At 43.3% G+C, this 72,089-nt stretch overlaps 3 protein-coding genes across 3 annotated transcripts; all 3 read left to right on the top strand.

Moving 5' to 3' along the window:
* Window positions 1-21,334: 21,334 nt before the first annotated feature.
* LOC124671238 lies at window positions 21,335-26,210 on the top strand. The gene is made up of 8 exons (XM_047207637.1): window positions 21,335-21,449; window positions 21,855-22,030; window positions 22,145-22,326; window positions 24,687-24,971; window positions 25,063-25,121; window positions 25,237-25,273; window positions 25,365-25,436; window positions 25,535-26,210. The coding sequence occupies exons 1-8, from the start codon at window positions 21,335-21,337 to the stop codon at window positions 26,208-26,210; spliced, it is 1,602 nt and encodes a 533-aa protein (XP_047063593.1).
* Window positions 26,211-34,202: 7,992 nt separating this feature from the next.
* Window positions 34,203-34,787, top strand: LOC124674853. Its single transcript, XM_047210907.1, has one exon. The coding sequence runs from the start codon at window positions 34,203-34,205 to the stop codon at window positions 34,761-34,763; it is 561 nt and encodes a 186-aa protein (XP_047066863.1). The 3' UTR covers window positions 34,764-34,787.
* A 4,488-nt stretch (window positions 34,788-39,275) lies between these two features.
* Window positions 39,276-49,266, top strand: LOC124674538 (pectinesterase-like). Its single transcript, XM_047210583.1, has 2 exons — window positions 39,276-40,310; window positions 48,316-49,266. Exons 1-2 carry the CDS (start codon window positions 39,341-39,343, stop codon window positions 49,005-49,007), a joined length of 1,662 nt encoding a protein of 553 aa, XP_047066539.1. The 5' UTR covers window positions 39,276-39,340; the 3' UTR covers window positions 49,008-49,266.
* Window positions 49,267-72,089: the final 22,823 nt, after the last annotated feature.

The raw sequence follows: 72,089 nt of genomic DNA, 5'->3' as shown, positions 1-72,089 counted from the left end.
ACCCGGAGTCGATCGGATAACTTCCCATTTGATGAACTGTGAGTATGTCTTAACTATTGATGAGTGGTTCCACCACTTTGGGTTTGAAAACAACACCACCACCATACGTGCCATTTTTTCACTTTGAACCCCTCACCTTTAAGTTATTTTAGTAGAATGAAAGTTTCTGATACACTTTATCAAGGTAATAATATTGAGTGTCATGCTATTTGATATTTGTATTATGTTATTGCTAACACCTTGCAGGCACGTGATGATTTCACAAGAGTTAATGAGGAGGACATGATGATCCTCGCAAAGGCTGTATTTTCAAACTGCAACTTAACGCCACATCTGGGCATTCTTCTCGCGATGTATTTGAAGCACCATTCTCGCACGAGCACTTCACATCGGTGTAAGTAATTTATAAGCATTGGAAGTACCTCATCGTCCTTGTTTTAATACTCTTAATGCATGTGGTATGGTTACAAAAATGAATGGTGGATATTACTTCAACATACCGGGAGCTGATCACTTGATTGCTGCCCCTTTGCCTAATGGTATATTCTCTATCGAGGATGGACGTTTGCATTATGATGCGCGGGTTGAGGAAAGTCTATCACAACCCCCAAAACAAACCCGAGGGAGAAGAAGAAGTAGAAGAAGAGCTTCAAGGGTTCGAACATGAGCAGCCGCCGCAGAATGACTTCACGAGCTATGAGGACATGTATGCACTCTAAGGAAGCATTGAGAACATGAGAAACCTCGCCATCAGCCTTCGGGATTCCACCGCGTACCTCTCATCCCAGTTCACCCATTGGAGCAGCCAATGCAACTTTGGAAACTATCCTCCACCGCCACAATGAACATAAAGAGGGCTTGCAAAAGCCTAAGCTTGGGGATGTGTTCCTCAAGCATTTTTACTTGTGTTTAGTAAATTTGTACTCCAGCTGTTTGAGAGCTTTGAAACACTCGTGTTGGTTTGTTACAACACTTTTCTTTTGCTTTTCCTTTCGTTTTTAGTTTGTTTTTCTTTTTTTCATTTGTTTTTAATTCATTACTTTGTCGTCAATCCTTTTCTTTTTCCCTCTAAAACCCATATTCAAAACAATACATTTTTCCTTTTATCCTTATTCGTGAAAAAACGGATTGTCGTTTGCCTCTTTGCTTTCATATTATTAATGAGAGTGATCTACTATGAGTTTTGAAGGAACACATCCTAAGGAAGAGAAGTGTGAAGTCACTTATAAGAGGTATGTCTTATGTCTCCCACTTTTGAAATTTGAAATGTTTATGCTAGTTAGTAGTTTTGTCAAGATATTGTGCTAGTGGGAGTGATTCGAAACAATTGGAGTAGAGTTTTTTTATCTATGTATTTAATTAGTTGTGCTAGATCTTGCTCTATTTTATTTAATTAACCGAGTCTTGCCTTGGAAATAATATTGCCAAACAAGTGCAACAAGAAAAAGTTTACAATTATGACTTGTGTGATGACCAATTTTCTTAAGAGTTTTAAGATACTTAACCCCTTATTTTTAGTGATAGACTTGATAGCACTCTTGAAAGGAGTTGTTTGATTGAAATGAAGTCTAGTGGTTATTGAGACACATGCCAAAACTGAAATGTTGTGAATCAAAGTATAATATTTCTTAAAGCTTATCTACAAATTGTGGTGCACACTCTTGGGATGCTAACAAAAATTCCGCTGGCTTACGAATGATTTGCGGATTCAAAATCCTAATTTCAGCTATTGAGTTGTAGACATGGGTAGCGGTCTACTTGTGGGAAAAAGCATTAGTACTCTTGAGAGTTGAGCAAAATATTGCTAAAAGGTCATATGTGACTTTTAATTGGAAACTATCATTGAAATCCAAAGTGGATCACTTCTAAGTTATTGGCATGGACTCATTACTACTAGATGTTTTTTCTTGAAAATTAATGAATGAATAGTAGTGTTTTGATAGCCTTGATCTCTTGATGTGGGTATTAATAAGATACTTCATTTCTTATGCTTATTTTGACATGAATTCTCACACTTAACTTTGATGATAATAAACTTCATAATATTCCTTGGCATACTGAGGGTAACTAGATGAATTAGTATGATTGCTTCCACAGCTAGTTATTCATGCTTATATAATCTTTATTGTGATTGTCCCGAGTTACCAAAGCTCGTATTATATTCTTGGCACTTCTCTAACTATGCTAAGCTTTCGAATGGAAGAAGTGATGGACTCATAAGGCTACAACTTTTAAGTGAAATTACCTTCTCGTTATTTTGGTTTAAACGTGGAGTCCCTTATGATTTTGATATCTTGATCGAGGACGATCAAGGATAAGTTTGGGAGGTTGATGGCTATGAAATACGCCATTTATCCTCACGTTTAAACCCTTTGCAAAGTCAAGAAATTGACTAAACATCTCTATAAGTGTGCCATTACATTAATGATGACTAGTTGTTGCAAAGATGTTCAATCCCTTCTCTTTTTCTGTGACGTGCAGGAAATCACGTTTTTAAGGCATATGGACCTGCAATTACTGAAGATAATCTGGTCACAAATGCAACAAAATCATCCAGGGTCGAAAGGTCGGTTCCAGGAGCAATAGCAGGCATCGGTACGAGCAAGCCCTGCTCGTACTGTCCGCCCGTACGGTGCGCCGGAGGACCCTTGAGGTCAAACCCTATAACTTTTGTGAAGGGAGCCATTCTAAAAGGAGAGGCATTCGTCGCCAAATAGAGCCGCCATCCACCAGATCAATGTGCAATTCATCGAAGGAGATCCATCACCATAGTTCATCTGTCTCCTCTCTAATCCCCTCCATAGTCATAGCCAACACCTTGCAATAGAGATCTCCTTGAGAATTGGCGACCATTGTCAGAATATTTGATTTCGATCAATCCAAGTATTGGCAACAATAATTTCTATCTTTGTTCTTGTTATTATGCGTGAGTAGTCCTCACGGGCTGCGGGTTGAGGTGAATCCTCACAACGTTTATATCTTATCGTATGAAAGTTTTGTGTAGAGATTGAATAGGAGTTTTGCTATCTTGTATCTTTGTCTTTTTGCCTCAATCCGTGGACTTGTAGGTACCCGATCATCTCTAGATCGATCAAGGGAAGAGGTGAGATGACTGGAGAATGGCGTGCTACCTCGAAACCTCAGTGACAGAAAGGGAAAAGTAACGGTACTCGCTTAGTGATTTGCTTGGAATAAAAAACAATATCATCTATCTTAATGATTTGGTCTGATTTACTTAATAACGGTTGGATCAAGAGGCTATTGTCACTTCTGATTTTATGGACAATAGTATTTACGGATGTGTTGCTCACAAATTTTTTATCACTATTTTATTTGCTACACAATATTGTGCTTCATTTCTATGCTAATCCCATATGTATGCATAGTTGCAGGAGAATCTTGACTCTGGCCTATTTTCATCCGTTGAGTACAACACCAAACAAAGTAAACTGAAAAGGTCTGGTAAACGTAAGATAAAACTAAATAGCAGTCTTGTAGAAATTTCCTTAAATTCATTTAGCAGTGTTTTCCGAGATTCGATTAAATCTAGATCTTCTATGGATAAAGTTACAATACCATAATCCATAATCCTGATCGAAGGTATCAACACGTTCATCCGCCACGCATGCTCATATGAGAACCTCTGTGTGGGCAACCGTTAGGTCTCTCCCTCTCTCACAGGTCGTACTTCTGCTATATATGTACCTTTGGTGAATCAATACAACACAAGGATTGGCATCCATTTATCTTCTGGTAGTAGGTTTTTGTGCCGTATGCGAACACCCTTAATGGGTTTCTTGCTACTGCTCCAATTCACTACTTGTCTTTCCTACCCTCTCTGGTTGATGTGTAAGGAACTCAATATTTCCGTTAGACAACTAATGGAGAGGGGATTAGCCTGGATTGTTTGGTTCATGTAGTAAATCTAGAACAAAAGGAGGAGAAGGAATCCTAATCTTTTGAATAGAAAAGTCAAAAGTTCAAAGATGATTAGCAGTAGCACCTTGACTGCTTGTGAGTCCAGTTATTAACAGCTGAGCATGCAACCAAACATGCAAGAAGTAGGGACCATGCTAACTTGCCACTGCTCCTGGTAAGCCTCAGCAGTAGCAGGGGAGTTTGAAGCACTTAAAAGGTTGATACTGGTATAAATTATAATCGAGTCAGGTCAGGACAAGCAGAAGAGGTAATTAAAACAGGTACCTAGTTTTGGGGAACACCCTTCCTTAAAAAGTGACAGCCCAACCCAAACACAAGATACAGATCCAGCTGGGTTAAATAAGAAGCCCCGACACCGAGGAAAGATGCATTCATAACGGAAATTCAATTCGACTCCCGGGTGCATATGCTCCCTCTATCAAAAAGTTATATTTCGAAATGTCGAAAAATTTTGACAAAAAATTCTACATGTACATCTCCACAATATACGTACATTCGTCAAGTTTCGCGAGGAACCAATATGTTTTGTGGTCTGTGTAAAAAAGAGAAAATTTATCTCCTGAAAAGCCTTATTTTCAGCATTGAAATTTGTCTTTTTACACACGTCACACGACAAGTCGGATTTTTATGAAACAACTTTGTGAGCGCGTAGCACGTGAAGATGTACGTTCGAATTTTTCGTTTCAATTTTTTGAAATTTCAGAATGTACGTAAAATGTATTTCAAAATAAAGGGAGCATATGCTCCCATGTGCCAAAACACCATTCCCCATTCATAACTAATTGTTTTTTAAGCTTCCCGGCCTTAATATGGGAGTTTGATATGTCAGTACAGTGTGGTCAGTGGATTTGAGAGGACTGGAGAGACTCCTGCCTGCCTATAAATACAAGCCATGAGGCCATTTCTTCTTAGGTTGTGCTTCCATTCTCCTTCATCTGCTCTACTTCACATAAAAATAGCACAGCATTAGCATCAGCTTCCATCACTACATCAGGACCCGCAACTTGTTTGGACAAGCATACAGATCATCATGAAGACTACTTCCTTGATGGTCCTGGCGTCTCTCCTCCTCCTCCAGCTTCTGGCTACAACAGCACATGGTATGCTTCATGCATGGCTAGCTGCCTCATTATCTACCTCATGCATTTGGTGGCTCTTTAATTTTGGGGTGTATCCTGGTCCTGGATCAGTGTTCACTGAAAACTCGTTATGAAATGCAGGGATTAGGCTCGACAGGCAGCTATATGAATCACTAAGCAAAAAGGTCAGTGCTCTCTAGAAGAGCAATAATCCTGATCAAGGCAGTTCTTCTCCCTGCCAAATTGTGCAATGTTTGCTTATTTCTTTGCTTCCCCTTGTGTATCCACCAGGAACCAGTAGGCCGCGGCTCGAAGAACGGGCAGCCCTTGGATGCCCTGGACCATTCGACCAGCAGGCCCTGCGCGTCCGATGGGAATTGCTCAGGTACAACAATGGAGCAGACGACTCCACCTCCAGCTGCTGTTGCCAAGGATAGAGACCAGAAAGTGGTTGTTAGGGCGTATGCGCGTCCCGTGCCGAGGTTCCACGAAGATTACTACGGGCCGGGCGGCCATGAACCTAACCACCACTAAGCACAGCTAGCTAGCTGACCTACCTTCTCCTCCTCCCTTCCAAGGCTAGCCGCAGCATCAACTAAACTACCGATCTCAGTTTCCTTAGAAGTTAGGAGTAGTAGTAGTTCTTCTCTCTTGGTATTTAGCGGCAGCAGCAACCTAATTACTGATCTTCGTTTACCTAAGGAGAGTAGTAGTTCTTCTCTCTCAGTGCCACGCCTTGGTTTGGAGTTGGATCATGTAAAAGGAGAAGGAAGTATTATGCAGTTCTGGTCCAGCTCGTTATGATTCATTAGTGTAGTTGTAATGTTGTGTGCTTGAGTTTTACCTCTGCATCGCCAGTTTTCACCTATACTGTTGTGATCTCTTCAGTGTTGAAGACTTTCTGTGGATGCATGCGTTGGAAAACGTGCGTGGCCCATAGTTCCATTCTGGGCAGCAACGATATACTATACTCTTGTACCCAGTACCCACAGATGTCATATGTCAGGATAGCAAAAAAGTACGACTACTAGATCGAACGAGTCACCAGCATTCGGGTCATGCATGGAAACAACGATGTTTACCGTTAAGTCACATCGCATATTCGTGTAGTAAAAAGTTAGAAGTACGTTTGCAACTTTGGCAGTACATCCTATTTTACCTTCCTCTGGCAGCCTTAATCATTCTAACAGGCGATCTCTTTGGTGCAGGAATGGCGAAAAAGCCGGTGGCGCCGCACGCTGCACCGGGCGCAGCGCAGCATCAGGTTCAGGTCAGTGCAGTGCGCGCATTTTCCTGCCTCTCCCTCCGGGTTTTCAGGTTCCGCCACCTGCTGAAACTCGTGCTTTAATTTGCAGACACCTCGGAGGAGGATCAACGGTGACGCCCATAGCCGGGATGAGCCGGCGGTGACGACGATGGCGAGCCACGCCGGCGGCAAGGAGGCGGCAGCGGCACAGACATGGTCGAGCCGGGCGCTGCCGCGGCAGCCCCCGCAGCAGCAGCAGACAGGGACGTACCCGGACGTCCTGGACATCGCCGAGATGGACTACTCGCCGGCCACCAGAAAGCCGCCCATCCACAACTGAACTCGCGTGCATGGATCCCAACACATCGCGGCACTTTGCCGCCGGCCGGATTAGATTAGTACGCGACTGGCTTACAGAGCATTAGTTTTATCTAGCTAGAGTGTATTAGCGGCTTCGATCCTGATGAGCGGAGCCCGGCGCTGATGGAATAGAATAGTGCGTACAGCTAAAATTGAGTCATGAACGATACAGGACAGCGTTGCAGGAATCGCTGCGCCTTTTGTGAAGACTGAAGAGGATGATACACGACTTGGTGTTTCGCTTCTCGAGTATCCCGCGAATGTAACATGCGCGTCGTGCTTGTAACACCGACCTTTTGACCACACTAGCTAACATATAATTTTATCGAGGAAATGAGCTTCATATACTGTACAATGTGAGATCGACCGATTACATACTGTATGTGGCCATGAGGGATAGATAGATTAATGGACTGTGAATCCACGGGAGGTGATAGCTCTCCCCTTGGTCGCGCATGCCCGCCGGCCGCTATATGGCGGCCGGAGGGTGGGAAAACCTCGGATCGCTGCCCGTAGGGTCTAAGAGTTCCTCGTCTTCGGCGGCTAATGGGATTTGAGGGTGAAGAGATTAAAGGTCCTTCAGTTCGTTCCAGATCGATATTCGTCCCTGAAGGAGTGTCGACTGGTTGGAGTTTAGAGGCAATCATTGGGCATTAAGCTTTGCGTGATAAGCGTCTGACTACGGCGAACGACAACCTGTAGAGGGGATGATGTCACAACGTATTGCTGTCCTCAAGTTCCGCCTCCGCCTGATGAAGCCCAACCTGGTATGGCTCCTTTGGAGAACTTGTGAGTTTTGTTTCCCCATCTTCGTCTAGCTAGAGTTTGGATTACCATGGTTGTTGTCGACGACTTTCTGACTGCTGCTTCTACACACTCCTGAATTTTTAAAAAACATTCTCTGGTATGAGCTTTGCTACACTGGAGGCGGAGAGGCGACATCAAGCTTTGCTCGTGGCGCAAGGGCACCTTTTATTTCTTTGCGTTGTAAGAATGTCTCTGCAAGGCCTCGTTTCACTAATAACGTAGTGTCTTTCACTTAATATAGTCTACTGATTTTGCGGGATTGGTTACTCCATTCGTTCACAATTACGCCACATTCTAGGTTTAGTCAATGTCAAACTTAACAAATTTTAACTGAAAATTTAGAAAAAACTATTAATATCTAAAATATAAAAATAAATATGTGGTTGCTCTCAAAAAAAATACTATTTGAATCATCTTGAAATGTATTTTTATATTATATACATGTGCAATTATGGATGTCGATATCTTTTGATAAATGTTTGGTCAAACTTTTAAAAACTTGACTTTGAGGGAGTATGATTTGTTCAGTGAGAGACACGGCATCACTTCCGTGCATGCATGTCCCCTGGTTACTTAGGCGGGCCGGCCTGTCTGGTGGTTAACGTTGTCGCCAGGTGCGTAGTACGTGAAGAGTGGCATGGCCGCGACCCGTACGATGGTGGCGATCCATCGTGCTTGCATGCATGCATAACCTGTGATAGCCAGACCTGGCACCCGCCGTTGCTATCGCGCGCGGCGCGCCGTCGCTCTCCGTCCGGCGAGGCGACGTGATGGCGCGCGCGGATGGCAGCGTCAACTGTGGTGCGTGCACATGGGCGTGTTACCTGCACGGCCGGAGCCATCCTGCCCGCCGTGCTGGCCTCTGGCTCTGCAGTCTCGGCGTGGGGCAGATCAGCGCGCGCGAAGCGCCCGCCGGCCGTGCACCTGCGTCGACGGTTAGCTCGCCGCGCGCTGCAATGACGAGCGCCGCGCCCGCCGGCCGGGTTTAACTTATTTCTCACTCAACGGAGTTACGGAGGCATCCACCGTTATGATGTTTGTCGTCAGAATGTCAAACTTGTCATGCATGCGTACGCCACCATTCGTGCGCGCCACTGTGTCAATGCCTCAACAGTGTACTCTAGTCTAGCATTGGAACTTGGATGCCATGCTTTTTCAAAGAAAAAAAAAATACTTGGATCATTGGATGCCATGACTACTGAGGGTGAGAAAAAGGGCTAAAAATTAAGTTGGGCTGAAGTAAACGGCACAGAGCATGTTACCAGTGTAAAAGGTTTCTGAATTCTCATGTGTTCTTGTTCGTCTCGCGACGACGAAGGGGGTAGGTATGCCTTCACTTCTCTTCTGTACCTGTCGATAGCGCGTCGTCGGGATGCGTACTGTTCCAACAGACGTCGAAGCACCGGCGCGAGGCCATTTTGTTTATAGTGTTTTTCTGTGCTTGCGTTTTCTTCCTATATATATATGGCTCCATGCTGACAGTCACCTGACTCGTTCTATGATGGCCCTGCCTGCGTGTCCTTCTGATCGGAAGCCAAAAATTATAGTGTCGCGTGGAACAAGACGGATGTATATACCTGTTCTCGCTGCACCTCCATGCCATTCTGATTCCTGGCTTCGTTTTCTACTACTTGATAAAAAAAATAGTGCACTAGAATTTAAAGAATTAGTGGAGTATAATTTATCTATTCAAAAAATATATAGGGTGTTAGGTTATTCTGAGTGAGTTTAATTACTAAAAGCAACGTGACACGAACACTAGCAAACTTCACCACATCCATAAAACTGAGTACATCCCAGATCTCCCTATGAAACAAGAACTAGTGCAAAATAGGGGATGGTGAGCACGATTTTATTGCAACCGGAAAGGTCGCCACCGCAGCTTCGTTGTAGAGGTCGGTCATGGTGTTGCTGAAATCACCGAGCTTGTTGAGAAAGTAAGCCGGCGAAGAAGATCTGTAACACCAGTAAGCCAACGAGCAGTCGCGCACGTCGGCCTTATAGCGAAGGTCAAGAGTGGCATGGTTAAGTAGCGTAAATAAAGCAAATAACAGGGGGTGTGTACGGGCCTTATAGCGAAGGTCGTTGTACCCTATCACTACTAGAAACAACCTTAGCAGTGGCACACCTAGTTTCCTTAGCAGTAGCGCACCATGGTGCATCACTACTAGCACGCTGCTAACCCTTAAATGTGCCACTGTTATGCCCCCATGGTGCGCCACTGGTACTAAAATTGGTCCGCCACTGCAATTTTGAAATTTGGATATGGATCTAGATCTTTTTGCTTATTTTATTTTGCTCCTTTTCTGAATTATTTGTCCCATTTATCTAGCCTTTTTTTTGCTTGTTTTTATTCTCCGGATTAGATGGACCATGGGAGATGTTGGAGGATGGAGGAGTGACATGGGTATACCATATTGGGTACTCAATATTATCAGCCCCGGTGCGGATCCAAGAAGGGTCGTATGAAGCCCATGAAGCTCAAGAAGAGTGCAAGACTAGAACCTAGATGAAATTAGGCAAGTATTAGCCAAATCGGGTAAACCGACATCCGTCATTGTAACCGACCCGGGGATGGACTCGAGACCTATCCCACTATATAACGGCTAGGAGGAGCCACCGAGGAGGGCATTGAAATACTTATAACACCACAAATTGTTGCAAACCTAATTCCAATACAATCTCGGCTTGTTTAGCCTCCAATCCATTTTTCGTCGGATACCTAGTTTGTGTGACAAGTCTTTTTAACCACCAGCTCTCTCTCTTTCCTAAAAACCAAATTCCATACTCATGGGCATTGCCGAGGTTAACCCCCGTCAATTGGCGTTGGCGCTGTCTGTGGGAAGAGGAGAGAAGAGGATGGGGTAGAAGAGTGGGAGGAGGAAGGAGGGGTCGGTGGCCTAATGGAGGAGGAAGGGTCGGTGGCCGGAGAAGGAGAAGATGAAGTAGGAGGTGGTGGACGAATGGAGAAAGGAAGATGAGGCCATATGGAGGATGAGGGAGGTGGTGGCCGGATGGAGAAAGGAGGATGATGATGATGAGGAGGAGGAGGAGGGAGGTGGTGGCCCGATGGAGAAAAGAGGAGGAGAGCCGTCTAGAGAGGAAGGAGGAGAGGTGGATGAGGAGGAGGAGGAGGAGGAGGAGGAGAAGAAGAAACAAAGGAGAGGATGGTGGAGGGAGGAGGCAGGTGGGTGGTTGAGAAGGGATAAGGATAGTGGGTGTGAGCCATTTGGAAATTCGTAGGCGGGAAGACTAGCAGTGGCGCACCACAAGGCATAGTGCGCCAGTGCTAACTTTTTTTAAAATTATTTTTTGCGTGAAAACTAAAACCTGAAAAAACTCATGTTTCCTTTATATTTTGGGGAATCTAAAAATTGGCTATTCAAATGAAAAAAAAATCCATAAACACATTTTCATATAAAAATGTTTTCACCGGAGGTTGTATGCAACCAGAAAATCGTTTTACCGATACATGGCACCATCTTGCAAAAAACGAAATTCATGTTTGTTCATTTTCATTAAAACTAGATGACATAACACATGGTCATCTCGAAGGATTTTTTTAAAATTTTCTAACATTTTCATTTATTTTTCGGAAACTTAAAAGGCGATCCATGGGGGGAGGGGGTGGTGGTGTTCGGAATGTTGGGTAGTGTGCCACTACTAAGTGGTGCCCAACATCGATCTCCAGCCACCCCCTAGACGTACCAAATGGCACACCATATCTAGGTTCACCATTGCTACCTTAAATAGAAGTGACACATCTATACATGGTGCGCCATTGCCATTGGTATGTCTAGGGGATGGTTCAAAACTTGGTCAAACATAGTAGTGGCACACTATTCACAAGGTTGAATCGTTCTCTAGGAGAGCGTCAAAGGGTTTGATCATGGACTCTGGGCCGAAAAGCTTCCCACGGTCGAAGTCAAGATTCCACACAACGTTGATCAGAATCGAGCAAGGCGACCTAAGATTAGGACTCCTCGAACATGGCTTGAAGCTCTAGCCCTCTGCATTTCTTGCATTGAGTATGAGGTGAATGAATGAGATGCCCTTCTACCCCCTCTCCCTTGGGGTTATATATGGAAGGGGTCCTTCAAAAGACCAAGGTTACCCTTCTTGGTGGTAGGTAGGAGGGGAACAAAGGTAAAGATTGGTCCATAGTCCATGAGTGATATGGATGCGAGAGTATATGGGCCATGGTTCATAGGGGACTAGCCCATATAGGGATGCACCTGGGCCTCTAGTTACATGGGCTTCATCTTTAACTTTGTCCTTTATTTCTTGTCTTGATCTTTGGCTTGTTGATTGTGCCCTCATTAGGGGTACTTATTGCTTGGTCTCGACTTGTATTTTCTTGACTTTATCCACATAGGCACTTAATAGGCATAGGAGTACCCTACCTAGGGGGTGATACTCATTCCTACAACATGGCATACAAATTCCATCATAACTCAAACTTTACAAAATTGGACCAATTTACAAGTTTGGTCAAAAGGCACATAATTTTTCTTAGAACGAAGTCTATATGTACTCTAAAATATATGGAGGAAGCAACAAAAATAACTTTCGTATCAGTGCACTAGCTTGAATTAGCTAGTTGATTATGCTACTTAGATATAGACCATATTACAACAACGAACCTAAAATAAACAATAAACAATAAAGCATGCAGTTGTTGCGGTCAGAAACCCACCGGCGAGCAGCGACGGCAACATCGTAGAGCCGGGAGGCTCCCGGGACTCGCGGGCTGGCCCCTGGTCCCTCCGAGCGACGGCCCGCAAAGACTCGGCACGCACGTCCGATGCTGATGCAAGGGCGTGCCACCTGACCTATACCCGGTCAGGAAGGTGTTGGATGTGCCTCGCTTAGTTTCCTGCATGGCATACACGTAAACATTAAATACGAGCCTCGATCGGCTCTCGGGTTGTCTCGTGAATCGGCTCAAGGAGCCGATCCACCCATGATGCGTACGAGGTGTACGATAAAATGGTGGTCCTGCTTGATCAAAATAAAGCTAAAACGACCTACTACGATTTAGGGTTTTCACCGCATAATCGGAACATCCTACTCGTGATTGAGCCTGGCGGCCACGTACGGTGATCGTAAACCGACCCTAGACAAGGCCTAAAAACCAACACGAAGTTGATCCTCGGAACATCCTGTCTAGGGCTAGCAAACTACACCATATGCGCCACTGGATCCTTCAACCCGTTTGTAAGGCCTAACCATGCAGATATTAAACTAATCCTTGAAGAACAAGGAGCAATCATAACGGATCAGATCTACTAAATAATGATCAAGCGGGGTGCCGCCCTTACACCTAAGATAGGTGTAAGGACGGCTAGACGTCTAAGGGTTGCACGACGACAGCATATGATACGATGAACAATGCTAACCCTAACACATATATGATAACTACGTTGCTCGCCATCAAAAAGGCTTCGATACGAGCAACGCATGAACAACGAATAAACGTGTACTCGCCTAGATCGCAAGATGCGATCTAGGCAGCATGATGCTTACCGGAAGAAACCCTCGAGACAAGGGAGTTGGCGATGCGCCTAGATTGGTTTGTGGTGAACGTGATTGTTGTTTATTCCATAAACCGTAGATACATATTTATAGTCCGTAGACTTTCTAACGTGGGAATAATCCCAACCGGGCACGAGCCCAAACTCTATCTAACCGACACGTATCCTACTATGGTACAGATACACGGGCAAACTAGCCCAAACTTTGTATACAAGGCCGATTCATGTATTTCTTCCATGTATATTCTTCAAGCCCATCTTCAATCGCGGCCCACCTCTGATCCGGTCAAATTCTGGTGATAACACATGCCCCCCTGGTTTTGGAAATGACAATTCCAAAATCATTACGCTTTTCCTTCGTCGGGTCATGTTGTGGCAGAGCAGAACCGCTGCAGAGTTTTTCATCATGTCGCCTCGCCTCCTCAGCTTCTCTGCGTGAATTGACAGATTCGGCATCATGTCCTCGAGAACCGTCATGGCATTAAATCTCCACTATACCCCCTTTATTTATCTGTGCCGAACGGTTCGCCACTTCATCCTCTCGCTCTGTTCTGACCATCAGCACCCAAAAAACCCTCTTTCCCTGTAGCAATGTCTTCCTCTTCGTCTATCTCCTCAGGCCTCTCCCTCCAATCTTCTTCCTCGAGCGAGCAGGAGTGGAACTTTGACCACATACCAGATGGCCCACCCGAAGCACTCGTCGGGTCAGAAGGTGACTTACCTCTGACCGATGGGGAGGACGACCTCGAGTTCCTCATCGAAGGGGAGCTGAAGAGCGAGAGTGAAGACGACCTCCACTCCTGGGCGAACCCCACCTCCTCCGACAAGGAGGAGGAAGAAGAAGAAGTAGAGGAGGAAGAGGAGGAGGATGATTCCTCCTCCTCTGCCGGGTATCTGCCGGCGAAGCGCTCCCGCGCGTGGGCGGACAGTGAGGACGACGATGATGACGAGGAAGGAGAGGAAAAGGAGGAGGATGATTCCTCCTCTTCCGCTGGGTATCCGCCGGCGAAGCGCTTCCGCGCTTGGGCGGACAACGAGGATGATGACGATGACGAGGAAGAAGAGGCTCCGACCGAGGGCTGGGGCAGCAGCGACGAGGAATTCTCCGGAAGTAGCGCCGACGGCAGCTCCGATGCCGACGATGAGGCTAGCGAGGATTAGCAATGTAGGATTAGTAGTTCCTGAGCAATCGGCTGCTCTTCTTTTGTTCTTCCTTTCTTGAGCAATCGGCTCTTCATTGTAAAAATCCTCTCTTATTAATGAAGAAGAAATTTCTCAGCTGATTTTGTCCTCTTACCAATTTTGCCGATTGCTAAGATAAGTTAACAAATCAAGAGCCGATGGTAGTGCATCGAACTTTGCCATGCAACGCGAGCAAAGCCAACTCCATTATCTATCCAACTGGTAATCTGTGACCTAAGATGTCAATCGCGCAGGTTTGCAACTGCAGCGGATCCCAGGGCAATATCACCCAATGCCCATGCTATGGTCTCCTTCCAGCAACTCTGGTGATCTTGCTCTGCAACAACCCACCACTTCCGAATAGATTTATGATGCAGGGTCAGCCGATGACACTCCAATCGGCTTCCAAAAACAGAGTGCCTACCAAATCAGCTGCCCCCCCGAGCCTCAGTTAAGGCGAGAACGGCGGTGAGGACATACAGTTCAGACAAACGGACCCGAATTTGAGCGAATCCGAGCAAACTTGCACCATCGATCACCTTTTCTTCCGTTGAAAGCCAATATTGAAGGCGAAACATCAACGGCTTAACCGACAAAGGGTTGGAAGTCCTCGAAGAGAAGGTTCTGGCACTAAATCGGCTTATTGTCGCTGAGGAAGCTCTCACTGTTCACTCCCTCCAGGAAGTAGAAGGCCATCCGTGTCTTGAACACGCAGCGGGTAGATCCTGTGTAATTTGTGCTAGAGTCGATGGCCGTGCATCGGCTTTGTTCCTTAGCTCTAAAGTCGATGTCCGTGCATCGGCTGTATATCATGAGAATTTTTTTTTAAACGGGCCGATTTTTCTATCGGCCCCCAATGTTTCACTGCACATGTATCGCACATGTTCATCTGATTAGGTGCCCCCCGAGCCGATTCTGGCGGTGCATCTGCGATATCGGCTCCGTGGTTAGCCAAGGCACTATATGTGAACGTCGGCTCTCGTTAGGACCAAGTGTGGACTTCTTCCAACTCATCGACCGACGTAAACCCATTGCCCATTAGATCGACGTTGAACCTAGGCAAAATGCATGGCGAAGATAATTTTGGCCGATTGCTTGGAATCGGCCTCCATGTTGATTGAATTGCTCAATGAAGGTTTTGCAATGTTCCTTCATAGATCTTTGGGGCCGATCACATGGATCGGCATCGCCACGTTTGTCCATAGATGTTGCTCTTGTTACACGGTCAGGCCGGTGGATAAAACCAGCCTAACCCCATCCTTTGCCACGTCGATGCGCTCGCAGTCGTCCAAATTGATGCCTGAGAGTGGCTCCTGGCCTGATGTCTCCCAAACGTTCATGCCAGCCGTTGAAATCTCGGCTGAATCATCTGCGTGGACGACTTCTACTTCATCTCCATCCCACTGTATTAGGCATTGGTGCATCGTGGATGGAATGCAACGATTGGCGTGGATCCAATCTCTTCCTAGTAGGACAAGCATAGGTGCTCTTGCTTGTCGACAATAAAGAACGTCGTAGGGACAGTTTTCCTTCCTACGGTCGGATCCACGTTCGAACACCTTGTGCGTCGGATGCTTGGCCGTTGAAATCGCTCGGTGTCACATTGGTCTTGATCGGATCCGAGTTAGAGCGTCCCAACCGACGTAGCATGGAGTATGGCATAATGTTGATCTGCCGCTCCGGTGTCCACCGAGCATCTTGTTGACGGGCTGGCCATTGATGTAGCCTCGCAAGTACGGGGCCTTCGGATGTCCGTAGCTTCTTTCTCGTGGCTTCTCAAAGATAACCGGCCGTGGGCCGCGATCAAGTTGTGCCACGGGTGCTTCGTCTAATCCTGGAGCACTAAACTCCGTTGGAAGGATGAACACCATGTTTGTGCCAGCCGATGTCTCATCATCGGCTTTCTTTTGTCTGGGGCGCCACTCTTTCCTTTGTGGCCGACCTTCTTCGTCCAGGGTTCGCTGAATTTTAGCGGCCAGATCAGGCCGCGCCTTCCTCAACGTGTGCAGGTATAATCTCTCGGCTTCCTCCAAACCACGTAGTCGCTGAACCCTACGCTTTTGGGAACGGCTGAGCCCATCAGGGCACCACCTTGGCCGATGATACTTGTCTTCTTCTTCATCATCGTCCTCTAGTTCCTCGAGATCTTCTAGCCGAGCGGACTCAGCGTGCTTGTTCCGAGGCGGGAGAGGCCCTAGACGTTTGAACACGGACACGTTAGCTGCATCCTTCTTCTTTTGTCTACATTCTGGACAGTTGCCGATTGTAGGCAATCGGCTCATTCCTGAATCCCAGCAGTGTCTGAAGAAGGGGCAGTCCCAGTGCCTATCCATGTCGTCTTGCTCTCTCGACTTTTCCTTGGCGTGGCGCTCATATCTCTCCTCGCCGCGATCATGCCGACGATGTCTCCTGGCGTCCCTAGCCAGACGATTTCTTTCATCATCGTCGTTGTATCGTCGGCGTTGGTCATATTGACTCACATACTTGTTGAGGAGGTGATCAGAGAGAGGTCGCTGATATCTTACATTCCTCACTTCTCCCTCTGTGATGTAGCGCTTGCCATCGTGACGGAGCCGATCGCGTGGAACGGCTTCCTCTGTGTCCTTGCTATGAGAGCAGCTGTCCTCGTCTCCGTCCTTACCAGAGTGGTGCCCAGGTCCTACCATGTTGATATTGCACGAGAATCCTGGTTGGCACCCTCCATGGTAAGTGCACTCCACCATGTTAACGGCGGGGAAGGGGTGTGTGTCGACCTTCATGGCGTATCGGCTGAAAATTAGACGCCCTTGTTCTATCGCCATTTGGACCTGCTGACGCCACACCCTGCAGTCGTTGGTGGCGTGGGTGAACGTGTTATGCCACTTGCAGTATGGCTTTCCGTTCAGCTCCTGGGCCGTGGGGATCTTGTGGCCTTCGGGTACCTTTAGCTGCTTCTCCTTGAGTAAGAGGTCGAAAATTTGTTCAGCCTTGGTGACATCGAAGTCAAACCCTCTTGGAGGACCTTGTGGCTTGACCCACTTACAGGACACGGGGCTTGCCCCCCGAGTCCATTCAGCCACCTGCTACCTCTTGATCTCCCGCGAGCCTTCATCTTCATCCGCCTCAACCAGGACCACCGCACGTTTGAATTTATCCTGGTAAACGTCCGGGTGGCGCCGTTCATATGCTCGACAGCCTTCGCACCATGTGCGCCGGTGAAGGGTAGTCCGCTTGGGAGGCCACGTCCTTGATCGGTGATGCGAGACCCACCACCGCCAACTCGATCGCTTCTTTTTCGGTCACATGAGCCGAATAGCATCGGTTCCTAACGGTCCCGAAGCGATGGACATATTCTCGCCACCGTCTCTCCGCGCTTCGTCGTACTTGTGCTAGATCGGCAATGCCGGCCTCGGAAGCCTCTGAGTGATACTGCATGTGGAACTGCTCCTCCAACTGCTTCCAAGTCCGGATTGAGTCTGGTGGCAGCGATGTGTACCACCCGAAAGCCGATCCTGTGAGGGACTGTGCGAAGAACCTCACGCGCAGCTCGTTTGATGCTGAGATCATGCCCAGCTGTGCCAAATATCGGCTCACATGCTCGATGGAGCTGGAACCATCTGATCCATTAAACTTGGAGAAATCAGGGAGCCGATATTTGGGTGGGAGCGGGATCAACTCGTACTCGTTGGGGTACGGCTTGGAATAGCCGATTATCCTCCTTTTCGGCACCATGTCGAACTGGTCTTTCAGGATTGTACTGATCTGATCCGCGGTGATGGCTGCAGGCGTCGAACTCTGAAGATTCGCCGGGGTGGCATACTTAGCCAGCCATGCTTGCTTTTCCAAATCTGAGCCAACTGCAAGAGCTGAGCTCTGGAGGTTTGTCGGAGTGGCATACTTAGCTAGCCACGTCTGCTTCTCAAGATCTGTTCCCGAAGTTCCTCCTGCTCGTTCCGAAGTCCCTGCTGTTGCGGCACTGGTTCGTGAGTGCCCGATTCATCGCAGTCCTAGCACGTATGTGCACGTGTATCCGTGAGGGATCTCCTTAGGCGCCTCATGCAAGAATTGGTAGTCACTAGGGTCACCACCGATCTTGTAGACGACGTATGCCGATGAACTCGGCACTTCTGGTGCTGCCAACGCGAACGGCAGTGGTGGACGGGACTGGAGTGGCATCTCTCCTTGGTGAGTCCCCAGAGCTGGTCCTGACGGAGAATACTGATGGCTCATGATTTCCTGGATCACCCGAAGAGCGACACGCTCCAAAGTGTTCACCAGGCTCTCAGAATGGCGGTGCAGCGAATGAGCCACCATGAATTTAATCTCCTGACGCAGAGACCTGGTGCGTTCTTCTGACGGGGCGGACAGGTCCACTCCATCGAGCGCGCCATCAGGTGAGAACCCCTTCCACCTGACGCCGTGTGAGCGGGTTCTGTGAAAAGAGCCGATGAGGTCGGCTTCGAGGACTGCTTTGATCTCGTCATGCTTCTTCTTGAGCTCCTCGGTCAGATCCTCGTACTTGACTGGAGTGCCTTCCGCCATCTCGGATGTAGATGGCGATGCGGTGGATGTCGAAGATTGTCCCACCGGCGTGCCGCGAATGTGTTGCGGTCGAAACCCACCGGCGAGCGGCGACGGGCAACACCGTAGAGCCGGGAGGCTCCCGGGATCGCGGCTGGCCCCTGGTCCCTCCGAGCGACGGCCCGCAAAGACTCGGCACGCACGTCCGATGCCGATGCAAGGGCGTGCCACCCGACCTATACCTGGTCGGGAAGGTGTTGGATGTGCCTCGCTTAGTTTCCTACATGGCATACACGTAAACATTAAATACGAGCCTCGATCGGCTCTCAGGTTGTCCTGTTAATCGGCTCAAGGAGCCGATCCACCCATGATGCGTCCACCCATGATGCGTACGAGGTGTACGATCAAATGGTGGTCCTGCTTGATCAAAATAAAGCTAAAACGACCTACTACGATTTAGGGTTTTCACCGCATAATCGGAACATCCTACTCGTGATTGAGCTCGGCGGCCACGTACGGTGATCGTAAACCGACCCTAGACAAGGCCTAAAAACCAACACGAAGTTGATCCTCGGAACATCCCGTCTAGGGCTAGCAAACTACACCCTACGCGCCACTGGATCCTTCAACCCGTTTGTAAGGCCTAACCATGCAGATATTAAACTAATCCTTGAAGAACAAGGAGCAATCATAACGGATCGGATCTACTAAATAATAATCAAGCGGGGTGCCGCCCTTACACCTAAGATAGGTGTAAGGACGGCTAGACGTCTAAGGGTTGCACGACGACAGCATATGATATGATGAACAATGCTAACCCTAACACATCTATGATAACTACGTTGCTCGCCATCAAAAAGGCTTCGATACGAGCAACGCATGAACAACGAATAAACGTGTACTCGCCTAGATCGCAAGATGCGATCTAGGCAGCATGATGCTTACCCGGAAGAAACCCTCGAGACAAGGGAGTTGGCGATGCGCCTAGATTGGTTTGTGGTGAACGTGATTGTTGTTTATTCCATAAACCCTAGATACATATTTATAGTCCGTAGACTTTCTAACGTGGGAATAATCCCAACCGGGCACGAGCCCAAACTCTATCTAACCGACACATATCCTACTATGGTATAGATACACGGGCAAACTAGCCCAAACTTTGTATACAAGGCCGATTCATGTATTTCTTCCATGTATATTCTTCAAGCCCATCTTCAATCGCGGCCCATCTCTGATCCGGTCAAATTCTGGTGATAACAGCAGTAAAACACAAAGTGGCATCAGAGATAATCAAAGCCTTGTGTTTATCCCTTCATCTTTTAAATGTATCTCATCACTGGTTTAAGATTCATGTGAAAACCTCACAAATATGAAATAGCAAAATATAAACTATATCTTCAAAGGGTTTGAAGTCCCAATAAGTGTGAACCCAATAATACTGAATGCAACGTGGCCAGTGGCAAAGCCATCGAAAAAACCATGTCGGGCCAGGTTGTGTAGATATCAGGGAGCAATACATATTGCTACAAATTAAACAAGTTTTTTTCTTTAAAAGGTGGGAGGTCAGGTGACCTCTCAACTTAAATGCATCTCCAACACCAAATGTAACTAGGGACATGGGGTCGGTTGACAACCCGCTTATTCGACGCTGCAAAATATCAAAAAATGAGAACAATAGACCAAACAAAACTTAACACCACATCATGAAGACATGATTACATGCTGTATGACAACCCCAAAATGGGAGCCAACTATCTGCGTCACTCGAGCATCACATGCTCTCATTTAACCTCGACCATTACGACTAGACCAAGCCGGTAGATTTGTGAGGCTTTTGTTCTGTGTGATACCACATTAACCATGACTACATCACCATTAAATACTGACATACCTAAGATATGAATATTTGTGATGGCTAGATTTTTCTATTTTTTGGAGAGTTGGTGGTTAGTTTTTTTTTGCTACGTTCTATTTGAGCAAATGGTCTCATTTTTTGATAAACATATTATAATACATGGCATCAAATAAGTTTGAACAAATAAACATTTGATAATAGTTTAAATTAACATTGAAGATCTTCAAGATCATTATAGTAGTTCCAAGTATTGCACATCAATGTTGCTAAGATCATAGGTACTGAAGGACCAACACTTGCACAACTGAACTTTGCCGTGTCTGGATTGGATTAAGAAGTACCTTGTTGGCAGGGCCAGCCCATCGAGGCCCAAAACTATCAAGAATAACAGGTACTCAAAATGGGCTGATTGGGCAATGTCATGTGCTCCTAATTTTTCATATGGCTCCCATCCCATCGCTCGCGACCCAGAATGTACAGTGAATCCTGCCGGCAGGCCAGCCTAGCGATCATGCACGCGCACGTTTCATGTTGCTATTTACGGCCATGGCGGTTTTGGAGGGCGCAAACAGCAGGCCATCCGCCTCCGCCGTTACCCAGCTGCCTGACGGGAGCAAATACGGAAAGATCGGCAAGGGGAAGATTGTAATTGAGGATGCGGACCGACGCGAAGTGAATATTGCGTGCCAGAATTGGAGGAGGAGCAACGCATTTAGGGGAGCTCGAATAAATCTGTCCGGTCGATCCGGCTCCTTTCACGGGAAGATATCCTTCCCGTAGGAGCGGAATAAGAGGAGAAGGATCGAGCATACGCGTTGTGCTTTGGAAGGGCATGGCGCGGGCCGCCGCCTCGTCGGTCGGCGTCGCCTCCGTCGTTCTGCTCCTGCTCGTCGGCGCCAATGTCTCATTGGCAGACGCTAATGTGGAGGTGGACCGTGATCTGTCAGGTACCTGCCCTGTATAGTTTCGTCCGTGCTTTGCTAGTGTCTCTCAAATTCTCAATTAATTTGGTCTGGTGGTACTGGTATTCCCCTTTAATCTCAGTCTCAGCAGCGAAACAACGAAAATCGTCTGCATTTTCAGTGTCGGCATGCGCGGTTGTCAATTGTCATGCTCAATCAATTTTGGTCCTTGAATTTGATTTTAGTACAGCCTACTAGACGTACATACAATTTTCTCATGATCTCATCTCATAATGCCATTATCTTGATGATATTTGGAGTACCTTGAGTTACCTATGAAGAAGCTGCAGGATGACACTTTCTAGTTTCTACTGAATTTCATATCAGTTTTCTGTGACATGAACGCGGCATTTCTGTGCAATTCGTAACAATTGCTTCGTAATTGAGCAGAGGGACAAGCAACAAGTATGGTGGCATCATCATGGAGGAGATCGATCGTCGAGGCACCCTTGCCGGCAAACAACTCCCTCGTTCTAGCCGCGGGGAGGACTCGCCGGAGCGACCCCGTGGGCAAGCTCACCATGTACGAAGGCGGCTGGAACATTAGCGACACGCATTACTGGGCTGTACGCACGGCAAACTCCATCCAGTTCCTTTCTTCACCGCTCAAAAAATTCCTGCATCATGCTAACCGTACGTTTATGCTGCATTTCTCCTCGATCTGTGCATCTGCAATGCAGTCGGTGGCGTACACCGGGGCTCCCCTCTTCCTTGTTGCCGTGGTGTGGTTCGTCGGCTTCGGGGTGGTGATGCTCGTCATCTCCTGCTGCTGCTGCTTTTGCCGGAACAGGAGCGACAGATACTCGCCCACTTCCTACATCGCATCCCTCGTCCTCCTCGTCATTCTTACCTGCGTCACCATGTACGTTTTTCCCCATTTCTATTAAAGAAAGCACAGTCGTTTTTACAAACTGCAAAGTAAAAAAAAATATGAAAAAAGAAAAGTAAATGAAAGCATCCATCATCATTTATCATCCACAATAGCCAGGTAACCATACAAAACATACTTGCACAATGAGATGTGGAAGTTCTCGCCCCTCTTGCTAAATGCAGGGGCAAGAACTTCCGGGAAGACAGCTACCTAGTTCTTTTCATCATTCTTCTTCCTGTAGCTTTTTCATCTTTCCTTCATCCTGCTAACCGCTGCACCGTTGGTCTCCATCCTCTCGCCGCCTGGAAGGTCTCACTTCATAATCGCACGACCAACTTGGCTCCCCAATTGAGTGCATTTCTGTTTTCCTCCTTTCTCTGTAAAATTGACCAAGAAAAGACTAGTTATCCGATCAGATTGGTTGTGACCATTGGATCATTTGGTCTAATGGCTGCCACACCAACTGTCACTAAGGGTTTGTCTTTTTTCCTGAAAGTTTTCATCCATCCACCAAGCAAATGCTGCACTGATGAAGGTTTAGATTTGAAATCAAACACATAGCTAGGTATATTCCATATGAACCTAGCTAACGGGCAAAAGATGAATAAGTGCATTATCGATTCATCAGCTCCACAAAACTGACACATCCAATCACCCTGCCAACCACGATGATGAAGAACATCTTTCTGTTAGGATGTTATTTTTAATCATCAACCGAAGGAAAACTTTCACTTTGGTTCGTATTTTAAATTTCCACAAAGATTTAAATGGAAATCCAGGGGAATTCCATTTTAATGCTCTGTAAATAAATCTCACAGAGAACCCTTTCGGATCCAATTTCTGTTCCACCGCATCGTCCTCCTCTGTCAATGAAAATAAACCACACTCTTGTATCATAGTCTCCCACACTGCATGGTGTCTGAACTTCAAACTATGCCATCCAGACTTCTGAACAAAGTTGAGAGTTACTTCTCTAGTTTCACATATTAAATAAAGTTGACTAAATCAGGTAGCTTAAGGCTCGTTTCCATTCCAATGATCCTCTCAGAAATGAGCTCTTTTTCCATTTCCAATTTTGCGAGTGCAAAAGGAATAAAAGATATCTCGAACTTTGAGTACCCCTCTCCAAAACCAAGAATCACCAGAAACAATTTGCACCCCCATCATATAACATGTCCTTCCATAAACATTTAGGTGCGCCACTGCTAGCAGTGGAGCACCTAGTTGTTTCCATTTTCCAAATTCATTTGCAAAGAAGCGCAATGTTCATACATTCTAAATCCTTGACACCCAACCCAAACCCCCACATTCTTTAGGGGTACATACCACCAGCCACTGAACTAGGTGGTATTGTTTGATACCCAAATCTTCCCCCCATAGCACTCTTGCTCCAAAATAATCCATTCGCCTTATCACTTATTTAGGAAGCGGGTAAAAGGACATCATGTATGAAGGAGTGTTATCAAGGCTAGAATCAATGAGTCCCTTTCATTTTCTCTTCAGGGCCACCCCTATTTACTCAAAAGATAATTTTCATCGACTGGATTTCCTAACACCAGATGAAAACAAAATATCAATCCATATTGCTCTTTCTTGTCCACTGCATCTCCAAAGCAATATAGTTCGCTCTTGTCATAATTTATTTTAAACCCAACATTTGTTCAAAAACACATAACAAAAACGTCAGATTCTGTGCACTGGTAATATAATCGTCTAAGAGAAAACCCAACATATTGTAAGTTTGTAAGAGCAGCAACCCTTTGTTAATCAAATTGTAATATGTAACCAAACCTTTGATTCAATGATCTTTCAATAATTATTGCTAAACCATCCGCAGCTAGATCAAATAACAAGGGAGATAATGGATCTCCTTGTACAAGGCCTTGAAAAGTTTGAAAATAAGTTCCAATATAATTGTGTACTTTTATTGTATTTTTTCCTCCTGTAATTGTTTTGCATAACCCAATCTCAAAATCAGAAAACCCATTCAGTTTAAACAACTGATAAATAAGTGGCCACTTGATTTTTTTGTATGCCTTTTCTAAGTCGGACTTTGAACATAATCCCCGATTCAGAGTACATTGAATTAACAGTTTTATGGAGAACAAACACCCCTCCCATAATGTACCTATTCTTCCAAAAAGTTGTCTTAGTAGGGCCTACAACCTGATCAACCACCGGCGAGAGCCTATTCATAAGTAATTTGGTTATTATTTTAAAGCTGACATTCAAAAGGCAAACCAGTCTAAATTTCCATCAGTTTCACCACACTGATTCACCACACCGATTCCTTCAGATATTTCATAACGATGATCTCTTGTACCTTGGTTGAATGTGCGTGGTGATTGCAGCGCCGGGTGTTTCGTGCTGAACGCCGGGCAGGAGTCGTTCCACCGCAGCACGATCGGCACGGTGGACTACGTGGAAGGGCAGGGCAACCTGACTGTGGACAATCTGAGGAACTTCGCGGGGAGCCTGGCAGCCGCCAAGAACATCGGTGTGGACAATATCTTCCTCCCGGTTGACGTCCAGCAGAAGATCGACATGGTCGAGGAGAAGCTCAACTCATCGGCCAATGAGTTCTCCGCCCGCATCGTCCAAAACTCCGACAAGTTCAAGACCGTGATGGACAAGATGTGCGTACATATATATGGCTTTATTCGTCTGACATTGCATGTTCTGAATTTGAATGCAGTAGTAATGTGATATCTTTTGTGCTGATTTTAGGCAGTTCTACCTGATGGCTGTTGGGGTTATAATGCTCGGCCTTGCGCTTCTCGGATTCGGTAAGCATTAATCCTTTACCAAATTTTGTTCGTGCTACTTACCTTGCAGCAACTTTGCTTTCCAGACATAGTACAGCTGAATTAGCACTTACTGTTCTTGACGCCCCTTTTGCAGTGTTCTCCGTGCTGGGGTTGCAGTTCCTTGTGTCCCTGTAAGTACATACGTTTTTTCCCTGCAGTCCATGTTGCATGTTTTTCCCAGCCTCGAGATCAAATGATAAGTTCATCGTATTCGTGGTGCAGACTGGTGATCGCCGGATGGGTTGTCCTCACCGTGACGATCTCGATGGCCGGCGGTTTCATCCTACTGCACAAGTGAGCGCTGGCCAAAAATCATAGTTTCTGAATGAGCAGTACATGCACACTTGTTCAGGTTGAGCTACTCACTGACATAGTGTACTTATACCGTGCAGCGTGGTGGGCGACACCTGCGTGGCCATGGACGAGTGGGTGACGCACCCGCAGGACCACACGGCGCTGGACGACATCCTGCCCTGCGTAAACGTCGCCACCGCCAACGAGTCGCTGCACCGGAGCGAAGAGGTGACGGCGCAGCTGGTGGCGCTCGTCAACAACGTCATCGTCAACATCTCGAACAGGGACTTCCCGCCAGGGTTCAAGCCGCTCTGGTTCAACCAGTCCGGCCCGCTCATGCCGGTGCTCTGCAACCCGTTCAACCCGGACATGACCGCCCGCAAGTGCGGCCCCGGCGAGGTCACCTTCAGCACGGCGTCTGACGAGTGGAAGCGGTTCGAGTGCCAGGTTGCGGGCGAGGCCGGGTCGGAGGTGTGCACGACGGTGGGGCGGGTCACGCCACCGGCGTACAACCAGATGACGGCGGCGGCGAGCATCAGCATGGGGCTCTACGAGTTCGGGCCCTTCCTTATGCAGCTGCAGGACTGCACCTTCGTCAGGGAGACCTTCACCTCCATCAGCGTCAACAACTGCCCCGGCCTCGAGCGCTACAGCGGGCTCGTCTACGACGGCCTCATGCTCATGTCCGTCTCCGTCATGCTCTCCGTCGTCTTCTGGATGGTGCACACCCGCCAGCGCCGACGGCGCGCCCGCTGCGGCAAGCAGCCGGGATGAGGTCGCGGCGCCTGACGACAGATGTGTACATACCATTATGATTGCGTGGTGCAAACAAATTTACAATCCTGTAACTGAAAGTTGAAATGATGTGTACATTTGCTCACTTCTCTCGGGTGCGTTCGGGCTGGAAAAGTTTGCTTGCTTGCCCGTGATCGAACAGGCGTCGCGAAGATCCAAATTAAGCCAATATTCATGACTAGGATAATGAATCAACAGTTCAAACGGGTGCTTCCTGGACAGCAAATGCGATTTTAGGTTCTAGTGTCCAAGAGCGGCGTGCCGTAGTCCTCGTAGCCTCATAACTGATCAAGGACGTAGGAACTAACTAGTCTCCACATGCGGCAGCATGATGATGAGTAGGTAAATAGGACAGTGCTAATTAATTTGCTATCCTTTTACATAGAGTGCGGTACTATTTGTGATTGTTTTAACCTTTTTTTAGGCACAAAATGTATGTTTTTATTCAGGTAAAATTTACTTGCTAGCTTAACAGTAGTACAATCGGAGAAACTGATCAAATAGAAACGTCGATCCATGATAAATTTTATCAAGCCCACCATCGTTGGCTTCACCTTTTGCACCTTAACTTCCAACTATAAGGCAGTTCAGAAATTGCAGAACAAACATGCACAAGCCGTATATTTTTTGTTTACGGTTCAAGAATAGGCATTCCAAAACAAACAGGATAGAAGGTGATTTCTTCTTTTAGAAGATTTTAGCTATCTCTTGTTTGCACTTATCTAGAGTGATTGTTGATGTTGCTGGTGATGGCTCACCACTTGTGTAGGTGCCATTTGAATCATCTAGACATTCTACGGAAAACTCGACTCGGTTGTATTTAGCTTGTAATAATAATTGGGATGGACCAGTCAGTTTTTTCTTCTTGGTTTTTTCATATCATCTGATCTATTTTTTTTCACCCAAACCAATCTGTGTCACAGGTGTCATGTTGTTATGTTAAATTTGTTGCTTGCCTATTGGTTAAGGATATACTTAGACATCACTATGAATTAAGCAAGTCGTTGAGACCGTCAACAGTTCATACATGGTACTTGTTTTGATATATTATTCTAGAGGTGGCATTATGAGCGTCAAATGCGATTTTAGGTGCTACTGTCCAAGAGCGATGAGCCATGCATAGTCCTTCTAGCTACTGATCAAGACGTAGGAACTAACTAGCCTCCACATGCGGCTGTATGATGAGTAGGTAAATGGGACAACACAAATTAATTTGCTAGCATTAAATAGAGTGGGGTTCTGTTTGAGTTTTATTTCACACAAAAATGTACTCTCTTTGTCTCAAAAACTTGTTTGTTTGTCAAAATTTGCATTTATGTAGACACGGTTTATTATGTAGATATATTCTAATTTAGACAAATCTACGATATAATTTTTCAGGGTGGATGGAGTATGTTTTATCTAAGTACACATGTCCATCTTAATAAGATCGAAAAAAGTTGAAATAGAAATGGCAATCCATGATAAAAATTAACGAAAGGTTGATAAGTGCAATTTCAAGGTGAGCCTCAGGAGATTATATGCTTCAAACTTTCCATCCATTTGGTGATAATGGACATATGACGATATTCCTAAGTGTGTCTTTCACATAGTGGAGTATGGGGACCAATTCCCAAGAATTTACCAAGCAAGTGCAATCAACAAAGGTGTTGCAACTTGAGGTCAGCATGATCATCATCGTCTAGCTCAAATGGATTACACACAATGTAAATATATGATCTTGACAGGTTTTTTCTTTTACCAGCCCCAAGGTGTTTGCTGAGGGACTGGGTTATAGAATGATAGTCGTAGGATCAAGGGGGTCTCTCAAGTGTGAGTAACTTGATCATATTTTTCGTAGAGATCTCAAACCTTATATCTCTAGCATCATTCTTCTTCATTGTTATTTGTATCTTATTCATGTAAGGATTTAGAGCTTGTGTAATTTTCATGACAATCTCATATTCGTCGAAAAACGGATTTCGTATGAAAAATTTGTTGCATTTTTATGTTGGAAGATTTAGTTGTTCATCATTCAGCGAGGTTTCGAACCACTTCTTTGTTTGATCCTAACAAGCTTGGTTTCATATTATATTTGTAGAAAACTTGGTTTCATGTTAATCGAAGTTTGCATGCTCAAGATATTGTTGTTTTCCTAAATAATGTTCCAGGGACTGAAAGTACTCGGGAAAACACCGATAGTACCACCCCTTTTACATGGCTATTAGTAGAAACGTTTGTCCTAGAACTAGTAGTACCGTTCTGGCTGTCGATATTAATGTTCCCCCTCCAGGGCCGACACTATCACATCTTGTTTCCGGCTACTACTAGATTGGACCTCCTAGCTCTCCTATTATTTCCCAATTCTTGAGAAGTACTGGAACGGTAGTACCACCAGGCCCCGTGGCCCAGTAGCGCCGCTCCACATAGCGCCACCTCATGACCGTTGGTTGGATTGCTAGCAATGGGTGGGTGGTTGTACCAACCCTGGCGAATATGTATGTAACAATTGGATTTTTTGGGGGCGTATTCAAGGGGTATTCTTCCCCAAAGGTTCCCAATATCGTGAGCCCCCATTGTTGACCTTCTAGAGATTTCTTGCTCTCTCTCTTCCTACAATGATTCTTGCATTTGTCTCAGGGAAAAGAGATGAGACCTAGATCTACTATTTTCACTAACCAATCTCTCCACTTTGTGAGGGCAAGCTATTGGATCGAGATCTTGGATTTAATTGTATATTTCCTCCTTGTTCTTCCTCTCATACTTCTCCATACCATGACTTGCTTTGGTGGGATTCGGGAGATAAGGACTTGAGCACTTCCGTTTTTTACGTTCATCAGCATCACTTTGAGTTCTCTATTAGGATCCGCAAAAGTGAAAATTGAGAAGCTTATTAATCGTGTGCTTGTACTTGGAGCTTGTTCCTCCCGGTTTCTTGAAACCTTAGATGGTTGGTGTTTCCGCGGAGCTCAATCATTGTGGTGTAAAGCTCAGTGGAATTCTTGGGAGCCTCCAATCAAGTTGTGGAGATTGCCTCACACATTTTGTATTGGTTTGGTGACTTCCCTCAAGGTTCTTGTCGTTGCCTATTCGATGGTACCCTGGAGGCGGGATTCTCACGAAGGGGGGAAGAAGTAGGGGCCATAGGGCGGAGAGCCATTGGGTGGTACGCAATTTACCCAGCTTCGGAACACGCTGCTCGGAGGCAGTGCCTATTGCTGCTTGTCTGAAATTATCTTAGCGCTTTCGCGTTGCTACAATGAGTTGTGGTTGTGCCTCTAGGGCTCCCGTGATCCGGCTTATAAAGGCGCCACGATCTATGGTTTACACGGAGAGTCCTAGCCGAAATACAAGATGCCTAACTACGAAATATATATTGCCATGCACGTCAAGGACCCTCCTACATCTAGCTTGTCATCATGGATCCGAACACTTCATGGGCCTTCGTGGATCCGACTCCTAGCGTAGGTCGATTGGGATCCGGCTCCTGTTTCTGGGCTGGACTTCCTCCATCTTTTATCAATAGCAATTGGGTCGCTCGGTGGGCCATAAACCACCACCACCATCCGTGGACCACCTGGGTTTGCCGGATCTAGACCACATCATTGTTATACCCATGAAGTATACCCACAACAGTTTCCCTATTGGACCATGACAGCGCGAGAAGAATACATTGAGCTATTGAACCTCCCCACCACTCCAACAGAGATTAGCATCCTTTGGGATACATTATCTACATCGTTGTCTCTGCATGCTTTAGTTATTTCTATACTTGATCCTCTTTACTTATGCATTTACATTTTTGACAGGTATTGTGCTTGAAGGTATATATCCTGCTATCACTATGTTGCATATCTTGTTTACCATAAATTATTGGTGTGCATAGTTGATCAAAGCATATTTAGGTTTTATGCTTGATATATTAAACGCTAGTTTTATTTCCGCATTTGTTCGAGAGCAGTGTTTTTGCTCTTGGGTACATATGCTCCCTCTGTTTCCAATGTATTTTAAATGAATTTTGAAATGTCAAAAATATCAAAATACATGTAACGCATACATGTTCACAACCTATGTGCGAACCAAATTGTTTCACGAAAAAATGACTTTTCATGTGGGCTTTGTAAAAATATCTGGTGCTAAATAAGGATTTGCACGAGATAATGTTTTGTCTTTTTGTACATAGCACCAAAATTCTCGATCTTTACGAAACTTTAGGTTCGCACATAGAATGTGGATATGAACGAGCAAAATATTTTTCGACATTTTGAAAATGTGTTTTTTTTTTGGTAAAGGAAGCATATACTCCCGAGATTAAAAGTGAATTTCCGCATTTGTGCAAAATAGTGCTTGTTTTAAATCGCCTATTCAATCCCACCCACCCCCTCTAGGTAACATCTATGTCCTTTCACTATGAAACCTATTTTTGTGTTATATTCTTTCCCCTTTGTTTTCCAAGTCCGGTAGTTTGATCTTATTGAATTTCTGTTGTTCGATACCCTCTAGGTGTACATGTGCTTTTCTCCTCGTGTATCTTCAACTCTATTTCATGCCAGAGTTGTCGAGGTGCGCATGTGGTTCATCATCTCTTCCATCTGTTTAGGTTTTCTTGTTAGCTTTGTATCATATGCTCTTTGTGCATGCAAATGTTCATCTTTGTTTCCTATGATTATTTTGATGGTTCCGTTGTTTCCAATATGTGGGACTAGTGCCCACCCCACATCGTCATTGAAAAAATATGTTTTCTCATCCTCTGCTTCGTGTTTCGGTTCTAGATGTAGTCAGCACTTCGGGATTTTCTATCTTCCCGTTGTTCATCCGTTTGTGTCGTCTATTTATGCATGCCGCCAATGGGATTTTCCCGCTATTTTGATTGTGGCGCAATGAGCCACTTCTCCCATGGTTCTTCCTACGGGTCTTGGGCGACCATGCCGTGGCAAATCGGCTGATCTTGGTCGAGGTATCGTTCATCCCGGTCTGACATGCTTTCCTATTTGCATGGTCTCTTCTCAACTACTGTGATTGGTTGTAATGTTGGTCGTTTTTCTCCATATATACTCACTCATACATCCAATTACCCAACAAAGAAACATAGAATGTAAGAAAATATAGAAGCCATCCCACCAAGGATACCATGGAGACAATCCACTTAGGCCCACGAGAGGTAAACATGCATGAAATCTTATCGGCCATTCTTAATCCTCTATTAATAAACTATCTCTGTTATTAAAAAAATCTTATACAAGGAGCTCAACAAGTGAAAAAGAATAATAATGAAATCAGGCCCAACTACTGCACCGGGCAAACAAAATAATAACAATAAATCAGGGCCAACTACTGCACTGGGCAAACAAAAAACAAGTTGCAACAACACCTGAATTCCAAGATGAATTAAAGTAAACGGTGAAAACTATACAAAACATAACATGTTAATTGCAAACACCTTTTCTTCCGGCAAGCTTAAAAATTTCAGCTACGGTGTCTAACAGGTTAAACCGAAGCTCAAGCCAGCTCCTCCCTAAACGGAAGAATAAAATAATATACTAAAAACACTTGGTTAAAATGGAGCACCACTAGACTAATGTAATAGTGCCTCCTCTTTTGGGTGACTTATCATGCCTACTAGATTTAATCAGTAGTGCTTCCATACTATTCAAGTCCAATGCGACACGAAACATCTCAAATTTAGCACATTGATAAATAGAAGATCCAACTATCGGATGATGGTAAACAAAAAAAATACAAATCTAAATATCACTAAATAATCCATATTTGCCGACATAGAACAACAACCTGTTCATGTGATATTAAAAATATGTGTGCCACTACGACAAGCACTCCCATTAGTTCAGCGATGCTATAGTACTTCTGCAGCTATCCACAAATTTGATCACAATATAACATATTGTAATTCTCGTATTTAAATTTTCATCCAAACAACACATCAATGTATTTTGCAAAAACAAAAAAACACTTGACAAGAGAAAGGTTGGAAAATGATATTTTGTTTTGTAGTTGTCGGTGATCTTAATGCCACATATAGAACTAGTGATCTTAATGCCACATATAAAACTGGTGATACGATAGACCTTGTGTCAAACATGTAACAACCCTTAATACATACAAACAAATCGAATGCTCTTCATTGTATAGTTGTTTCCGTTTAAGGGTGATGTATTACTTAAAAGGGATTAAGTATCACACCTTGTCTCTACATAACAAAGATGCACATAGTCACTCAAATCCACAAGTATCAAATGACAGAATAAAAAAGCAAAAGCCGCACTATCCATCATAAAAACTGCTAAGGCGCCTATGCTAATGGAGAGAAAATCTGTAAATTACCATGACATCCGTGGGATAAAAAATTCCACTGCTCTATCCTTCAACCGTGTCGACACCTACATAAATAGGTCACGATGATGCACATGCTTTAGAAACAACCATGAACGGAGCTTAGTTGTGCGCGGGTAGATAACGTGCATGATAGAAGAATTTTGGTCATTAAAAACCTTGTCATTTCCACATATCCATAGTGACCAAATAACGACAATTGCTTCCACCCTAATAAGAGATCCACACCATTAAGTGCCAAATAAATTCGTAATGCTATGTGGCGGGTATAAAGTTTAACCTATCGGGATGACTGGCCATATAGATGTAGCAAACTTGCGCTGGAAGAAAAGGTGTGTAATTGTATCTTCATGGTGAGAGAAGACACACTTTTTTTTACTTCCATGGCAATTGCATTCCACAAGGCTGTCTTTGGTGACGGTTACACCTCGATGAAGATACCACTCAAAAGGAATCTTAATCTTCCATTTAATGTTTTGTTATTATCAATTGGCACGTCTGGCTGGATTAAAGCTTTACACATAGAATCCATAGAGAAATTAATTATCACTACGATGAAGATTCCATCGAAACCGATCAGTTCCCTGTATCAGTTGGACCAAATCTAGACGTTGTATCAAATCGTTCCGTGATGCTAGCGTGGGAGGCAACAAGATATTGTATGAATGTCACATTTGCTTGTGAAGTTTCCAACAACTTAGAGATCGTATAACTTTTGTGACGTACAATATTATACAGAGCTAGATATTATTCATGGAGCATGGCGTTAGCTCGCCATTGATCCTCCTAGAACCTTATTTCGAGCCATCTCTAATTGAGAACGAACCATATGGGAATAAGAATTTTTCCTTCGCCATAAGACCAACCAAGAAGTGAGAGTCACCTTGTTTCCAAAAACCTTGAGACAATACAGGTGAGCCTATGTACCGTTTTAGTTTATCTTGGCCAAGTTATCTTTGGTTAGAAGGACTTTCCTACGAAGTAACTACATAAAGATTCTAATTTTTGGTCACATAAAGATCTAATTTTTGGTGGATTCTTTTAAGTGATATCTGAACATGAGTAATCTAGATGCAAAACCAAACAATTCTTTGTACTTTTAAGTTTGAGCTACAATCACAACAAGAATTTTTGGAAAGGAGGGATTATTGATTTCCCACTTCTGTTGCTTTTCCAAAACAAAGCAATAAACATACTTGTAGAAAATTAATCTTTAAACTTGAAAGTTATTCAAATATCCAAAGAATTAGCTTCATGTTCAAAAAATTGATTATTTGATATGCTCGATATATAACTTGTCTATGATTTGAATATATAAAATATGAATTCTAAGAAATGATGGCTTATCCATGGTTTTGAGTTGAGCTTTAACATCTTTTTTGACAGCTTGTAGTAGTTTTTATTACACACTCACCGGCCACCAGCTACCATGTGTTGTCAGTGTTGAAAAACAAACATACGTGACACAAGTCACAAGCGCTCCCAACTGTGCCATGCCGTAGCTAGCACCACCGGGCTAGAGAAACCGGACGATCGCCGTATGGTTCCATCACTCCGGAATCAACTTCCTATAAGCCCCAAGATCACCCAGAGCGGATGGCAAGGGAAACCCAGCTCGGCGCCGGCGCGATGAGCGGCCTCATGGACTGGCACGCGTGGCTCTCGTCGGCGCGGCTGGAGCCGACGCTGGTGAACGAGTACGCGCTGGTGCTGGCACGCAACGAGCTGGAGGCCGGCGACGCCGCCTACTTCGACCACGAGTTCCTCCGCTGCATGGGCATCTCCGTCGCCAAGCACCGCCTCGAGATCCTGAAGCTCGCGCGCCCCCGCTGCCTCCGCCGCTCCTCCTCCGCCGTCACCGCCGCGTCGCTCTCCCGGATCTTCGCTGCCGTCGACCGCGCCGCCAGGTATCTGCGCTCGATCGTCCGCCGACGCGGGGAGTCGTCGTCCTCGGCGGCGCTCGTGCTGGTCCCATGCCAGCAGCAGCCCGACGGCGTCGACTTCGTACGCTCGAGCTCCAGCTACGGCTATTGCAAGGCGCCGAAGCGGACCAGGTCCAAGCCCAAGGCTGCCGCGGCTGCTGCACCGAGGGCCGGCGGATGCAGGGGCGCCGCGACGGTGCACGCCATGAAGGACATCGACAGCGGCGGCGAGGAGACGGTCAAGTGGGACCGCATGTTCCAGGACCTTAACCCAAACTGATCGATGCCGCGATCGAGTGATTGATCAAGCCGCCATTGATTGGAGGTGGAGTACTATCAGGTATGGCCTGCTTGTTACTGCTATCTGTACACGTACGTGCGCTCGCCGTCAGAGCGTGGCTGTAAAAATCCTCTAAATAAATACTACTACTACTATTACCTTCGTTTTAAAATGTATAAGACTTTTGAAAAAGCTTTCATATCCTCGACCTGAATGTATCAACTACTGGAGTATTATGGAGTACATCGGTGAATCTGTGTAAGTGCTGGGTCATGTGATTGTGAACATGATGGTTTCTACTTGTGTGTTCTGTAATTCATACGGTCATCGATGTGGCTGCAGTTTTCACTTTTCCAATGGTTGTCCGTATTCCAGAATGTTCTGTTGTCCGTAATTCCAAATTGTCAAATCATAAATTTGGAAGTAGCGCGCTCACGAACCGAAAACCACTACATGTAGCTGGGTTTTCGAAAAAATACAAAAATGAAATTTAAAAGATTTTTTAAAAATCTGAAATTAAATCCATGTGTAGACAATGTTGTGTTCTACTCCCTCCGCTCTGAAAAGATTGACGCGGAGCAAGCTATGGCTAGCGTATAACTAAGGTATAGGCTGCGTTGATTAAATACGACCTGAGGCAGTACCTATTTGCAAAATTTCAACTCGAAATACCTTATATTTGGGCTGTGCAAAACCGGAAAATCTGTCATTTTTTGTCACTTTTTGGCAGCCTGAATATAAGGCTGGTAGGAGATAATATTGTATACATCTAGATTTAGCTTCAGATTTTTGGAAAAACTTCAAAATTCTGTTTTTGAATTTTGAAAAACACATACAGACATATCGAGCTACAAAATTACACACTCCAAACAACTCTTATACAGTTTTTTTTTTTTTTTTTTGAAAAACAACTCTTATACAGTTGCTCCAAAACATAATTGGGTGGATCATTCTCCTTTTGTGGAGCCCATGGGCCCAATTTCATACTTTATATATGTAACTGAAGTCTCAGGCACACAGCCCATAGCACTGTTTCGTAACCCGAGCACACCAGCCCAGCTGCCAAAACGTAACACACTTCACCCAGAAAAAAAATACCCCAAAACATCAATTCCTTCTTATTTGGTCAGCGGCGGGGCTTGGACGCCTGGTTGGGTCGATCTATACCAAGTTACCAACGTTCTACTGGTTATATAAATACTTGTTGGTGAATGCACATTCGTACAACTATTCCCTCCGATTCATATTACTTCTCCGATTCATATTACTTGATGTAAATATAGATCTATCTAGATACATTTTAGTTGTAAATACATTTATTTTAGCATCACCTAATATGGATCGGAGGGAGTAGTTAAAAGTTGGGGCAGTGTGGACTTTTGGAGTTCGTTTTTTTTGGATTCGAAAATCATGGTTTAAAGTTCTAAATTTCAAAGAAATCTGAAAAATATGGATATATCTAGAGATGCATCCTACAAGTGTGTAATATCTCAATACTAAATACCTTGTACTTTATGCTACACAAAAATAACAAGTGTGTTTGAAGTCATTTTTGTGTAGCCCAATGTATAAGGGATTTAGCATTGATATTTATTAGATATGTATTCGGTTAGCGCTAAACCTTAGATTGGTTTGATCCATATATACTCTGTAATATCCACATAATCAATACAAGCAATAGTTCTCTCCAAATATCAATATTTAACACAATTGTAGAGTACATCTTATGTACATTCAGATTATTCTAGAACCTGTTAATTTCATATTCCTTAAGTTTTCAGAAAAAAAGGAGCCATGTGGAGCTCGAGCTCTAAAAAGAGTTTCCGGTAAAACGGTTCACAAAATTGTTATGCGGTGCAAAAATTGCTTCAATTATCCTGCTGCAGACACATGGCGCTACTTTTCATGAAAATCACTGTGAACCTTTTATTTTGTAGATGCGTCCTTACACACACCCGACAAGTTGTTGTGCCTTGTGCAAGAAATCGCAACCTTCTAGTCGTATATCGAGCACGAACACGAGGGAGGGGAGCCGAAACTGTCGCAAGAGGTGGAGCATGGTGTTCCCACCAACCACGTTGCGACGGTCGTACGCCGCGATATGGAAGCCACAAGCCGGCCCTCATGTGAGGCGTCGACACATAACATGATGCCATACACAGCCATACATGTGGGGCGGAGTGGCAAGGATGTGGAATAGACCACCCGCATCTTGTATCGCGATGCAGTGATATGGCGATGTGGTGATATGTCTACCAAGTACTCCCTTTGTTTCAAAATAAGTGTTGCAAATTTGTATAAATTTACATGTGTCTATGTACTAAAACACATCTGATACGTATAAATCTTGACAAATCTGCGACACTTATTTTAGACGGGGAAACTATTTCGCAGTGGCAGTTCGGCGGCCTCGTATTCTACTTGTCTGCGGCGACATGATGCTCGAGTTGGCCGCCTCCTCATGTGATCCTTTGATGACTCCCTCATGCTCCACCTTGAGGTGCACCACATCGAATGGTCTCGCTATGTGCTCTCTTTCGACGCCGGAGAACGACCACACACTCAAAGTCACTGCTATCGCATTTATCTTGCATGCGCAATTTCATGAAAAGGAATTGAGCAACATTTTACCATCCTTTCCCAGCATGTGTATTACAAATATCACAACACCATATATTTTGTAACAACGAAAAAAGGGACTATGTGACTACAATCTCATAGATGATATACAACATGAAGGAATACACTTAAGTTGACCATAATATGCAGAGTAGAGAAAGAATCAGCTCTATCACCTATCAATGAATTCATTACATGAAAATGATGTAAACAATAAAAATAGCAATTGAATTATAGTTTTCAATCAAAATAACTATTACAGGGTATAATGACAACTACTTCCTCTACAAGCTATTACATACAAATTATGTTTTTCACTACCCTAAAATATATTTGATGGTAAAGAAAATGATCCTACCCAAACTTTAAGGAGTTGGTCTAGAGTAACATTTGAACATCTATCTATTCAAGATGATTTCTGGTTGGTGAAATCTTGTGTAGTATTTCCACCTCCAAACCCTTAGATCAGAACAATGATGCGCTAAGCCGCTAATTCATTGTATGAGTTGTAAAATCACTCATATGTTTGAAATTTGTTATCTGCTGGAGAATGAAGCGAACATTTTATCTTCCTAATCTAAGAGATAACATCTTTGCAATTAAGAGAATATGATTTTTTCTATTGTATAACACGCCTTTGCTTCTTGCAATAAACACATATATGCTAACTTATCATGATTAGAGATTTCTGGCTCCCAAGCTCCAGTGATCCCATAGTTTTAAAAATTCAAAAATTCAGATTTATTTATTTGAAAAGAAATTCAGATATAATCAATGGTGTTTCCAATAGTCGTGTTAAATTTCAGTTTCAAATATTTTGTACTCAGAGCAACACAAAAATGATAAAATGCAGATCTGAGTATGAATATTCTCAAATCTCCATTTTTATCAGATTTTGTCACTTTTATGTAGCTCATAGTATACAATAATTCACATTGTGATTTTGCATACTTGTAGACTACATCATTAACCATGTCCAGAATTTTGTTTACATAATTTTTAGAAACTTATAAACAGAATTTTGAATTTCTAACATGAAGGGGTAGCTGAAGCTCACGGGCCAAAGACACTTCCTAAGAGATAACCTATTATACAATATAGTTTTATCATACTATCAAGATTACTTGTAAGCGTAGAGAAGACCAATATCTCTACCATCATGCATCCCCTTTATGCGTCGTAAATAGCTTTTGTCGGCATTTACTTAAAACAAGAGCCAAATAACCCTCATATATATAACACACCATACAAAAATTGAAACAAACCTGAGTTGTTTTCTCACAAGTCATGTATAGCAACGCTGTGGACCGCAGTCAATTTAAAGCATATACTACCTCTGATGAATAATGCTTGGAAATTTACTAGAAGTCATAGTTACAAACTTTGATCAAATATAAATAAGAAATATAAAAATCTGCAATGTGAAATAAACAGATTATAAAAATATATTTTATGCTCTACTAATAATTAGTGTAGTAATGTTCGTATTTTCATCTAAAACATTGATCAAGCTTAGATATGTTGATTTTTGACACTTATAATTAAGCGCGAGGGAGTATATACCGTATCGAGGCAATCTCACTGCTGCTTGCTCTAAAGTTAGGTATAGCATACATTACAACGAATATATCAACTTGGAACTTAATATGATAGCTGTATGATTATGAACCAGTAGTTAGGCCGAATAATTTATTAGCCTCGCGTTGATCCGTCAAATCAGCACCTTAAGGACAGTGCAATAATTTTGCTCCGCCGACACCTAGATCTTGATCGTCGGTTTTACAATCCAACAGCCACAAGCATTTGCGGATCCCAGCTCCAAATTCTCGCCTTCCATATATAGAAACAGCAATCCACCAGTCCAGTCTCACATTCTAGCTCTCGATACTTATTGGTAGACTACTATCAGTACTAGTTCGTAGTCGTGCTCGCGCGTAGCACGCGAAGGACTAGTCACAATGTCGGCCTTACACGAGAAACGAAGGAATCTCTTCGTCCTCCTCACCCTCACACTGGCCGCCGCCACGTCCGCCGCGTCCGATGTCTCCTTCTATCCCTCTGCGGAGACCGCCGCCGCGGCGCACTGCGACGGCACGCTGTACCCGGAGCTCTGCCTGTCCACGCTCTCCACCATTCCGGACCTCCACAAGAAGTCCCTCCCGGAAGTCATCACCCACACCTGCAACCGCACGCAGACCAATGTCGCCGCCATGGCTTCGAACTGCTCCTCCTACTTCCACGGGAGGCTCCTCAGCGCGCGAGACAGCGTCGCCCTGTCGGACTGCATGGAGCTTCTCGACACCACCATGGACGACCTCCAGGCCAGCATCTCCGACCTGCAGCACCCCGAGATGCGCCCGACCGTGGACCACTGCATGACGGTCCTCTCCGCCGGCATCACCAACCAGCAGACCTGCCTGGAGGGCCTCGCGTACCAGAAGGGCGGCGACGTGCGGTCATACATGGAGCCCGGCATCCGCCACATCGCCCGAATGGTCAGCAACTCGCTGGCCATGGCAAAGAAGCTGCCGGGAGCCGCGGCGCCCTCGCCGTCCACGCCGAGCGTGCAACAAGAGCGCCAACCATTCACGGGGTACGGGCAGATGGTGAAGGGGTTCCCGCGGTGGGTGAAGGCTGGTGACCGGCGGCTGCTGCAGGCGGCGCCGTCGGGCATTAACGCGAACGCGGTGGTGGCCAAGGACGGGAGCGGGGGCTACACGACGGTGTCAGCTGCGGTCGCGGCGGCCCCGACTAACTCGAAGAGCAGGTACGTGATATACATCAAGGCCGGCGCCTACATGGAGAATGTGGAGGTGGGGAAGAACCAGAAGAACCTCATGTTCATCGGCGACGGCATTGGGAAGACGGTCATCAAGGCAAGCCGCAACGTCGCCGACGGCTCCACCACCTTCCGCTCCGCCACAGTCGGTAAGCTAGTAAAACCATTGCATCGATCACTGAATATAAAATGTTGCCTGCTACAATCCCTCGGTTATTCGATAGTTGAGTAGGAATGCATTCTAAATTATAAGATGTTTTAAATATTTTAGTGTAGACGATATACAAACTACAAAATAAATAAACACATGAACTAAAATGTATCTATATATAAACTATTCGGAAAAAAATAGAACATCAAATAATTTGAATAAGCCTGATACTCCATATTTCTAATACTTATCGTTAAGTCGCATGTATCTTGGTTTATTTTAGTGCGTATGTTTATTCATCTTAACGACACAAATATTGCAAGTCAGGGAGAGTACTAGATTGTTACATGCAGTAAAGGGAGTTAACTGCATTGGGAGAACTCTGTTTTACACGTGGAATGTGTTTGCTATCATGCATCTTACCCATATGTTGCCCTACTACACGTAGAAGTACTTCCAAGCTAGCAAAGCCTTCAACAAGCGGGCCCTCAACTAGCTGCAATAGCAACACACTGTTTGTTAGATCCATCCATATCCGCTGTCATGTCTATGTATCCATATCCGCTGTCATGTCTGCACCAGTTATTAATAATATGGTAGTAAAACTTTCTACATCTATAATGTTAGCTTTTCTTTAAATCATTTTTTAAAACTTTAACCAGTCTCTTGCAAACAATGGCAACATATATGACATGAAAATGGTACCCCCTCCGATCCATATTACTTTGCCACTAAAATAGATTTATCTATAATTAAATATGTCTATATACACATCTATATTAGTGTCGTCAAGTAATATGAATCGGATGAAGTATATTATAAATGTGTGATTAGTTGTAAGTCAATTAAGAACTAACTTACTTCTCAGTCAGAAGATGACATCAAATTTTAGTTCCAACTCATTAATAGCACGAATCAGAAACAAATCAAATAGTCTAGAGGTACTTTTCTAGTTGCAACCTCACAAGCAACTGAAAATTTTCAGTTCCAATCCAAGTTGCAATCGATGTTTTTTCAGTTGCAACCCAGTTTGTAACTGAAAAAATATCAGTTGCAACCCAACTTACAACTCTAGTGCACGATTCACGATGCAAACCTAATTTTTTGCAAAAAATTCATCGATCCATTAATAATCATCTATATCAGTACAAACAGTGCTAAAAGTAATAAAAATTAAAAATATCAAACCAATATTATAAAACTACTTTAGTTCTCAGCTAGCAAAACTAAAAGTACTTTTATAATTAGATTTCATAATTTTTTTATTTTATTCTAAAATGTTGATCAAATTTAATATTTCCTCCAATTCAAAGTAATTTAATTAACTTTGAATAGATACATCCCACGTTTATTTATTAGATACATATCGACACAAAGTAGAGTCAATTAATATAAATTGGAGCTTAGGACAAGGCTAAACTTACATTTATTTGTGGATGAAGAAAGTATGCTAAATGTTGCTTACTACATTCCGTCCATTCGATCAGTAAGTAGCAATTTACGTAGATTGCTAAACATAAAGTAAATCGAGGTACACTACGGGAAAACACTACTACGGGAGACCTCGGTTTACATACAGAACGTGTTTACCATCTAACCCAACTACGTAGATACGTCCAAATTATAGCCTCCAACTAGCTACAATAGCAGCAGTACGATGTTTGTTAGATCCATCCATATCCCCGTACGTGTCATGCATGTCTATCCAAGAGCCTAAATGCTCGCCTTGCTGTACGAATTTACGCACACCAGCTTCACAGCATGTGGTCACGTACACATATGATCGATACATGTGAGTGTCACGATCTAGTTAACTGGAACACCAGCTCACCAAGCTATAGCCTGTCTGGATGTGGATAGAAATGCAGTGAGGAGTAATCATCATGTACTGCATTTATACATACACTTGTTGCGACAGGCGATGCACGTCTTGTTTCAAAAACAGGACGATGCATGTTGTACAAACACACTGTTGCACCAAACAGTATTCGGATAACATTGGCAGCAGGATTACATGCAACGATGCGGGTAACGGCGGTTTCTAACAGTGTTGGCCCGCACTAGCTAGTTTAACCAAATAGTATGACTTAGAGAAAAACAATAGTGCAGCGGCAACCGGTTATAACAATTTGCCACATCATCTAGAGTCAACTTATAGCTAATATGTACAATAGTAAGTTATAAAAGTGTTGTACTTTTACAATACATGGCCCACCTTTTAGTCTCACATTGTGTCTAGGAACACGTGCTAGAGCTGGCTATTAGATAAGAGCCCACTTTTCTTCTCTCTCCTAATCTCCTCCAACTAAGCAAATTTATAATATTTTAGCTCTTATAGCCAGCTGACTGTACCTTATTGTACTTGCTCTTAACTTTGTTCTTAGTAGATGACAGTTATTGGATCTCAGTTGCAACATGTTGCAACTCATCCTTGGCATGTATTACGAAGCAAATTTAATGATTTGAAGTTATCTTTGCTAGTTGTAATCTAGTAACTTGTAACTGGAAATTTTTAGTTGCAAGGCTAACTTGCAATTGGAAAATGTCAGTTGCAACCTAACTTACAAATCAAGTGCACGAATCATGATACAAATCTAACATTATGGAAGTCTATTGAGCACATGCTTCGTTCGTAGTCTACTCAGAATTAGCAATTCCGTTAACCAAAACTCCAAACTCACGATATATTTCCAGTCTCACATCCTCACGCCTAAGAATTCATGATCTGTAGGAGCATGTCCGGATGCATACCCATTAATCTTAAAGATAAAATCTTAAAGATAAACTGAATAGACATCGTCTTATGATTTTTTGGTGTTTCTGTGTGCTGCACCCAGCATGCCGATCTTGGCTTTGGACAGATCCTTGAGCATATCAGCCATAGTAGCCCACACCGCGGAGGCGTGCTCGAGTCAGAGAACTTGGGATAGCACGTGTCCTACGACATGCCTTTTGAGCAGGATGCTCACAACCCGATGATCCTTTGAGACCTAGACGACATAGATTGGATTCGGTACCTAGATCTTCTTCTTCTTCTTCTTATTCTCTTCATCCTCAACCGTCAGTATTGCGGATTTGGGATCGGAGTCATTCAGTAGCCCCATAACCCGTGCACCTTGCAGGGCCAGTAGAACTTGACTTGCTAGAAGATAAGCTTCTTGTAGGTTGTTTTTCGGGTAGAGGGGTCCCTAGGGCCGCCTAGAAGGACGTCATTGCCGATGAGAGCAAGGGATGGTCGATTGATGATCGAGGTTTTGGACGGCATCGGTGAAAGGTCCCCTCTGATTTTCATGCTAAGTTGATAGGCTAGCCAACTAAACCGAAAATCTGAACTCATCATCAAATGAGGTGATCAATATATTTTAACACAGGATAGCATAATTAATTGGCATACCAAGCTAGGCTTTCGAAATAGTGCATACAAGTAATCATCGAACCCTGCGCACATGTACCCATATGGTATATTGCACGGGACGATGCTATGCAAACACTACTGCACCGGACAGTATAGTTGGGTAGCATTGGCAGCATGGTTCCATATAGTTCCATGTACGCGTACGTATCCCCTGTGTGTCGGCAATGGTGTTTTCTGGTCGAGTTGGGGCTTTAGTAGTAAGATGTACGTGTTCACCGTTTGTAGTGCACGGCAGGATTGGGACTTTTTCCTGGTTGGCATCCGTGCGATCCATGGCAAAGTATAATCAGGCGCCACGCCGCACAGCGGCTGTGGGCCGGCAATGACTGCTCGGTCGGCGGATGCATATGGCCACCCGTAGCATTAAGTTTTCGCCCGTGATCGAGCTGGGAACCCTTAATTTTGCCCGTATGCGTCGGTGCAGTCAGTGCATGCTCTGATAAGACACAGGTCAGGCGGCAGCTTTGCTTGCCAAGTTGCGACGATGCACCATGTGCCTATGCGAACACCAGCATAATTGAGGCCAAGCAAGGTGTAGAGGATGCCCCTATCTATCATGGCTACTCTTTAAAAAGTTATGTCAATTTTTTCTAGATACAGATAAATCTATAACTAAAATATATCAATATACCTCCGTATCTAATTAAAGTTGGGAAGCTTTTTAAGAAAAGGAGTGACTACTACTTTCTTTTTGCGAATGGCTGCATCGAACTTTGTACGATCCGAGTGCAACGCTGTAACTACCAAATCAATCGTGTGTCTCTATCTCATAAAGAAAAGAGAATGATTCGCGATCAACGATTGTTATGGGAGGTTTTTGTGCACGTTGTTGCCTTCGGATTTGCACTGTTTTTTTCTTCGTGATTCATGATAAATTCCAAATCATTAAACATCTTTGTATTTTGGATAGCTCAAATCTATTACTACTCCATAACAAATCGATAACTTCCTAACTTACCATAACAAATCCCACAAAACTCTCTAGTTGACTCTCCATATATGTGCAGCCAGGTTTAATTAAGGAAAGAAAAACATTGCTTCTTAAATCTAAGCAATCCTTGGGGTTATGCATTAGAAATCTCAATTAATTGTTTCCTGTTTTGTATGGATTTTTTTCATGCATGTCATGTTGGAGTTGACCGGTGGAGGGGGTAATTGAAAAAAAGTCAAGCTACAGCCTTATATTGTGAAACAAATATCAGAAATCTATAGGCACTATAAAAAGGAACGGAAGGAATATTAATATACCTTCGTATCTAATTAAAGTTGGGAAGCTTTTTAAGAAACGGAGCGACTAGTACTTTGTTTTTGCGAATGGATGTATCGAACTTTGTACGATCCGAGTGCAACACTGCAACTACCAAATCAATCGTGTGTCTCTATCTCATAAAGAAAAGAGAATGATTCGTGATCAACGATTGTTATGGGAGGTTTTTGTGCACGTTGTTGCCTTCGGATTTGCACTGTTTTTTTCTTCGCGATTCATGATAAATTCCAAATCATTAAACATCTTTGTATTTTGGATAGCTCAAATCTATTACTACTATATCTGTGAATAAAATGATATCTTAGATTTGTCTAAAGTTAGATGAATGTAGAAGCTATTTAATGCATAGATACTTTCAAATTTTGATAAACCTAAATATCATTTTAGATAAACCTAAACATCATTTTATAAAGGGAGGTTTTTGTGCACGTCGTTGCTTTCGGATTTGTACTGCTTTTTGCTTTGCGATTCATGCTAATCATTAAATTTCTTTGTATTTAGAATAGTTCAAATCTATTACTCAATCTGTCCATAAAATGATATCTTAGATTTGTCTAAAATTGGATGAAACATAGATACTATTTAGTGTATAGATATTTTTAAATTCAGATAAACCTAAACATCATTTTATAAAGGGATAGTGCTAGTAAAATGCAACGAAAGAGAATGATTTCGTGCGGGGGATGTTCTAGACAAAGTCATTTCTCCAGTCTTGCCTAGTTTGAATAAATATTGTCAACTTCAAATTGTACTGCTTTCTACCTAGTCTTGCCTAGTTTGATCCGATCTGCACACACAGAGGCGCATGGGAGTAGATGTCAGTTTGTCTTTGTCGTCGTCAATAAATACAGGTAGGACGCTCACGGTCCTGTGGCCGCCCAGACGGGCCTCATTGTTGCCTTGCGCGTGGGCACATGCTGCTGCTGCATGCGAGGCGACGCTTTCCATGCAGCGTCAGCGTCTGTTCGTCCATCCTCTTCGCTCGTTCTGGCCAGATATGAAGGTGGCTAATACTTGGCCCACAAATATAATGGATATGTAGAAAGCGATTGTTATTCATGACCTGTCTGGACAGAGATTTGGTGCACATCAGCACGAGTGATCCTTTATTATAAAATAATTAAAAATTACATTTCTAAGTTTTAGAAAATTAGAAAATAAATTATGATGTAGCCATTATTGTATTCCACAAACGTGTAAATTTTCAGCTGCAAATAATTTGTAGTTTAGGCTACACAAAAATAACAAATTTGTAGATCTGAGTATAGTGATTCAGATCTTCAAAAAAAAATCAGATTTTATCATTTTTGTGTAGCTCGGAAAACAAAATATTTGTATTTGAGATTTTGCATGTTAGTGGGATACATCATCAGCTCCTTTTAGAATTTTGCTACAGATTTTTTTAAACACATAAATCTAATTTTCGAATTTGTTAATACAGCGAGAGCACTGCTGCCCAAGATCTAAAATGACTTTTCGCTGCCTATATGGCTATACATAGACAAATCTAACAATTCTCAACAGAATAAAACAAATCTAACAGATGTTGTAACTTGTAAGTCTAGCTGTTTTAGTGTGCATGCATGCTTCATCATTTGAATCTCCGACATATATCAGTACTAGTTGAAATGCATAATTTGGTGGGAGTTGTATTGAGCGGATGATTCGGATTTTAGCGCATGCATGGAGTAAAGGAGTTGTCTGCCGTTGATTTATTTATCGATGGTGGGTGGAAATTGTTAGGCTAGACCATCTCTAGGTGGCAACTCCGAAATACTCCTATTGAAGCCCTGAAGTAAAACACGCCTAACCTAAATGAAGTAAAACTCCGAAGTACATTCCCTCCGCAGAACGTCCGCTGCATATGAAGTCCTAAAGTAAAACACACCTAACCTAAATGATACTTACACCCGAAGAGACGAGCGTAGGTGATTTAGTTAAAAGTATATATATTGCATCTATTTTAGGTACTAAAAACAGAATAAGAAGGTCTAAAATAGGGATATCACGTTAATCCACATCGAATCCTAACTATTTTTTATGGCTAGATTTAAAATTTGTGTTTAGAATTTAATAAGAGCCTAATAATCACATAACTATATAATATTGTTTGACACGTTCAACTATGTACAAAAGAAAAATACGGCAACATATAGGACTAGCTAAGATGCAAGGAGAGTTGACACCGTGTCTGGAATTTTTTTTTGCATAGTTACTCCGTGTTTGATTAAAAAGATTGCATGGTTCTTGAGTGTCTGATTAAAAGATTGTGTGATCCTTCCACATTCCAGTGTTGAAAGGACCCAGATGCCTTGAGGGGGGAGCGGGGGTGTGAATAGGCAGTTTAAAACTGTTACAAGATGCGCATAACAATCGCGGAATAAAACTAGTGTTTACTTTGTCAAACGTAAAATCTATATACTATAGTTCACATATATATGTGCACCAACAATTTATACTAAGAAATTAAAAAAAACAACTATGTGATAGCAAGATATATAACTTCAAGATTTAATAACAACACTAGTTAAGAGTGAGCCTAATTCATTTGGTTAGGGATATATATAAGTATACAATCCAGACACACAGGTTTAAGTCCCCATGACACAAAATTGGGTTCTAATTATTTTTTATAAAATCACTATAGATGCTAAATAAAATTTTACAGCAATAGTTTTCGAAAATTAGGTTCTAGTTATTCATTGGTCATTTGTAGGAAGTCATGAGTCCTTTTGAACATCTTCACGCCAGAAACTGGTATTTGTATATGATTTGTATGGATTATGGAATTAATAGGTAAATTAAATTTACTGGGAATAATTATTTAACACTTCATAGTGCCAAATAGTACTTTTGCAAACAACTAAATGCGTGTTCACTAAAATGGAGTCAGAGTACATATTTGTTATATATACATTTATTTATGATTCAAATGACATGGACTTTTGTTAACAACTAAATATGCCTAATGCCATGATGAATTGTGGATTTAATAATTTAGAAACATGCGTATCCCATGCATTCCCTACAACAACAACATTGCTGAGGCACATGCAAAATTTTAAGAGTAACGCGGGGTGTGATTTTCTATCTCGGTCAATTTTTTGAACTTTTATGCAATAGCCAAATGGCATCATCCCATTCCCACTCCATTTATCTTTTGGTGGCTAAAACCAAATCTAGCGTACATTATTTCGGTGATCGAGTTCTAGTCAGAAAAATATGTCAGCTGAAAATTAGCAAGCTAGCATTTGAGAAACTGGTTTATGAACAAGCTAGCAAGCTATATGTAACAAATTATCGTACGTGGTAATGCTGCAGCGGTGGTGGGCAACAACTTCCTGGCCCGGGATCTGACCATCGAGAACTCGGCCGGCCCGTCGAAGCACCAAGCGGTGGCGCTCCGCGTCGGCGCCGACCTAGCCGCTTTCTACCGCTGCAGCTTCGTGGGTTACCAGGACACTCTGTACGTGCACTCCCTCCGGCAATTCTTCCGCGAGTGCGACATCTACGGCACCATCGACTTCGTGTTCGGCAACTCCGCCGTGGTGCTGCAGAGCTGCAACCTCTACGCGCGGCGGCCCATGGCGAGCCAGAGCAACGTCTACACGGCGCAGGGCCGGACGGACCCGAACCAGAACACGGGCATCTCCATCCAGAAGTGCAAGGTCGCCGCCGCGTCGGACCTCGCCGCCGTGCAGTCGAGCTTCCGGACGTACCTGGGCAGGCCGTGGAAGCAGTACTCGCGCACGGTGTACTTGCAGTCGGATCTGGGCAGCGTCGTCGACCCCGCGGGGTGGCTCGCGTGGGACGGCACCTTTGCGCTCGACACGCTCTACTACGGCGAGTACCAGAACACGGGGGCCGGAGCTAGCACGTCCAACCGGGTGAAGTGGAAGGGTTACCGCGTGATAAGCAGCTCGTCGGAGGCCAGCACCTTCACTGTGGGGTCATTCATCGACGGCGACGTCTGGCTAGCCGGCACGTCCATCCCCTTCTCCACCGGGTTGTGACCGAATTATTCTATCACGGCGAGTTCTGGCCGTGATGGTGATAAACGAACGCCGCCCGGAAGCGAAAAGCGCATCAAATTCTATCGTTTTGATGTCCATTCTTTTGTTTTTGCAAACCATCCATAGGTGACTGGTTCATTGTTGATACCTGCACCAGATATACTTGTGCAATATATATGTAGTTCTTCTTCATGACGGTATGTACTTATGCACAATATATACATATTTTTTACGGAATTGCTAAGTTTCAGCTAGCTGAGACGTAGCTTATGTCTCGTGCACCACCGTTGGATTTTATTTCTGCTTATATTTTTTGTTGTTTGCACTTTATTTAGATCTGCATTGAAACGCAGTAATGTAATTCGACTAAGACATAAGTTAAGTCTCAGTCGACTAAGCCTTAGAGACAATCTAATTTTTATGGCCATCGATGCGGCTGCAATTTTCAGGTTTCTGATACGTCCAAAACGTATCTACTTTCCCGAACACTTTTGCTATTGTTTTGCCTCTAATTTGTGTATTTTGGATGCAACTAACACGGATTAACGCTGTTTTCAGCAGAACTGTTCTGGTGTCTCGTTTTTGTGCAGAAATCCAACTTTCAGAAAAATCCTCGGAATTTATGCGAAAGGTCCTATTTTTCCGGAAGACTCACGGAGCCGAAGGGCAAGTCGGTGGAGGCCCGAGGGCCCCACACCCTAGGGCGGCGCGGCCCGGGAGGGGGCGCGCGGCCCTAGCGTGTGGCCCCTCGGCCGGCCTCCGACGCCCTCCTTCGGACTACTTATCGCCTTCGACCTAAAAACGCACGAGAGAAGTCGAAGTCGCCGAAACCCTCCGTAACGCCGCCACACCGCGAAACTCCGTCTCGGGAGCCGAAGTCTCCGTTTCGGCACTCCGCCGGGACGGGAATTGGAGGAGATCATCGCCATCATCACCACCGACGCCTCTCCATCGACCAGCCATGTTTCCCCCATCCATGTGTGAGTAATTCCCCGCTGTAGGCTGAAGGGGATGGTAGGGATTGGATGAGATTGGTCATGTAATAGTGTAAGATTGTTAGGGCATAGTGCCAAGTGTCCGTAATTGGTACTTTGATAATATTGTTGCAACTTGTTATGCTTAATGCTTGTCACTAGGGCTCGAGTGCCATGATCTCAGATCTGAACATGTTATTATTTCATTATGATATTCATTGTTTATGGTCTTACCTGCAAGTTGTATACACATGTCGCTGTCCGGAACCAATGGCCTCGAAGTGACGAAATCGGGACAACCGGAGGGGATGGTAGTGATGTGAGGATCACATGTGTTCACGGAGTGTTAATGCTTTGCTCCGGTACTCTATTAAAAGGAGTACCTTAATATCCAATAGATTCCCTTGAGGCCCGGCCGCCACCGGCCGGTAGGACAAAAGATGTTGTGCAAGTTTCTCATTGCGAGCACGTACGACTATAATTGGAACACATGCCTATTGATTGCTTTGTACTTGGACACCGTTTTATTATTATCTCGCAAATGCCCCGCTTGATTGTTACATGAGTTTCTCTCATCCATGCAACGCCCGTTATCCATCCCCGTGCCTACGTATTTTAATCCTGCCGTTTACTATAATCACTACTCGCTGTCCGTTACTCTGCTGTCGTTATTTCACTATCGCTACTGCTATAAAACTGTTACTACTGATAAACTCTTGCGAGCAAGTCTGTTTCCAGGTGCAGCTGAATTGACAACTCCGCTGTTAAGACTTTCAAGTATTCTTTGTCTCCCCTTGTGTCGAATCAATAAATTGGGTTTTACTACCCGCGAAGACTGCTGCGATCCCCTATACTTGTGGGTTATCAAGACCGTTTTCTGGCGCCGTTGCCGGGGAGCATAGCTTTATTTGGAAGTTCACTTGGATTGATATTGTTCGCTGCAAATTCTCCATCATGGGTAAAACTCGCGATCATAAAGTCGCCATATTACCATCCACTACAAGAAAAGGTACAACTCTGAGTACCTCTGCTGCTCTTGATTCACCATCTGTGATTGATAAACTTGTTTCACCACCACATGCTTCACTTGCTGGTACTTCTGCTGAATCTGAAAATTCTTATAATATTGATGATGCTTCTGCTGTGCTTGATGATAGTGGTTCATTGGGATCTTTTCTAGACGCTACAATTGTTAGGTCTAGACAAATTGAAAATGCTGAAACTCCTAATGCTACTACACCTGTTAATTCACCTGAACTTGATTATTCTAGTGATGATCCTGATGAAGATTATGTGGAGCTTAATGATGATTTTATTAATAGATGCAATGCTACTCGCTGATGCAAGTAAAATTAAAAAGTTTCTCACACAATATACTATTAGACATAAGTTATCTCCTGATCCTAAATTTGCCACATCTCCTATATGCATTAAGGATAAAGATTATGATTTTTCTCTTGATCTATCTCATATAGCTATTGTAGAGAAAGCACCCTTTTGTGGTACTCGAAAAAGAAAGTGCTCTGTAGAACACATGATTGAACTTTCTTCTATGAGTAGCTTGTTTTCTGATGATATCAAGATGCGTACTTATTTTGTCGCTAAAATTTTTCCTTTCTCATTAAAGGATGATGCTAAAACTTGGTATAATAATTTGCCTCCTGGTTCTATTAAAAGTCCAACTGATTTGCGTGATGTTTTCTTTCAAAAATACTTTCCTGCTAGTGCTCAACATGTTGCTTTACAGAAAATTTATAGATTTGACCAGGGAGATGAAGAGAAGTTGCCTGAGGCTTGGGCAAGATTTTGTTCTCTTATCAGAGCTCGACCTGGACATGATTTAGAAAAGAATGATCTACTTGATATATTTTATAGTGGACTAACTATTGAGTCTAGGGCATATTTGGATAGTTGTGTCTGGTTGTGTTTTCAGAAAAGAACTCCGGACGAAGTCGAAGAATTATTGGCTAAAATAGGCCGGAATCATGATGATTGGACTACGCCTGAACCAATTCCAACGCCAATATTGAAGAAGAGGGGTTTAATTAAATTGAATGATGAAGATATGAGGGAAGCCAAGAAGTCTCTCAAGGAGAAAGGTATTAAATCCGAAGATGTGAAGAATCTACCTCCCATAGAAGATATATGTGAGATAATTCCCCCTTCATCCATGATTGAGGTAAATTCCCGTCAGCGCTTTACTAGGGAAGATATTCCGTTTTCAAAACCTCCTGCGCAATGCTTAGATGAGTTTGATAATTATATTATTAAGCAAAATTTTTTAATATGAGAGTAGAGAATCATCTAATGGAAAATTCTCAAGCTATTAGCAATTTGCATGGTATTGTGGAGAGAACCTCCAATGATGTTAAGATGCTTGTTAAACATTTTCAAATGGTTCAAACTCAAATTGATCAGCTTACTAAAGTGCAAAATGACTTATTACAAAATAATTCTAAAGAGAAACATGCTTATGAAGTAACAACTAGAGGTGGTGTCTCTACCCAGGATCCTCTATATCCCGAAGGGCATCCCAAAAGAATTGAACAAGATTCTCAACGCATTGAACCTAGTGCTCCTTCTAAGAAAAAGAAGAAAAAACATAAAAATGTTGTAGAATCCTCTCGAACCCGTTAATGATCCTAATAGTATTTCTATTTCCGACGCTGAAACTGAAAGTGGTAATGAACATGATAATAATAATGGTAATGATAAGAATGATGTTTCTGATAAAGAAGAAGTTGAAGATGAACCTGAAAAGCAAGATAAAAATAATAAGTATACTAAAGAAGATTTTATTGCTAAGAAACATGGTAATGAAAGGGAACCTTGGGTGCAAAAGCCAATGCCTTTTCCTGCTAAGAAACTAAAATCAAAGGAAGAAGAACACTATAGTAAATTTTGCGATTGGATGAAACCTTTATTCCTGCAAATCCCTTTGACTGATGCTATTAAATTGCCTCCTTATTCAAAGTATATGAAAGATATTGTTACTAACAAAAGGAAAATCCCCAATGAGGAAATTTCCACTATGCTTGCTAATTACTCTTTCAATGGCAAAGTTCCAAAGAAGTTGGGCGACCCGGATATACCTACTATTCCTTGTTCTATTAAGAATAATTATGTTAAAACTCGCTCTATGTGACTTGGGAGCCGGTGTTAGTGTTATGCCTTTTTTCTCTTTATAAGAGACTTTACTTAGATAAGTTGATACCTACTGATATATCTTTGCAAATGGCCGATAAATCTACTCGCTATTCATGTTGGTATATGTGAGGATGTTCCTGTTCAAGTTACTAATAACTGCTTGATATTAACTGATTTTGTTGTGTTGGAAATGCCTGAAGATGATAATATGTCTATTATTCTTGGAAGACCTTTTCTTAACACCGCAGGGGCTGTTATTGATTGCAATAAAGGAAAGGGTACTTTCAATGTTGATGATAGGGAGCACACCGTCTATTTCCCCAAGAGGATTGAAAAAGCATGTGGAGTTAATACTATTTCTAATGTGAGAACTATCAAAGTCGGAACTATCGATTGTCCAATATATGAGCCTAAAGAAGAATATCAAACTCTTGTGATTGGATCCATATCAATACAATTCAAGGTAACATGATTGATTTGAGGTTTATTTCTTCTTATGCTATGTAAAATTTATTTGGTGGCAAGACTTGATCAACCTTGTTAACAAATACTTTTTATATGCATAGAGGAGGTAAACAACATTTCTTTCTTCATCCACTTGTTCTACTTGCTGTAGCACTTTTTTTTTTGTAAAGTTCCTTAGTTAATTAGAGATTTCAAAAAAATTCCTGGCCAGTAATAATAAACTTAATACGCAGAAATGTGCATTTTTCAAAGTTTTCAAAAATTCACAAAAATTATACCGTTGGTCCTATTTTTCGAAAATGCACCTGGGAGCACTGGGGATGACCAGTGGGCACCCTGGGGTGGCACCCCACAGGCCGGCACGGCCAGCAAGGGGGGCGCGCCACCCTGGTGTGTGGGTCCCCCTTTGCCCCACTTCAGCATCTTTTCCTCCCACACTCTTCTCTCTCCCGAAAAAATCGACACCAGCTTCCTCTCACTCACGTTTTTGCTCAAGAACTCCAGATTTCTCGATCTCTTTGCTCAGCCCAGATTTCTGTCTGAAATTTGGCACATTTGCTCTTCGGTATGTGACTCCTCCAACCATCCAAATAGAATTTTGTTTGGTTGAGTATATCTTAAATATTTTGCTGCTGTAGGTAACATGTTTAGTGAGCTTGCATTCTTGTTCTAAGTGGTAGAAACTACTTTTGATGCATGATTAGTACTCTAGTAAGTTCTTATGGTAGTTTCCCTCAATTATATGTCACCAAATCAAATTTTATATTGTTTGTTGAAAAATTTCAGAAAAGGGGGATGGACAACTTTAACTTTGGAGAAGTGTTCCAAGGGGAGACAACAAGCACGGGGAGGCCCTCGAGGTCATCCACCCGATTCAGGCAATCCTACAATGAGGATCTCATCGCACCAAGCTTCGCACCCGAGGAGGACAATGGAGTCCCCAATGCTGCATCCTTTCCATGTTATGACTTTTTGAGTAATGCAGGCTTGTTGGATGATTTCTTGACCCTCGTCGGTAAGGCAGGTTTAACCACCTATGTGGGAGATGAGAGTGAGCAATACTATACGCTCACTAAAATCTTTGTGGAGAGTTTCAAATTCAACAATAGGCACTTTCGCCCGACCGTAGAATTTAAGATCTATGGTAAGCCTATTACTATGAAGTTAGAGAATTTTTGTGCTGCATTGGGTATTGTCCCTGTAGGTACAGCAAGGAAGATCGAGGACAACCCCAAGGAATTGCTGGAGCTCTATCGAGGGATCACCAATGATGATTGTCGCACCATTCAGCCGTGGCAAGATAAGAAACATTCAACTCCCCGCCATTAAGTATTTTGCTTATTACATTGGTACTAGCATTCTTGGTAGGGAGAACACTAGTAACATATCTAGCTATCACCTTGGTTTCTTAATTGCTGCACTCACAGGGGACACACCTTATCATCTTGGTGCTCTTGTTGCTCGCCGCTTATCTAACAAGGGGCCTATATTTGGAGGAATTATTGCTTCGCGCGTTTTAGCATATTTAGAGCTTCCTCTTGACCCTAATGATGTAAAAATAACTCCTATGAGGCTTGATATTGCTGCTATGAAGAGTCATCAATTTGTTACAACCGACTCTAGTTTAGATAAGATTGTCTATAGAATATTGTTTGCTGACGGGGAAGAGAGGGAAATCCTTTTGCCGCAGCCAGATTTGTTCAGTATTGACAGGAAACCATGGTCGCGCACTAAGGAGGAGGTGGATGAGCAATTGAAGATACAAGGCTTCTGAAGGAGATATGCCCTAGAGGCAATAATAAAGTGGTTATTATTTATATCTTTATGTTTATGATAAATGTTTATATATCATGCTATAATTGTATTAACCGAAACATTAGTACATGTGTGATATGTAGACAACAAAGAAGTCCCTAGTATGCCTCTTAAACTAGCTTGTTGATTAATGGATGATTAGTTTCATAATCATGAACATTGGATGTTATTAATAACAAGGTTATATCATTGTATGAATGATGTAATGGATACACCCATATTAAGCGTAGCATAAGATCTCGTCATTAAGTTATTTGCTATAAGCTTTCGATACATAGTTACCTAGTCCTTATGACCATGAGATCATATAAATCACTTATACCGGAAAAGGTACTTTGATTACACCAAACACCACCGCGTAAATGGGTGGCTATAAAGGTGGGATTAAGTATCCGGAAAGTATGAGTTGAGGCATATGGATCAACAAGTGGGATTTGTCCATCCCGATGACCGGATAGATATACTCCGGGCCCTCTCGGTGGAATGTCGTCTAATGTCTTGCAAGCATATGAATAAGTTCATAAGAGACCACATACCACGGTACGAGTAAAGAGTACTTGTCGAGAGACGAGGTTGAACAAGGTATGGAGTGATACCGAAGATCAAACCTCGGACAAGTAAAATATCGCGTGACAAAGGGAATTGGTATTGTATGTGAATGGTTCATTCGATCAGTAAAGTCATCGTTGAATATGTGGGAGTCATTATGGATCTCCAGATCCCGCTATTGGTTATTGGTCGGAGTGAGTACTCAACCATGTCCGCATAGTTCACGAACCGTAGGGTGACACACTTAAAGTTGGATGTTGAAATGGTAGTACTTGAATATGGAATGGAGTTCGAATATTTGTTCTGAGTCCCGATGAGATCCCTGACATCACGAGGAGTTCCGAATGGTCCGGAGAATAAGATTCATATATAGGATGTCATTTTATGTGAATTAAAATGTCGCGGAAGGTTCTATGGAAGGTTCTAGAAGGTTCTAGAAAAGTCCGGAAGAAACCACCAAGGAAGGTGGAGTCCACATGGGACTCCACCTCCATGGCCGGCCAACCCTAGTGGGGGAGGAGTCCCAAGTGGACTCCCCCTTTAGGGGGCCGGCCACCCCCCCATATGGGAGGTGGAACTCCCACCTTTGGTGGGAGTCCTAGCTTGGCTAGGTTTCCCTTCCTTATGGAAGGTTTTTGGTTCGGGTCTTATTCGAAGACTTGGAGACAAACTCTTGGGGATCCACCTATATAATGAGGGGCCAAGGGAGGGGGCCGGCCACCCTAAGACCACAAGCTGGCCGCCCCCCTTGAAGTGGCCGGCCACCCCCTCCCAAACCCTAGCCGCCCCCTCTCCTCCATATCTCCCGCGTAGCTTTAACGAAGCTCCGCCGGAGTTCTCCACCGCCACCGACACCACGCCGTCGTGATGTTGGATTCAAGAGGAGCTACTACTTCTGCTGCCCGCTGGAATGGGAGGTGGACGTCGTCTTCATCAACAACCGAACGTGTGACCGAGTACGGAGGTGCTGCCCGTTCGTAGCGCCGAAACCGATCGTGATCAAGATCTTCTACGCGCTTTTGCAAGCGGCAAGTGAACGTCTACCGCAGAAACAAGAGCCTCATCTTGTAGGCTTTGGAATCTCTTCAAGGGTGAGATTCGATACCCCCTCGTTGCTACCGTCTTCTAGATTGCATCTTGGCTTGGATTGCGTGTTCGCGGTAGGAAATTTTTTGTTTTCTATGCAACGTTATCCTACGAGTGGTATCGCAGCCGTGTCTATGCATAGATGGTTGCACGAGTAGAACACAATGGTTTTGTGGGCGTTGATGCTCTTGTTATCTTTAGTTGAGTACTTTGCATCTTTATGGCATAGTGGGATGAAGCGGCTCGGACTAACTTTACATGACCGCGTTCATGAGACTTGTTCCTCGTTCGACATGCAACTTGTATTGCATAAGAGGCTTTGCGGGTGTCTGTCTCTCCTACTATAGTAAAGATTCAATTTACTCTTCTATTGACAACATTAGTATCAACGTTGCGGTTCATGTTCGTAGGTAGATTAGATCTCTCTCGAAAACCCTAAACCACGTAAAATATGCAAACCAAATTAGAGATGTCTAACTTGTTTTTGCAGTGGTTTGGTGATGTGATATGGCCATAATGTGATGATGAATATGTATGAGATGATCATTATTGTATTGTGGCAACCGGCAGGAGCCTTATGGTTGTCTTTAAATTTCATGTTGAGTAGTATTTCAAAGTAGTTGTAATAGTTGCTACATGGAGGACAATCATGGAGACGGCGCCATTGACCTTGACGCTACGCCGACGATGATGGAGATCATGCCCGAAGATGATGGAGATCATGTCCGTGCTTTGGAGATGAAGATCAAAGGCGCAAAGACAAAAGGGCCATATCATATCACATATGAACTGCATGTGATGTTAATCCTTTTATGCATCTTATTTTGCTTAGATCGCGATGGTAGCATTATAAGATGATCCCTCACTAAAATCTCAAGATAATAAAGTGTTCATCCTTAGTAGCACCGTTATCAAGTCTTGTCGTTTCGAAGCATCTCGTGATGATCGGGTGTGATAGATTCAATAAGTACATACAACGGGTGCAAGACAGTTTTGCACATGCGGATACTAAGGTGGCCTTGACGAGCCTAGCATGTACAGACATGATCTCGGAACACATGATACCGAAAGGTAGAGCATGAATCATATGGTTGATATGATGAACACTTTGAGTGTTCGCCATTGAAATCACACCTTTTCTCGTGATGATCGGGTTTAGGTGCGGTAGATTTGGTTCGTGTGATCACTAAGACAATGCGAGGGATATTGTTTTGAGTGGGAGTTCACCTAGTTTTTAATTATGTTGAATTAAAATTTGAACTCAATTTGTCATAAACTTAGTCTAAACTTTTGCAAATATGTGTTGTAGAAATGGCGTCCCCAATTAATTTTAACCAGTTCCTAGAGAAAGAAAAGCTTAAGAGCAACGGTAGCAACTTCACCGACTGGTTCCGTCATGTGAGGATCTTCCTCTCTGGCGGAAATCTGCAATATGTGCTTGATGCACCGCTAGGTGACCCTCCTGCACAAACTGAAACCGATGAAGTAAAAGTTGTTTACGAGACTCGGAAAACTCGGTACTCTCAAGTTCAGTGTGCCATCCTGTGCAGTCTGGAATCCAATCTTCAAAAACGTTTTGAGCACCATGATCCTCATGAGTTGATGAATGAGCCGAAAGCTATTTTTGAGACTCATGCGGCCGTGGAATGCTATGAAGCATCGAAACATTTCTTCACTGTATGATGGCAGAAGCTCCATTAGTGAGCACATGCTCGCCATGACCGGGCATGCGAAGAAACTCGGTGACTTGGGAATAGTGATTCCTAACAGACCGGGGATTAATCGTGTCCTTCAATCACCGCCACCAAGTTACAAGAACTTTGTGATGAACTACAATATGCGGAACATGAACAAGGAGTTACTCGAACTCTTTGGCATGCTAAAAGCTGCCGAGATTGAGATCAAGAAAGAGCACCAAGTGTTGATGGTCAACAAGACCACTAGTTTCAAGAAACAGGGCAAGTCTAAGGGAAAATTCAAGAAGGGTGGCAAGAAAGCTGCCACGCCTCCTATGAAACCTAAGAACGGCCCTAAGCCTGATGCTGAGTGCTATTACCGCAAGGAGAAGGGACACCGGAAGCGTAATTGCTCCAAGTATCCGGCTGATCCGAAGAGCGGCCTTGTCAAGAAGAAGAAAGAAGGTATATCCGATATACATGTTATAGATGTTCATTTCATCGGTTCTCGTTCTAGTACCTGGGTATTTTATACCGGTCTCGGTTGCTCATATTTGTAACTCGAAACAGAACTAAAGAATAAACGACAACCGCCGAAAGATGAAGTGACGATGCGCGTTGGAAACGGATCCAAGGTCAATGTGATCGCAATCGGCACACTTCCTCTACATCTACCTTCGGGATTAGTTTTAAGCCTAAATAATTGTTATTATGTACCTGCGTGGAGCATGAACATTATATCCGGATCTTGTTTAATGCAAGACGGTTATTCATTCAAGTCTGAGAATAATGGTTGTTCTATTTTTATGAATAATATCTTTTATGGTCGAGCACCACAAAAGAATGGCTTATTTCTGTTAGATCTCGATAGTAGTGATACGCATATACATAACATTGATGCTAAGCGAATTAAATTGAATGATAATTCTACTTATATGTGGCACTCGTCGTCTTGGTCATATTGGAGTGAAACGCATGAAGAAACTCCATACCGATGGATTACTTGAATCACTTGACTTTGAGTCACTTGATAGATGCGAAGCATGTCTAATGGGAAAAATGACTAAGACTCCATTTTCTCGGTATGATGGAGCGAGCTACCGACTTATTGGAAATCATACATACCGATGTGTGCGGACCAATGAGTGTAGCATCGCGCGGTGGTTATCGTTATGTTCTAACCTTCACAGCATGATCCGAGTAGATATGGGTACATCTATTTCATGAAACATAAATCCGAAACTTTCGAGAAGTTTAAGGAATTCCAAAGTGAAGTAGAAAATCAACGTAACAAGAAGATCAAATTTCTACGATCTGATCGTGGAGGTGAATATCTGAGTTATGAGTTTGGCATGCATTTAAAGAAATGCGGAATACTTTCACAATTGACACCGCTGGGAACACCACAACGAAACGGTGTGTCCGAACGTCGTAATCGAACTCTCTTAGATATGGTTCGTTCTATGATGTCTCTTACTGATTTGTCGTTATCATTTTGGAGTTATGCATTAGAGACAGCCGCATTCACTTTAAATAGAGCACCATCAAAATCCGTAGAAACGACACCGTATGAATTATGGTTTAATAAGAAACCTAAGTCGTCGTTCCTTAAAGTTTGGGGTTGCGAAGCCTATGTAAAAAAGTTACAACCGGACAAGCTAGAACCCAAAGCGGAGAAATGCATCTTCATAGGATACCCTAAGGAAACTATAGGGTACACTTTCTATCACAGATCCGAAGGCAAAATCTTTGTTGCTAAGAACGGAACCTTTCTTGAGAAAGAATTTCTCACTAAAGAAGTGACTGGAAGAAAAGTAGAACTCGATGAGATTAATGAATCTATACTCGTTGATCGAGTAGCGCAGCATCGGAAGTTGTACCTGTACCGCCTACACCGGAAACGAGAGGAAGCTAATGATAATGATCATGAAAATTCGAACGAGGAAACTACCGAACCTCGCGGATCGACAAGGGAACGTGCCACTCCCGATTGGTATGATCCTTGTCTAAATGTCATGATTGTGGATAACAATGATGAGGACCCTGCGACGTATGAAGAAGCGATGATGAGCCCAGATTCCAACAAATGGCAAGAAGCCATGAAATCCGAAATGGGATCCATGTATGATAACAAAGTATGGACTTTGGTAGATTTACCTGATAGCCGAAAGGCTGTCGAGAATAAATGGATCTTCAAGAGAAAAACAGATGCTGATGGTAATATTACTGTCTATAAAGCTCGACTTGTCGCAAAGGATTTTCGACAAATTCAAGGAGTTGACTACGATGAGACTTTCTCACTCGTAGCGAAGCTAAAATCCGTGAGGATTTTGTTAGCAATACCTGCATTTTTCGATTATGAGATTTGGCAGATGGATGTCAAAACGGCGTTCCTTAATGGAGACATTGAGGAAGAGTTGTATATGGTACAACCCAAAGGTTTTGTCGATCCTAAAAATGAAGACAAAGTATGCAAACTTCAGCGTTCAATCTATGGACTGAAGCAAGCATCGAGAAGTTGGAACCGACGCTTTGATAAGGTGATCAAAGACTTCGGGTTTATACAGTGTCATGGAGAGGCCTGTATTTACAAGAAAGTGAGTGGGAGCTCTGTAGCATTCCTAATATTATATTATTGATTGGGAATGATATAGAACTATTAAGCAGTGTTAAAGGTTATTTGAATAATAGTTTTTCAATGAAAGACCTTGGTGAAGCATCGTATATATTAGGCATCAAGATTTATAGAGATAGATCAAGACGTCTAATAGGGCTATCACAGAGTACATATCTGGACAAGATTCTAAAGAAGTTTAGAATGGATGAAAGTAAGAAAGGGTTCTTACCTATGTTACCAGGAAAGGTCTTGAGTAAGACTCAAGGACCGGCTACGGCAGAAGAAAGAGAAAGGATGAGTAATATCCCCTATGCCTCGGCGATGAGGATCTATCATGTATGCCATGCTATGTACTAGACCGGATATAGCACATGCTCGTTAGTTTGACTAGCAGATATCAAAGTGATCCAGGAATGGAACACCGGACAGCGGTCAAGAATATCCTGAAGTACTTGAAAAGAACTAAGGATATGTTTCTTTGTTATGGAGGTGACCAAGAGCTCGTTGTAAATGGTTACACCGATGCAAGTTGGAACACCGATCCCGATGACTCTAAGTCACGGTCCGGGTACGTGTTTATATTGAATGGTGCTGCGATAAGTCGGGCAAGCTCGAAGCGAGTGCACGGTGGCGAAGTCTTCAACAGAATGAGAGTACATAGCGGCTTCGTAGGCTTCATCGAAGCGGTATGGATGAAGAGGTTCATTGTAGAGCTCGGTGTGGTTCCTAGTGCATTGGACCCATTAATCATTTACCGTGATAACATGGGTGCCATCGCCAATGCACAAGAGCCAAGGTCACACAAGAGGCTGAAGCATATCAAGCTGCGTTACCACTCGATTCGTGAGTACATCGAAGATGGAGAAGTAAAGATTTGCAAAGTACACACCGATCCGAATGTAGCAGATCCGTTGACTAAAGCTCTCCCTAGGGCAAAGCATGACCAACACCGAATGCCATGGGTGTTAGGTATATTACAATGTAATCTAGATTATTGACTCTAGTGCAAGTGGGAGATCGAAGGAGATATGCCCTAGAGGCAATAATAAAGTGGTTATTATTTATATCTTTATGTTTATGATAAATGTTTATATATCATGCTATAATTGTATTAACCGAAACATTAGTACATGTGTGATATGTAGACAACAAAGAAGTCCCTAGTATGCCTCTTAAACTAGCTTGTTGATTAATGGATGATTAGTTTCATAATCATGAACATTGGATGTTATTAATAACAAGGTTATATCATTGTATGAATGATGTAATGGATACACCCATATTAAGCGTAGCATAAGATCTCGTCATTAAGTTATTTGCTATAAGCTTTCGATACATAGTTACCTAGTCCTTATGACCATGAGATCATATAAATCACTTATACCGGAAAAGGTACTTTGATTACACCAAACACCACTGCGTAAATGGGTGGCTATAAAGGTGGGATTAAGTATCCGGAAAGTATGAGTTGAGGCATATGGATCAACAGTGGGATTTGTCCATCCCGATGACGGATAGATATACTCTGGGCCCTCTCGGTGGAATGTCATCTAATGTCTTGCAAGCATATGAATAAGTTCATAAGAGACCACATACCACGGTACGAGTAAAGAGTACTTGTCGGGAGACGAGGTTGAACAAGGTATGGAGTGATACCGAAGATCAAACCTCGGACAAGTAAAATATCGCGTGACAAAGGGAATTGGTATTGTATGTGAATGGTTCATTCGATCACTAAAGTCATCGTTGAATATGTGGGAGTCATTATGGATCTCCGGATCCCGCTATTGGTTATTGGTCGGAGTGAGTACTCAACCATGTCCGCATAGTTCACGAACCGTAGGGTGACACACTTAAAGTTGGATGTTGAAATGGTAGTACTTGAATATGGAATGGAGTTCGAATATTTGTTCGGAGTCCCGGATGAGATCCCGGACATCACGAGGAGTTCCGGAATGGTCCGGAGAATAAGATTCATATATAGGATGTCATTTTATGTGAATTAAAATGTCGCGGAAGGTTCTATGGAAGGTTCTAGAAGGTTCTAGAAAAGTCCGGAAGAAACCACCAAGGAAGGTGGAGTCCACATGGGACTCCACCTCCATGGCCGGCCAACCCTAGTGGGGGAGGAGTCCCAAGTGGACTCCCCTTAGGGGCCGGCCACCCCCCATATGGGAGGTGGAACTCCCACCTTTGGTGGGAGTCCTAGCTTGGCTAGGTTTCCCCTCCTTATGGAAGGTTTTTGGTTCGGGTCTTATTCGAAGACTTGGAGACCAACTCTTGGGGATCCACCTATATAATGAGGGGCCAAGGGAGGGGGCCGGCCACCCTAAGACCACAAGCTGGCCGCCCCCTTGAAGTGGCCGGCCACCCCCTCCCAAACCCTAGCCGCCCCCTCTCCTCCATATCTCCCGCGTAGCTTTAGCGAAGCTCCGCCGGAGTTCTCCACCGCCACCGACACCACGCCGTCGTGCTGTTGGATTCAAGAGGAGCTACTACTTCCGCTGCCCGCTGGAACGGGAGGTGGACGTCGTCTTCATCAACAACCGAACGTGTGACCGAGGACGGAGGTGCTGCCCGTGCGTGGCGCCGGACCGATCGTGATCAAGAGCTTCTACGCGCTTTTGCAAGCGGCAAGTGAACGTCTACCGCAGCAACAAGAGCCTCATCTTGTAGGCTTTGGAATCTCTTCAAGGGTGAGATTCGATACCCCCTCGTTGCTACCGTCTTCTAGATTGCATCTTGGCTTGGATTGCGTGTTCGCGGTAGGAAAATTTTTGTTTTCTATGCAACGTTATCCTACAGCTTCCACCAGCAGCATGACTCCGAGGACGCCGAGCCCTCCTACGACTACACCGTCACGTATCCGGGTGCTTCTTCTAGCACATACCAGGAATATGATCCATCTTCGTACTACGAAGGTGCTTCTTCATGGGCACCATGGGATTGATCTCCACTTAGGCCAAAATCCTAAGCTTGGGGGGAGGTATACCGGCATCACTCATTCTTTGCATAATATGGTTGCTGGATACTTGTACATACTTGTTTAGTTTCTTTGAGTGGTTTTCTAATGAGAGGGAGATGATATTTGGGGAAGTGCTGTCTGAAAACGGATTCTGGACTGTTACTAAAAAAATTCGTGCGCACAGCCAGAACGTTATTTTGAGCTGCCAATTTTTGTGCACGTTCCCCAGGTTGTTATCTAACTTTCATTAGTTGAACACTTTTCGAGCTGAGCAGCTTAAGAATTTCTTTAAAATCGATTACTGTACTGCTGTCAAGTTTTGGCAGATTTCTGCCATCTTGCTTTTCTGTGTTTCTTTTAGTTTTCATTTTCTTGTTCTTACTTTGTTTCTTTCCTAAAAAATAAAAAGACCAAAAATATTTCTGTTGTTTCTCTTCACCATTTGTTTATTTTGGTTTCTTGCATTTGTTTCGCTTTATTTGCTATTGCTAGTTTGCTATAAGAAAACCTAAAAAGATTTTGCATTGTTTGCTTGTTTCCTTTTGTTCTTGTTTCCAACTTCGAAAACACCAAAAATATTTGCTGTTCTTCTTTGGTTTTGTAAAGTTCTTTATGAGTTCAATGGTCTTTGGTGGCTGGAGCGTGGTTTTCATTTCATATTATCCAAAGCTACACAAGTGAAAAGGCAATAATGATGATATTCGACGATCTGATTGTGGTGAGAGGCTGGTATGAACTCTATTTGTTTTCATTTTTGTACATATACTCATCCATGTGAGCATGCTTAGTTGGTTCATGTGAGGTATATGTCATTTAAGAAAGTCTAGTAGTTCATGATCTCTCATGTTTAGCTCCAATTTATTAAAATGAGTAGCATGTCATGGATGTTTGCTTGCATTGTTTTATTCATAGATAGGTATGATATTGTGGTATCCTCCTCTGAATAATTCGTTTGAATTAACTTGGCACATGCTCACACATGCATATGACTGAACAAAAGTCAATTAAGCCTCAATGATTTACATTGCTTCAGAGTTCTGGTATCACTTTTATGCCTTAGTTAATTTATTTTGCCGCAAACATGATTATGACAGTTACTGCTCTCTTGATTGTCGCTTCCCAGTCTATTGCTAGCCTTCACTTGTACTGAGCGGGAACGCTGCTCGTGCTTCCAAACACATGAAAACCAAGTTATTCCGGAGTGTCCACCATAAATACCTATGCATGGCATTTCAAACCATTCCAAGTAAATTCTCATGTGCTACCTTTAAACCTTCAAAATGCTTCTCAATTTGTGTTAATGTTTCATAGCTCATGAGGAAGTATGTGGTGTTTAACTTTCAACCTTGTCATTTACTCTTGACGGACTTTCATATGGACTGGTGGCACATCCGCTTATCCAATAATTTTGCAAAAAGAGCTGGCAATGGGGTTCCCAGCCCCAATTAATCAACTTTCACTAATAATTATCTTCACATGTTTTGCTCTCAGTAAGCAACTTAATTTTGCAAATAGACACTCCTCCATGGTATGTGATTGATGGAAGGCACCCGAGGATTCGGTTAGCCATGGCTTGTGTAAGCAAAGGTTGGGGGGAGTGTCACCCATAATAAAACTAAAATGCGTGTGTAAACAAAAGAGAAGAGGGATGATCTACCTTGCTGGTAGAGATAACGTCCTTCATGGGAGCCTCTCTTGGAAGTCCGGTTGGCGAGGTAGTTGGTGTACCCATTACCATTCGTTGACAACAACAAACACCTCTCAAAACAATTTTACTCCTGTTTAAAAAAATGAAAAGCTCTAGCGCATGTTAATCCCTGCTTCCCTCTGCGAATGGTCAATCTTTTACTTTTATGTTGTTTCTCCATCCTTTCTTTGAGCACTTCCTTGAGAGCACAACTGTCATTCTTAGTATAATATGCTTGTCTCAAAATATGATTGATTGTGGTATAACTTTGATGCTTTCATCTTTGACAATCACTATTTCTAGTCTTTCTATGAACATCAGAGGTGCCTCAACATTTATGTTCTGCTGATCAAATATGGGCAAGCGAGATACCACTCTATCATACTCTTTTATGAACATTGCAATCCTGCTTATATACATGATTCATGATGCTTATTATTAATTGTTGGTACCTTTCCATGATTGACATAGCTATTAGATGATCTTATTTGCATGTATCTTATTATGAACTGCCTAAGTGTTAGCCATAGCATGAGAATATTTACATCATATGAACAAATGTGTCCGTGAAAGTTCTTTTATCGCTCAGTTGTTAACTGAATTTCTTGAGGACAAGAAATAAGCTAAGCTTGGGGGGAGTTGATACGTCCAAAACGTATCTACTTTCCCGAACACTTTTGCTATTGTTTTGCCTCTAATTTGTGTATTTTGGATGCAACTAACACGGACTAACGATGTTTTCAGCGAAGCTGTTCCGGTGTCTCGTTTTTGTAAAGAAATCCAACTTTCGGGAAAATCCTCGGAATTTATGCGAAAGGTCCTATTTTTCCGAGAAGGCTCACGGAGCCGTAAGGGCAAGTCAGGTGGAGGCCCGAGGGCCCCACACCCTAGGGCGGCGCGGCCCAGGAGGGGGGCGCAAGGCCCTAGCGTGTGGCCCCCTCGGCCGGCCTCCGACGCCCTCCTTCGGACTACTTATCGCCTTCGACCTAAAAACGCACAGAGAGAAGTCGAAGTCGCCAGAAACCCTTCAGAACGCCGCCACACCGCGAAACTCCGTCTCGGGAGCCAGAAGTCTCCGTTCTGGCACTCCACCGGGACGGGGAATTGGAGGAGATCATCACCATCATCACCACCGACGCCTCTCCATCGACCAGCTATGTTTCCCCCATCCATGTGTGAGTAATTCCCCCGCTGTAGGCTGAAGGGGATGGTAGGGATTGGATGAGATTGGTCATGTAATAGTGTAAGATTGTTAGGGCATAGTGCCTAGTGTCCGTAATTGGTACTTTGATGATATTGTTACAGCTTGTTATGCTTAATGCTTGTCACTAGGGCCCGAGTGCCATGATCTCAGATCTGAACATGTTATTATTTCATCATGATATTCATTGTTTATGGTCTTACTCGCAAGTTGTATACACATGTCGCTGTCCGGAACCAATGGCCCCGAAGTGACAGAAATCGGGACAACCGGAGGGGATGGTAGTGATGTGAGGATCACATGTGTTCACGGAGTGTTAATGCTTTGCTCTGATACTCTTTTAAAAGGAGTACCTTAATATCCAGTAGATTCCCTTGAGGCCCGGCTGCCACCGGCTGGTAGGACAAAAGATGTTGTGCAAGTTTCTCATTGCGAGCACGTACGACTATAATTGGAACACATGCCTATTGATTGCTTTGTACTTGGACACCGTTTTATTATTATCCGCAAATGCCCTGCTTGATTGTTACATGAGTTTCTCTCATCCATGCAACGCCCGTTATCCGTCCCCGTGCGTACGGTATTTTAATCCTGCTGTTTACTATAATCACTACCGCTGTCTTTGTTACTCTGCTCGTTGTTATTTCACTATCAGCTACTGCTATAAAACTGTTACTACTCGATAAACTCTTGCGAGCAAGTCTGTTTCCAGGTGCAGCTGAATTGACAACTCCGCTATTAAGGCTTTCAAGTATTCTTTGTCTCCCCTTGTGTCGAATCTATAAATTGGGTTTTACTACCCGCGAAGACTGCTGCGATCCGCTATACTTGTGGGTTATCAGTTTCCAGGGTACATAAATACTTGTGTTGCTTGTGTCTTAATATTGCATTTTTTTCCAGAAATGGAGGTAGAACCTGGCTTCACCCTTGTGTATTTATAGTATTCAACATTTCAACATACCATACAAAAAGAATAAAAAATTAACCTGAAACCACCTCACTAGACGCTGTCGCAACTCCTAAAAACTTGATGAAGGGGGTGCCCATAACAACGTGGCATGTTTTAACAACCAACTAATATGTCAACAAAACAATATACATAATCGTTCTTACTATGTCAAATTTTATCATTTTTAATTGTGCCTTCAAGTTCATGATCACCCCACAACTATTTCTTCGTGCAAATCATAGAAAAAACAAACACGATTTTAAATCTACATTGTGTCTCATGAGTAATATACTTGAAATAGCAGGAATGATACATAAGGTAGATACGGTGGACTCACTAGAATGACTTGGCTCAAGATAGTTGGATACGCGAGCTTTGCTTGAATTCTTGTAGAAAGGCTAGCAATAGGGAGAAATTTGATCACTAAGAAAAACATGCAAAAGTATCTATAGATACTCATTTTCTTAGCATGAAAGATAAAATAAAACTTAAACATAATGGAGGCAAATGAGTGCTAGTACTACATGTGATACTGCAAGATATCATAAACTCGAGAATAAAGCATCACACAAAGTGTAAGACTCGTAATGAGTTACCCATATGTAACTATTAATCCCTTCACCTTTCTTTAATAGCATCCAAACTAAAACTGGATTTTATTCTAGTAGCTAAATGATAACAATAACTACATATAAATGAGGTGGTCTTTTATTCCAAAAATATTCCCAAACAAGACTTAAAATCCAAAACTAGACAAACACACTCCATGTTTTTTTTGATAGTTGTATGTTGATCGAAAAACAAATTTTAGAGTGTGTAAACCGGGAGTGTGATAGGTCTAGTGGGGAGCCATGGAGATCCCAAGGTTATGGTTATCACCATTCATTGATAGCTACTTGTTTTTTATTCCTCCTTTTCCTATCAAAAGACTTCAACGCAAAATTTTCTCCCATTTCATTTTCTGCACGACGACATTAGTAGCATAAAGATAATATCCAATATCCTACCAAAAATTAAAATAGATTAGGATCTCAAATGTACAGAGAGTTTATTAAGTATCCAACATCTAAAATATTCCAAAAGACTTAAAAAGAATCAAGAACAACCTCAAAGAAACCACTTTGGAGTCAAATGATAGAATCTGTCCAAAAAACATCTGCTGGAAAACGTAATTATTTCGACCCCTTAGAAGTGTCAGGATTTTTTCCAAATTTTGAACATACAAAGGATAAAAAATTGACACTGCGCTAGAAATTTCAAGCCCATCTGATCTACCAATAAATATTGAAAAATATTTTCGTGAGCAGAACGTGCAGAAATCTGCAACTCATCATCATCAAAATTTGGTAAAACTTCATACCTAGTTATTAAGAGGGGTCGAGATCATGTGAGCACTTCGCCTTTTTAACCAACTCTTTGTTCCTTGGAAAGTGTACCATGCACTTCTTATGATGTAACTAAAATTCACATTGTCCTCTTCCCATGTTCATTATAATAAAATCCACAGGCATAAAAATCATATGCAATTCAACCATAATATTATTAAATTTACCTAAACCAAGCTTGGTAGAAGTATCATAAATTAAGAGATCAGTATTACATTTTTTGATGGCAACTATTTCCAGTTGATCATATAGTTCTTCAGATATTGCAGAAACACTAGTATCCAGAATAACATGCCCAATAACTTTTCCAAAAGTAATTTGCGTCTCTCGATCCATAGACCCCCACATAAATCTGGTGCCATCAAGAGCCTTTTCTAGTGCCGTTGCCAGGGAAACCGTAAGAATCATCACAAAGTTGTCCCATCGTCATTGGATTTAGCTAGACCATTGTGAATAAATACAAGCTTGGGGAGGTGCACCTTCTTCTTCTTCTTCTTAAAATATGGATAAAAGTAAACGAAAAAGTAAACAAGTCTAGTTGAGAAAGGAGCTATCCAAGAATGGTGAAAACCAAAATCTTGGGATTCCCAAGGCACTCCAATGGACCTATCACATTCTCGGTTTGCAAACCTCTTAACTTAGTTTTTCGAGCAAAATACACCTATCACAAAAACTCGGAGCATCTTTATCTAATTTAATTTTTTTTCAAGTTTTGTTTATTAATTTTTATTTGGAATAAAATACCCCCACTTTTATATTTACTTATTGTTTTCATTTATCTATTGGAATATAATGATGTTTTAGTTTGGATGCTATTAAAGAATGGTGAAGGGATGAATAGTAACATATGAGGAACTTGTGACTAGTCTTACACTTTTTATTTTGTTTTATTTTTGAGTTTATCATATCTCAGAACTTTCACAGGTAGCACTAGCACTCATTTACCTATTTTTATTTAAGTTTAAGTTTATCTTTCTGTTGACGTCAGAAACCCCCTGGCGGGCAGAGACGGGCAACACGGTAGAGCCGGGAACAACTAGGGCTGCGGCTGGCCCCAGTCCCTCTGAGCGACGGCCCGCAAAGCCTCCTGGTCGCACGCGCCGATGTTTATCACAAGGGCGTGCCACCTGACCTATACCTGGTCGGGAAGGTGTGGATGATGCCTCGCTTAGTTTCTCCGCAGGGCACACACGTAAACATTAAATACGAGCCTCGATCGGCTCTCAGGTTATCCCGTGAATCGGCTCAAAGAGCCGATCCACCCATGATTCAGACGGGGTGTCCGAATATATGGTGGTCCTGCTTGATCAAGGTAAAGCTAATAAGATCTACGACGATTTAGGGTTTTCACCGCATAATCGGATCATCCTACTCGAGATTGGGCCTCGCGCTCGCGCACGGTGATCGTAAGCCGATCCTAGACAGGGCCTAAAAACCAACACGAGGTTGATCCCCGGAACATCCGTTCTAGGACTAGCAAACGCCACCCTACACGCCGCTGGATCCTCCGACCCCTTGTAAGGCCTAACTATTGCAGATATTAAACTAATCCTTGTAGAACAAGGAGCAATCGTAACGGATCGGATCTACTAAACTACGATCAAGCGGGTGCCGCCCCTACACCTAAGATAGGTGTAAGGGCGGCTAGACATGCAAGGGTTGCACTACGAAAGCATGTAATATGAAGAACAATGCTAACCCTAACATGTCTAAGATAACTACGTTGCTCGCCATCAAAAAGGCTTCGATACGAGCAACGCATGAACAACGGGGCAGGCTTGTGCTGCCTAGATCGCAAGATGCGATCTAGGCAGCATGATGCTTACCGGTAGAAACCCTCGAGACGAAGGGGTTGGCGATGCACCGAGATTTGTTTGTGGTTGAACGTTGGTTGTTGTTTATTCCATAAACCCTAGATACATATTTATAGTCCAGGGGACTTTCTAATGTGGGCGTGCACCAAACCGTGCACGAGATAAACTCTAACTTCTAAACTAAGATGCGATCTAATATGTTACAGATACACGGGCAATTAAGCCCAACTTGGTATAAAAGGCCGATTCACGTATTCCTTCTATATATATTTCTTCAAGTCCATCTTGATCGCGGCCCACCTCTGACTCGGTCAAATTCTGGTGATAACACATGCCCCCCTGGTTTTGGAAATGACATTTCCAAAATCATTACGCTTTCTTTCGTCGGGTCATGTCGTGGCGGAGCGGAACCGCCGCGTAATCCCCATCATGATACCTTGCCCCTTCCACTTCTCCACGTGGCCGCAAAATTTTCCTGTTGGGCAACATCTCCTCGGAAGCTGCTGTGGCATTGAATCTCTCTCATATCCCCTTTATTTAACCGTCCCAAACAGCTTGCGTTTCCTTCGTCCTCCTCGCATTAGCACAAAAAAACCTCTGTGCCGCCATGTCTTCTTCCTCTTCCTCCGAGTTTTCCTACGGGTCCGACTCCTCCCGCGAGACGCCGCCGGAAATTCGTGCCCCGGAGACCGGGACGAGGAGAGCCATGCCTCCTCCATTTGGTCCGAGGACGACAAGTCCTTGACCAGCGG

This window comes from Lolium rigidum, chromosome 7 (genome assembly GCF_022539505.1).
Source record: "Lolium rigidum isolate FL_2022 chromosome 7, APGP_CSIRO_Lrig_0.1, whole genome shotgun sequence".
Taxonomy (NCBI): Eukaryota; Viridiplantae; Streptophyta; class Magnoliopsida; order Poales; family Poaceae; genus Lolium; species Lolium rigidum.
The sequence above is the reverse complement of the archived record's forward strand: the minus strand, read 5'-3'. Positions and strand labels throughout refer to the sequence as shown.

Coding starts and splice junctions, on each gene's coding strand:
- LOC124671238 (XM_047207637.1), top strand. CDS start 21,335: ATGGCGCGGGCCGCCGCCTCGTCGGTCGGCGTCGCCTCCGTCGTTCTG. Junction 24,972..25,062: donor AAGACCGTGATGGACAAGAT/GTGCGTACATAT, acceptor TGCTGATTTTAG/GCAGTTCTACCTGATGGCTG. Junction 25,274..25,364: donor TTGCAGTTCCTTGTGTCCCT/GTAAGTACATAC, acceptor TTCGTGGTGCAG/ACTGGTGATCGCCGGATGGG.
- LOC124674853 (XM_047210907.1), top strand. CDS start 34,203: ATGGACTGGCACGCGTGGCTCTCGTCGGCGCGGCTGGAGCCGACGCTG.
- LOC124674538 (XM_047210583.1), top strand. CDS start 39,341: ATGTCGGCCTTACACGAGAAACGAAGGAATCTCTTCGTCCTCCTCACC. Junction 40,311..48,315: donor CTTCCGCTCCGCCACAGTCG/GTAAGCTAGTAA, acceptor GTAATGCTGCAG/CGGTGGTGGGCAACAACTTC.